Source organism: Ursus americanus, chromosome 3, assembly GCF_024610735.1.
Source record: "Ursus americanus isolate L20-20 chromosome 3, mUrsAme1.1.p, whole genome shotgun sequence".
Classification (NCBI taxonomy): Eukaryota; Metazoa; Chordata; class Mammalia; order Carnivora; family Ursidae; genus Ursus; species Ursus americanus.
Window position 1 is genome coordinate 6476340 of NC_142129.1, and position 70138 is coordinate 6546477.

Sequence of the window (70138 nt, forward strand, 5' to 3'; positions counted from 1 at the left end):
TTTCCCCACCAGGAGCAGCCTCAGTGTCCGCGGGCTCTGTGGGTCCTCCCCCAGGCCTAGAAGTGGGGGGACAGAGCAGAAGGAGCTGGGGTTAGGGCTGTGCGCACGCCCGGGGGGAGCTGCGGGCTGGGCGCCCCAGGTAGGGGGGCGTGAGGCTAGGACCTGGAGTCTGCCCTGGAGGGCTGCGGGGGCTCTCGTTCTGTCTTGCTTTTTTTGAAGCTTTTTTAAAAACTTGTGGTAAAAATAGGATATAAAAAATACATGGCATAAAATTGATCATTGTATTCATTTTTAGGCGTGCAACTCAGTGGTGCTGGGACATTCACAGTGTTGTGCGGTCACCTCCACTGTGCATCTCGAGAATGTTTTCATCATCCCAAATTATAATTATATTTGCTCTTCTGGGCCTGGCTTATTTCACTTAGCATAATGTTTCCCAGTTCATCCATATCGGAGTCTGGGTCAGAATTTCCTTCCTTTTGAAGGCTGAATAGTACCCCTGGTAGGTATCTGGCACTGGTTGTCGATTCGTACACACATACGAACATTTGGGCTGTTTCCACCTTTTACTGCTGTGAATAGCGCTGCCATGAGCATTAAGGCGCAAATGTCTGTCTGAGTCGCTGCCCTCAATTCTGTTGCGTATCTACCCCGAAGGGAGATCGCTGGGTGCTGTGGTTTTGAAACTCCTTCTCAGGGCCCTCTCTTCTCACCCAGATGGGAATTAGCCCAGCATGAATATGGGACCCTGGGCTTTGCTGAATATCCCTGATTGCAGATCCTTCTCAGTGAGAAAAGGAAGAAAAACAGCGTGTGTCCTTTGCGTCTATCTTCCCTCTGGGGCAACTGACCGCATCACCTTCTTTAGCTTTCCCGACGGAGAATGTTGGGAGTGTGGGAGCACCTCAGCCAGACCCTGGCTCCAAGCGCAGAGGCAGGCTGGGTCCACATGCTTAGGCAACAGCCTTACAGTTTGAGTGGGACGTTCTCCCCCGGCAGAATATCAGAACCCTGCTCTGAGAGAAAAGACTTGGAGATGCCAACTTCCTATCGAGAAACCCAGTGTCAAGAGTCTTAGATCCACCTGGCCTGAGGGACAGGGAGGGAGTTCCCCTCTGCCTTTCAGATCCCAGACCCAGAGCACATAGAGAAATGCCAAATCACAGCTGGTGTCCGAGTCTGTCCCCCGCTGAAGAGACTGACGTGTCACAGTGTCGGAGCCCTAAGCCTCTGAAGGCAGGATCAGCATCGTCCTCCCCTGACTCTGCTGGGCAAGGACATGTTCTCTGCTGCCCGCCTTGCTGCCATCTGACTGAATGGCTCTGGCTCCCTCCAGCTCCCCGCAGCTGGCTTGAAAGGAATGTGGGTGAATGGATGGGAGTGTCAAGGGAGCAGGGAGGTGGAATGTTCCTCCCTGCCCTCCTCGCCAATGCAGAGCTGGACGGCGACAGCAAGTCCTGTCTGGGCAAGCCTGCAGCCAGAGCTCACCACCGGACTTGAAACCTATCACTTGGGCTCTGGGGAGGATTTTTCAAGTAATAGTTCACCTTGGCTGCTGCAAGAAAAGGTAAATCAGGTGTCAGCACATCTATTGGCAGTTTTCTCATGTGCTTTATTAGAAAGGCTCTCTCCCGCTGGCTCAGGCCATTGAGGTTCATAGAGAAAAAAAAAACCCAGTTGTGTTAAAATACAAATGAATCACAAATACTTTCTGCTGGCCAGGAAAATGGGTGGATTTCCAGCATTCCCAGATTCTGTCTACCCCGGTCAATGGCAACGCTGAGCCCTCGGAAATTCAGCACCTGACCCTGATGCAATAGCTTTTGGGGGGACAGAACCCCTTGAGAAGCAAGCCCAGTTCTGAGGCAGCGGTTGGCCGACGACATCCTGCTTGTCCCCGTGGTGCTTTGCAGCCCATACGACCCCAAGGGCTCTGGGATCCAGCCAAGTGCCTGCACAGGGTCTGTTGGCTTCAGAGCCTCAGGCCCGGGTGAGCCGTTTAGTCACAAGACCATCAGCGCATCCTTCCAGAGGACGAAAGCCCAGGACACACAGACCCTTTTCCTTGGGCCTGGCACAGAGATATAGTCCAGGGGGCAACTGGCACGGTCTATCCCCTTCCTTCCGCTTGCTCTGCCTATCGGGGAGCTTTCCCTCTTATTTGGCTGCCGTAAAGAAGGGCCCCAAGCCAAAGGCCCTTCGATGGCGGCCCAGGTGGGCACATCTCTGAGCGGGATGAGCCCGGCTGCCTGTCCCAGCGCACCACCTGCTCTCTGAACGTCCCCAGCCACACCCCTCTCAAGGTCATTTCTGCTAAAAGTGGTTTACCTCCTAACATGTCTCGTCTAGGATCCTGACACAGCTCTCCTTCAGGACTGTTCGCGAGAATATGTACGTATTCTTCTTCCTCTGCCTAGAGAAAATCATCATATGTCTCATTAGTTTTTCAACAGACTTTTAAGAGGCACCTGACTTTTGCCTTTCTCTGGCCAGAAGCATTGGTTTGAGGGGGAGTGGCCTGAATGAGGAGAGGGAGGAGGGGGTCCGAGGGGACCCCACTTTCTTTGCTCTCCTCTCTCCCTCCCCCCACCACTGTGGTCTCTGGGTCACTCTAAGAGAGTTCATGGAGAAAGGTGAACGGCCCTGCCCACGCAGGAGCAGGTGGCATTCGGTTAGCCAGGGACCCGGAGCTGTCCTGTGACGACAGAAAGGAGCCAAGAGCAGAAGCAGGTCTGATCCTGGGTCCTGAGAGCAGTGGAAAGATCTGGAGGGCACGGGCAGGAAGTTGTGGCGAGGGGCTGGCATAGTGTGGCGGGGGGAGTCATGGGGGTCTTGGGCCAATAAGCGCAGTCCAGGCCTGAGCTTTGGGGAAGGCTCGGCAGTGAGGACTGCAGAAGGCGAGAGGCGGGGCCGGGTTCTGAGCTTAGGGTGGCAGGGAGGGGCCTTCAGGGTGTGGGGCAGAGTCCCGCTGGGAGCCAGGGGACCTCGGTGCTCATCTCCAACTGCCTTCAGTTAGGATGGCCACCCTGCCTGGGCCTTAGTGTCCCCATAAGTGTGAACGCTGGGCCTGAACTAAATGTCCCCGAGGTCTCTTCCCCTATGAGACTCCAACACACTTTATGACATTTTCTAGAGTAACTCTTCGTCCTCCTTGCAAAGTAGGGCCCTGTCCCTCCAACCAGGATCGCAGCACACACCCACACTCCCAAACACACACACTCACAAACACATACACGCAAACACAACACACACCCACAAACATACACACACACAAACACACACACCCACACTCACAAACACACACACACTTACAAACACATACACGCAAACACAACACACACCCACACTCACAAAGATGCAAACACACACCCACAAACATACACACACACAAACACACTCACAAACACACACACAAACACAAAACACACCCACACTCACAAACATGCAAACACACACTCAGAAACATACACAAATAGCACTCACACACATACAAATATATAAGCACATATAAACATCCACACAAACATAGCACATCGGCAAACGTAGGCAGCACACACACCCACACACAAACACACACACACATCACCCACACTGCACCCATACACTCCCAAACACAACACACACTCACACAAACACAAAAATACAACACACACGGAAACATCCGTACTCGACACATATACACAAACAACACACACACACACACGCACACAGACACGCTCCCCCACACACTGGGACTTACCACTCCGTCAGCTGTGGGGCGAGAGGAGTGGCAACGTTCTCTGTCTCCTGGGGCCGTGTGCTCTTGTGAATTCTTTGTTTTTCCTTTTGGGGCCGACACATCGGAGGCTTCTGGGGACCTTGACTGGAGGAGGGAGAGGAAAGCGTCCGCGGCGTATGAATAGATAGAGGACATGGCTTATAGTTTTCAGCCACATGGGATGAGAACGCTCAGCTGCAGCACTGCCCTTGAAAGAGCAGCAGTCGGCCGTGGAGGGGGAGCAGGAAGTGAATGGGAACACCCGGGCTGGCCCCCCCTCAGTCAGAAGACGTGCCTTCCGCATTTTGTCTGTGGTTTTGCTGGTATGAACAGGAAAAACAACAACACCACTGTTGTTATTATTTTGACCTGCACGAGGACAACTAGATCTCAGAGGCTTAGAAAGAAGCAGCAGATCCTCCAGGAAATTTTGTGCGGGGGGATGATTTTTTACAGATCTCCCTTTTGTGCGAGTCCCTGCTTCCTACACACACCCCATGCCTTCACCATCGTGGCAGATGCCTGTCATCTCCTCTTCCCTCCTTAATTCCAACTTCCTTTAAGTATTTCCTCTCAGGACAAGGACTGGAACGGAAGCACCAGCCCCTGCCGGGTCCTGAGTCACCCGTCCTCAGCTTGGAGCTGCCCACCATCTCCACTGGGCCTCCAGCCACTGGTACTGTGGGCCTCGGGACTTGTCAGCTGCACAACAGTTGAGCCAACCCCTTAGAATAAATCATGTAGCCAATACTTTATAATAAATCTCTTCATGTATGTGCGCACACACACACACACACACACACACACACACACACGTCTGACAATTCCAAAATCTGAGTCGTATCTGAGTCTGGTTTGCTCACTCTGTGTCTCCAGACTGTGCTCCTTGCTTCTATACATGCCTGGGTGCTGACGTGCCAAGCTGGACGCAATCTATGGGATATTAGGAAGTGACGTAAGTAGGGCTGTAGCACGAGGTTGTGCGTTCTTCTGTCTAGGAGTCGGGCTGTGTTCATGTTTGCTCTACCTGTAGGTGCAGAGTTTTCGGTTTCCTCCAGTACCCCTGCCTCATTTCACTGTTGTCTGTGGGTTTCCCTAAGAAGCCCTTCTTAAATAGAGTATATGCCGGGCCGTTCTTTCAGCTTTAATTCACTGTTTCTACACCGAAGCCCTGTCGATGTGGGGGCACGAATGGGTGGGGGAAGATGACCTTGAAATTAAATCTCCCTCTCTCAGTGGGTCTGTGATGGGCTGTGATCATCACAATTTATTTAGCTTTTCCTCCGCCGTCCCCACTTTGGGTGAATCAGGTGATCTGGTCACTTTCCACCTTTTCCTCCGCATTTGATTCTAGCCTGTCTTCTCTCGCCTCTGCTCTGGTCTTGACGGACAGCTTTCCTGACTTGACGCTTCATCCCACTTTTTTTCTCTGGAGCTGCTGTGAAGAGCTGGAATGAAAATGCTTCTCTGGGAAGGTGTTCTCTTAATAAGAAGATTTTGATAAGCATTTTGGAGGTTTAATGGAGATTTAGAGGTTTAAAATGTTCACTATTAACACTCTTTTCAATGTTTAGAGGAAATATACCCTAACACCGTAAAAGACAAATAAATTGCATGTATAAAAAACCAAAGTTGGATGTAAAATTATTATTATTTGTAAATGTTATGATTTTATATCTGGAAAAATCAAGAGGATAAACCAAGGGGCCCCTGGGTGGCTCAGTCAGTTAAGCATCCAACCCTTGATTTCGGGCCAAGTCATGATCACAGGGTCCTGGGACTGAGCCCTGCATCGGAATCCCTGCACATGCTGGAGTCCGCTTGAGATTTTCTCTCTTCCTCTCCCTCTGCCGCTCCCCCTGCTCACGCACACTCTGTGCTTCTCTCTAAAATGAATAACGAAATCTTTAAAAAAAAGAATAAACCGATAAGCTCCTATAAACAATAAGAGAACTTAACGAATTGATGAATGCAAAATTAAATAAAAACCATAAGAACTGACTAACATACAAACAATAGCCAATTAGGTGTGACTCCTTGATTTAAAAAATAACAACAAAAAGCAAAATGCCTAAGAATAGAATTGAGAATTGTGTAAACATTCTATAAAAAGGAAACTTCTGAGGCTATGGAGCAAACAGAACTCTCACGTGACATTTGGTGAGAAGGTAAATTGGTAGAACCCCTTTGGAAAAGTCTGTAGCACACAGGAAATTTGAATATTACACATAGTCGATACTGAGATCTCCTCCCCGGAGGCACACACCTAGAACACATATGTGCCTCCTTTCCATGCAAGGGAACGCCTGTGATATTTATAGTGGTGGCACTCGGAATAGCAAAAAAACTGGAAACAATGGCAGTGCCCACTAAGGGGTAAGTGTTCTCACAAAGAAAGAAGGAAGGATAAATGATAACTGTGTGAGGACGTGGATATGTTAATTAGCTTGATTGTGGTGAATATTTGGCAATGTATGCCTGTATCAAATCACCAAGTTGTGTACCTTAAATAGATATAATTTTTATTTTCCAATTTATTTTATTTATCAAAGTTATACCTCAGTAAAGCTGGAAAATAAAATACAATCGATACATTCAAAGCACTCCCTATCAGAATACCATCAACGTTTTTCACAGAGCTGGAACAAATAATCCTAAAAATTTATGGAACCAGGAAAGACCCCAAATAGCCAAAGGAACGTTGAAAAAGAAAACCGAAGCTGGTGGCATCACAATTCTGGACTTCAAGCTATACTACAAAGCTGTAATCATCAAGGCAGTATGGTACTGGCACAAAAACAGACACATAGATCAGTGAAATAGAATAGAGACCCCAGAGATGGACCCTCAGCTCTATAGCCAACTAATCTTCAACAGAGCAGAAAAGAAGACAGTCTCTTCAACAAATGGTGTTGGGAAAATTGGACAGCCACATGCAGAAGAATGAAACTGGACCATGTTCTTACACCATAAATGAAAATAGACTCAAAATGGATGAAAGATCTAAATGTGAGACAGGCATCCAACAAAATCCTAGAGGAGAACACAGACAGTAACTGTCCTTGACCTTGGCTGCAGCAACTTCTTGCTAGACATGTCTCCAAAGGTAAGGGAAACAAAAGCCAAAATGAACTGTGGGGACTTCATCAAGATGTGTCATAATAGGGGCGCCTGGATGGCGCAGTCGTTAAGCTTCTCCCTTCGGCTTGGGGCATGATCCCAGCATTCTGGGATCGAGCCCCACATCAGGCTCTTCTGCTAGGAGCCTGCTTCTTCCTCTCCCACTCCCCCTGCTTGTGTTCCCTCTCTCGCTGGCTGTCTCCGTCAAATAAATAAAATAAAATCTTTAAAAAAAAAGATGTATCATAATAATAATAAAAAAATAAAAAAGATAAAAAGCTTCTATACAGCAAAGGAAACAGTCAACAAATCAAAAGACATCCGACAAAATGGGAGAAGATATTTGCAAATGACATATCAGATAAAGGTCTTATATCCAAAATCTATAAAGAACTTAGGAAACTCAACACCCAAAGAACAAAGAATCCAGTCAAGAAATGGGCAGAAGACATGAACAGACATTTCTCCAAGGAAGGCATGCAAATGGCCAACAGACACATGTAAAAATGCTCCACATCACTTGTCATCGGGGAAACACAAATCAAAACCACAATGAGATACCACCTCACACCAGTCAGAATGGCTAAAATTAACAAGACAGGAAATGCCACATGTTGGCGAGGATGTGAAGAAAGGGGAGCCTTCTTACACTGTTGGTGGGAATGCAAACTGGTGCAGCCACTCTGGAAAACAGTACGGAGGTTCCTCAAGAAGTTGAAAATAGAGCTACCCTATGACCCAGCAATTGCACTACTGGGTATTTACCCCAAAGATACAAATGTAGTGCTCCGAAGGGGCAACTGCACCCCAATGTTTATAGCAGCCATGTCCACAATAGCCGAACTATGGAAAGAGCCCAGCTGTCCATCCACAGATGAATGGATAAAGAAGATGTGATAGATATATATATATATATATATATATATATATATATATATATATATATATATATATATATATCAGCTATCAAAAAACTGAAATCTTGCTATCTGCAATGTCGTGGATGGAACTAGATGGTATAATGCTAAGTGAAGTAAGTCAATCAGAGAAAGACAATTACCATATGATCTCACTCATATGTGGAATGTAAGAAACAAAACAGAGGATCATAGGGGAATAGAGGAAAAAATAATAGAAGACAAAATTAGAGTGTTGTGGGAAACCATAAGACACTCTTAACCATAGGGGCGCCTGGGTGGCTCAGTCCTTAGGCGTCTACCTTTGGTTCGGGGCCTGGTCCCAGGATCCTGGATCGAGCCCCGCATCAGGCTCCTCCTCTGGGAGCCTGCTTCTTCCTCTCCCACCCCTCCTGCTTGTGTTCCCTCTCTTGCTGGCTGTCTCTCTCTCTGTCAAATAAATAAATAAAATCTTTTTTTAAAAAGGAAAAAAAAAGAGACTCTTAACCATAGGAAACAAAATGAGGGTTGCTGGAGGGGAGTTTGGTGGGGGGATGGGGTAACTGGGTGATGGACGTTAAGGAGGGCACATGATGTAATGAGCGCTGAGTATTATATAAGACTAATGAATCACTGACCTCTACCTCTGAAACTAAATATACATTGTATGTTAATTAATGAATTTAAATTAGAAAAATTTTTTTAAAGTAAAATAGCTGAAAAATGTTTTAAAAAGAAAATGCAAAAACAATATAGCCTACATTAATTGGATAAATTATACCGATTATATATTCATTCATAAATTATAAAGTATACAAATATTTTAAATTAGGTTATAGTCACACAATAGAATACTAATAGCGTGACAATGCACAACTTATTGCTACGTATTATAATATGGATAAATCTCAACCGAATGGTAAGCAGAAAAGAGAAACAAAAAACAAAAACAGAAAGCAGATACAAGAGAATGCACAGTACATGATTCCATTGATATAAAGTACAAGAATGGCTAAAATTGGTCTATGCTATGAAAAGTTCAGTTAGAGGTCATCCCTGGAGAGCATTAGGGGCACTTCTAGGATATTCTTTCTTTATGTGAGTGCTGGTTATACCTTATGTTACTATAGATCATAAAGGACCCATTATTGTTTTTAAATATTGGAGTATTCAAAAAATAATGACATCAAATTTCTCTCCCTTTTTCTGTGAAGCTTGAGATAATAAGACTAACTCAAGCTTCTCGTTATCTTAATTCTCTGGAGGACAAACTATTATTCTAAGTAATATTTGCCATGAGACATTCTAAGGCCAGGAAGCAAAATGGTAAGCTAGAACCCTGCACTAAAATCAGCTGGATATGGGGTAGCTCAGTGATTCGGTGGGTTAAATGTCTGCCTTTGCCTCAGGTTATGATCCCAGGGTCCTGGGACCGGGTGCCACGGTGAGCTCCCCCGTCTCTTCTCTGCTCTTGCTCTCTCTTGGTATCTCTGTCTCTCTCTCTCCCAAATAAATAAATAAACAAACAAACAAATAAATAAATAAATAAAACCTTAAAAAAAAAAAGCTGGGTAATTATTTTGAAAATTCTAAAATGATAGTTCTTCCAAAAATAGATTTCAGAAGACCAGACTGGAGGTGTTCTGATTAGATAATTTCAGTAGAAAAGATCTGGAGCTCTTAGTGGAGATCAAACCCAATAAGAACCAATGGTGCAAAAAAGCGTCACCAAAATGAAGTCCCTTTAACTCAGGCTTTATTACCCGAAGTCCAGGGTCTTTGAGTTGAACCAGCAACAGCTACAAACATATGACCAATTCCAGAGACTACCTTGGGGGGATATTGCCAATATGGAGTGTTCAGAGGGGTGTAGCAAAGAATAGGAAAGAAGAGCATAAACTAATTCGAGAGAAAATGATGAAGGAACTGAATAAAAGTTTCAAGACCAACGTGCTTGGCAATCACACAGATGGGAAGAAATTTGCTGTCTGTTCATCTGCAAATGCAGGAGACAAACAAATGGGCACTTATTTTCAGGTTTCTTCACCACCAAGGAAAATCTAACCAAGGTGCTCAAAAATAGAAGAGGGTCCCGCCAGGGAGAGGCCACTGGAGTTGGAACAGAGAGCTTGTACCGCTGGGTGGTTTCAGGCACGAGCAGGAAGAGGTGTTTCTGTAGGAGAGCAAGGGGAACCACTGCTACTGGGCTTGACCCTCTCACTAGTTGATGATTCTGGCTTCAGTCTAAAAGTGCGTCATTATGCGGGACTTGAGAGCCAACTTTCTAAATCTCCCCGCTCTCCCCTCAAACACATCTCCTCTATGAATCTGCTCCTGTGCTTTGCTTTCACTCACCTGGGGTTTTATTAATTAGGACTGCAGAGAAGGGCTGGTTCAGCACACAGGAAATTGCTTAGGGCCCCACTGAGACGTGGTGGTGGGGCAGGGGGCCAGTCTGAACACAGCCAACAAGGGCGGGAAAGGAGGATGCCCCAAGGACTGGGAAGTTGGCGGCAGCCCCTCTGGGCGATCTGGACAGGCAGAGCCAAGGGTTGAAGAGTGAGGCATTGGGTGGAGAAAACTGTGCAGGAACGTCCCTCTTGTCAATCAGGGATTGCCTTTTCTGGTCTTCCAGTGGTATTTGCCAGTTTTGCTCCCATTTTCCCTGTTTGCCCCCTTTTGCGCTGTGTCATTTCATGAAGATCAAAAGGGATGTGGAAAGGGCAATTGCAATCCTTTAAGCAAGAATGGAAACAGAAACAAACACAGAGCAAAGACACAGTTATTTCCCTGACTTCCAGTAAGCGGTCGTCTCCCAGGAGCTTGCCTGACAGGACCAGCCCAAATGCTTATCACGGGTTGGTTGAGAGTGCCCCTGTGCCAGAGTCGCCTCACCTGCTCAGTATGCTTGTCCACAGCTCAGGTTCCCTTCACTCGAGCCCACACCTTGGGCTCAGGCTGGAAGGCAGAGGAAGGGCAGAAATACTTGTGCTCACTAAGTGGTCTCTTACTCGCTCACAAGAGAGTCAAAATTGCTCATTGTATGTTCTGCATGAAGCCCTGGTGTGGGTTTGAGACTGAGGAGAAATGCTTCCGCTTCACCCTCGCCACCCAGAGTGGGGTTCAGAGCGGTCTCCCGGGCCACCTCTCCTTGTCCCTGCTCACCCCCTTTAACCTGTTCCAAGTGACAACTCACATAGCAGTTGGGGCCATGGGCCCAGAACTCCAGCTCTGTCCTGTGAGGTGACCATGATATTGTGTGACAAGGAGGCCAAAGGTGGAGGAGGGGAGGTAGGAAGTGATGGTGAGAAGACACAAGAAGCATTGCCGCACCTACAGCTGAGTTTACAACAAACGGTCTTGTTCTTACCATTCAAGACGTTTCTGGGAAATGGGCTGACATCGAGTGTATACCACAGACTTCCTGGAGATGCCCAAGAACAAAACCCCCATCGTCGTGTTTAAGTAGAACACAGAAGACCAGCTTGGCAATTCCCTGGGAGAAACTAAGCAAAACCAGGTTAGCCATACAAAGGTTGATTTTGCTTATTTTGCAAGAGGATTTGACGTTGCTTCTGCCTCTGGAAATCACCAGCCAAACTTAAACTCTTCCCCAGAACTGGTACCAGGGAACCAGCTGCCAATTCCCTACCATTGAAGAAAATTCTCACCTTAGCAGCCATCACTGTGAAGAGTACCCAGGCGCTGCTGTCTCACTGTACCAGCTGCCTTAGGACCACACCCCCACTCCGTGTTTGGTTTGAGTGCTCCGGGTTTGCAATCTTTTTGGCGCGTGCACCAGAAACTTGTACGGAGTCCCACTTCTACGATTTGTTGGGTTTCCTTCTGTGATTTCTGAACTTCTGGCACTAATAAAGGGGTACACACTTAGGTGAGTGATGGAGAACATGTGTAAAGACAAGACGCTACATTGTAAAGGGGAGAGCGGGACATGGTAGGAGATGCTGAGCAGACCCAGCCATGAGCCAGGGCTTTTCCCCCACTGCGCATGCCCTCCCGCTGGCCGCCCTCCTGACACTGAGGCTGGGAGTAGGGCAGAGCTCAGGGCTCGGAAGGGCAAGGTCTGTTTGTGGTGCTGAGAAAGGGTCTGAGAATACTAGGAAGGGGCTGTGCACACCCAGCCTCCTTGACTATTTTGTGCCAAGACGTGGATAAAGCTGACTTAATTTACCCTTAGATGTCTCCCTCTCAACACTCCCCTGATGAACCTAGAAGTCAGAACCCCAGGACCAGCGGACCAGTGGGCTTTTACGAGTGTTGCCCTGACAGGGCTTGCTCTTCCAAACCTCCCAGTTTTGTCATTGTCCTCCCCCGATTTGGTCGCTACCCATGGTCTCCCATTAGGGATCACTAGGCACAGGTACGTGCCACTCTGTGGCTCTCTGCGAATCCGCTCAGCCCTGATGGAGGTTGGTGGCTGGGGCTCTCATGCCCACTGGGTAAGGCCAGAAGTAGCGGGCACCTCTAACGCTGTCGTAGGAAAAGGCCCACGATCACCTGCCACAACCCTTATTTTAACCCTAAAACATGTGAAGGGACGCTCAGAGCCCCTGTGAGTCCAGCCCATAGCCATTAAACAAACGCAGCTTAGTGCCTACAACTTGCACCTCCTGTCCCTCTAACACATGTTCTTTCCACTCTGCTTGTGTATCAATGAGAGGCACAAATGCCAAGGTGACAATGGGAAAGTCTGAGATAGGAAAACCAGTGTCTCTGTGCTGAGGAAGAGTCCTCTTGTCACTGCATGATCACAACCAGCACCATGGCGCCCCTCAGAGAAGGTGGGCCCTGATGTAGCGATGGGAAGGGGCAAAGCTGATTGTGGAGGGAAGCTAGAAAAAAAGTCCCATCGTGTTCATGCAATGGAACACAGATTTGGGAGTTCATACACCGTCCTTTGTTAACATCTGTACAATTCCCGTCATCATGTGAGAATGTCTCATGGCCAGTGGGTCACACTTAGAGGAAAAGGGGACCCTGCAACCACCTCCCACCACCCTACCGGAATGGTCTGCCTGCATCCTGAAACTTCCTGTATCTCCTGGGAAGGAAATCATTGCGTCGTGTCCAGATTAAATTAACTTCTAAAGCAAATTCCTCCATAGAGGTGCTCAACTCAGAAAGAATAACACCTAAAAATAAATGTTAGGAATGGGCGGGCCGCGGGGGCACTGGCCACCATGGTGTGTGGGGGGTATGTATTTTGGTTGTGGCAGGATCTGAGAAGCAGCTTGGGCAAAGTCTAGAGAGGCCTTTCCAGAAAAGCCCGTGCCTCTGTCTGCTGTTTGTGATCGTCAGGACCCGTCAGTTCTGGAATCTGTCAGGACTGCAAGCCACGATTGAGGGCCATGGTGGGATACTTCAGACGCTCTGGTATAGGGGCTAAGGCACTGGGACCGCACTGCCAAAGGGACATCGTGCAAGAAAGAGAGAAATACAGTGAGGTGGGACAGAGAGGCGCAGACAAGAGTGGGTGACACAGGGTTTAGGGAGTAAGAGAGTTGAGAGAAGGGAGAGGAAAGAGGGAGGTTATGTAGACAGAAGGAATTTCCCTCTTGCCCTGGTTTCACATCCTTAATTTAATCTGTGGGTACAAGGTCAAGATTATGCAATCAGATTTACCATGTGTCTGTTGCTCAAGAAAACATCACCATTGCAGACCCTATCACTGTAGCTCAATAGCCACAGATCAGGGGAGCATGTTTTTGGCCATACGTGGTCACTGACGAATTCTGGGCAACTGAAATGTCGGTGGGGGTGGGGGTGGCATTCACGTTTGGGGGCTAGGAGGGAGAGGTCAAGTTAGAAAGACACCGAATAGATCAGTGTCTACCATCTCAGTGGATAATATTCAGAACCAGGATCTGGTCGCAAATGAGACCTGCAGAGCTCATCTCTTCTACGATGCTGCCTATCTGAGAGCCCGGGGTCACAGCCTAACCCAAACGCACCCTCTGGCTGGTATCTGAGGATTTGAATCTTCAGCTCTGCTTGAATGACTTTGACCTTCTCAGTCTCTCCCTATGTGTTGTTTTGTTTGCCTGTGCGTGATCCCGGGGAAAACCTTTCCTCCTTGGAGAGGAATGATAGCTCTAGGGTGGTGGGATGCAGACGTGTGTTTGGACAGAAGACGTTCAGTCCCTTCTGGTCACACCAGATGAGATGGGTCACTGCTCCCTTGGGGGACAGAGCTTGCCTCAGGAGCACCTTTGGGGTTTGTGGTTTTCTTTCACTAAACCACAAAAGTTATTTTTCAGTCTTGGCAAAAACACCCGGAAACCAGGTTCTTATCAAGATACAGTTGAACTCAGCAAAAACAAGAAGTAAACATGAAAGGCTTTCATGTAGAAATGGTTGGTGAGGAAATGAAGGAAGGCAGGGTCCAGAGCACAGGGGAAGGTGTCAGGAGGTGGATGGGGGCCAAGACTCCGAGTGCTCACCTCCGTGGTCAGGGCCAGGGCTCCTCTTCAGCTCTCGTTGACCACAATTGTTCTGTTTCCGTACACTAAAGGGGAAGGGGTAGGGAGCAGAGGAAGTGAAGCAGGGCCCCAGTAAGATTACTCAAAAGCAGGTAATGTCAAGCACGATGAGGGAGAGGGCTTTGGAATCCATCCTTCAGTTTCTCTTCAATGTCAGGCTTGCCTAAGAAAGGCAGTCATGATGGGGGAAGGGTAGTGGTGGTAAACAATCTTGTTTTCTTTTAAAAGATAGAACCAGAATTCCTCTGGAGGTGAAGAATCTGTTCAGAGGAACAACATGGCTGTTAGGTTTGGAAAGAAGAGGGGAGCCCAAAAGCTGATGTAGCTAGAACAGCTGGAACCCGGGTAATGGGGCAGTTAGAGAGGGAGGAGCTACTCTGTTTCAGAAATGGGTAAGAACACTATGAAGCAATGTAAAATCCTAACGCAGCAATTAACAAATAGAATCCAGCAATACCTTACCTGCTAGGCAAAGAAGGATCAATATCAGGAAATACTTTTGTATAAGTTAATGTATTATGTATTATTATATATATATAATGTATTATAATCTGATAATCCCTTTTGCTATTGAAACGTAAGTTGTTAAAATTCAACGTCTCATAATCGGTTATTTTTTCAGGATGGTAACATTTTCCATCTGAACCTCCAAGCATCTTGTTCAAAGAGAATCACTGAAGTATTGCCACAGAAGTTAGGAAGAGCATAAGGAGGCCTCCTGTCCTTGTGATTATTTGACATTCTTCTAGAGACTAGCCACGACACAAGTGAACGAAATTGGAAGTTGAAAAGAAAGAAGCCAAGAAGAAGAGGAAATGTGATCATTGGGGCCCCATAAAGAACTTCCACAAACCAATTTCAAAATGATTAACAAGAGAATTTAAACATGGGCAACAAATATATAAGACAGGTGTATCGATAAAGAAAAAGACAGTTCCTATTCATATGAAAAATATTCATTCACACTCATGTCGAGGAATGTGTATGAAAGTCACTAAGATATGATTTTTCTCAGTTCAGATTGGCAGATAAAATCATGAGCAGGGATATGCGGAAACTAATACAATGCTGGTATAATGTAATTTGGTTAACATTTTATAGTGAGCAATCCAGTAATACCTATCAAAATTACAAATACGTGTACCAATTGTGTAGCAATGCTACTTCTAGGAATCTCTTCAGGTGACCCAACTTTCTCTTGCTGTACCACATACCACTCCACAACTCAGCGGCATAAAGCAACAATTCTATTACGTTCGTGATTTCATGTGCTAGGAATTCAGGCAGAGACGGAGGGTATGAGTTGTCTCTCCTCCATGCAGACTGGGGCTTCAGTTGGGGTGGCTGGAATGGCTACAGGTAGGTGGGACGCAGCTAGATGAGAGCCCCATGGCGGTGGCTTCCTGGTTGTGAAGTGTGTTCCTAGATTGTTCTCCATGTTGCACCTGCTGGGGCTGGAGCATCCAAGATGGCTTCTCCACTCCTTCCCCAAGGTGACAGCACTCTTCTCCTGGTTGTTTTGATTACCAGTTCCTCACAGTGAAGTAAAGTCAGGAATTTTAAGGGAGTATTGGTCGGCTTTAATCCCTGAGAGAGTAGGGAGGTTGAGGAGCAATCACCGTGGCTGTTCAGAGGGGTTGAGATGGTGTGGGGGTGAACCGGTGGAGGAGAGAGTGGAATGAGTCATGCCTGAGGCTTGTCCGTGTTCCATTTCAAGGAGCTGGGAACTGTCTTCACATCATGGTACTTGACGCTCCGGAAGGGGATGACTGTGATCCATCCTCTGAGATGGTAGACAAAGCAATGGAATAAGACTCAAAATGGACGTCCCCTGCGCTCCCTGACTTGCCCTTGGTGACGTGACGCTGCTGGTAATTGCATCATTTAGTGGAATGCTTCTGTTGCTGTCTTCTGCGTGGAGTTATTCTGGAAAATGTATTGTAAACCCTAAGGAGTGATTGTGGAAGCAACTGAAACATCAGCATCCTTCCTGTTCTCCGGGTGTTGAACACAATGGGCAGCTAGGAGCAGGATCCCATGATCCCCAGGGGCAGGGCATAGGTTAGCAGCTATAGAATATAGCTCCCCCCTTCCTGTGCCTGGGGATTGCTCGCCCAAACATCCCCCTCCTCCCTTATCCCATGACTGCCTCCATACGTGCCGGCGTGTAGGGGACGATGCAAGCCTGCTTTAGGGCTTCAGGAGAGCTGCCATCCCTTTGTACTCCTTTCCCACGCTTGAGGCACTTGCCCTTACTTTTCTGTTAAAAAAGAAAATAAAAGCTACGTGCAGAATTTAGCTGCTCTCTCCCTTGAGGAGGCAGCCCTGCACAGCCGCTCGGATAAGTTTCTGAGAACTTAATTTCAGTGTGTGACGACACTTTTGTAGGACTTCAAATTTATTTTAAATTTTTTAATTTAAAAGTTTAGTTATTATTTTTTACAGTTATACAATGAGATTGGCCCTTTTCGCAACAACAGGCGTCAATTCAAACCAATTCCTTGGCAGCAACTCCTGTGCTTTGTTAAGCTAACAGTTCTATACACTTTTTTTTTTTTTTAAAGATTTTCTTTATTCGACAGAGATAGAGACAGCCAGGGAGAGAGGGAACACAAGCAGGGGGAGTGGGAGAGGAAGAAGCAGGCTTATAGTGGAGGAGCCTGTTGTGGGGCTCGATCCCAGAACGCCGGGATCACGCACTGAGCCGAAGGCAGACGCTTAACCGCTGTGCCACCCAGGCGCCCCTACACACTTTTCAATGGACAAGTCACTAAATCTAACCTCTCTCAAAAGATCCAACTTGGTTTTTTGTTTCTGTGTCAAGTTTATCTGTTGTGTTGTGTCTCTCCTTTGTTTTAGTTTGCATTTATCTCTTCCAGGAAACTCTGGAAGTGAGCAACCAACTTCAGGCGTGGATTGGTCGACACACTACCCCAGCCTTTGCTAGTTCACGTCGGACACTCTCACTGCTTCAGATCTGCCGTCTCAACAACTTTCAAGTGTACGTTCCAGAATTATAACTACAGTCGCCATGCGGTGTGTTAGATCCCAGAACTTAGTCACCTTACGATTGCAGGCTTTCACCTTTTGGCCAACATCCCCTCATCTCCCCAAATCCCTAGCCCCCGGTAATCACCATTACAACTCCCTGTTCCTATGAGTTCGACTTCTTTTTAGATTCCACATATAAGTGCGATTGTATGGTATTTGTCTTTCTCTGTCTGATTTATTTAACTTAGCATAATGACCTGAGGTTTCTCCATATTGTGGCAAATGGCAGGATTTCCATCTTTCTCATGTCTGAACAATACGGCATTGTATACACCTACCACATCCTCGTTATCCACTCATCCACTGACAAACATAGACTGTTTCCATAACTTGGCTTTTGAGAATAATGCTGCAATGAACATGGGAGTGCAGGTATCTCCTCAAGGTACTGATTTTGTTTCCTTTGGGTATAAACCCCAAAGAGGGATTGCTGGATCATATGGTAGTTCTATTTCAATTTCTGAAGGAACTTCCATCTGTCTTCCATAATCGCTGTACCAGTTTGCATTCCCACCAACAGTGTACGAGGGTTTCCCTTCTCTCCACATCCTCGCCAACACTTGTTATTGCTTGTGTTTTTGGTCATAGTCATCTGACAGGTGTGAGGTGACAGCCTATTGTAGTCTTGATTTGCATCTCCCTGGTACTTAGTGATGCTGAGCACCTGTTCATGTACCTGTTGGCTATTCGTCCGTCTCCTTTGGAAAAAATATCTATTCGTGTCCTTTGCCCATTTTTAAATTGTGTTCCTTGTCAGGATACTTATATGAGCCAATAGCTGTCTTTTGTTAAACCCAAGTGCTTTTTTGGGTTCAGAAAAGCAATGTCTTAAGTTTTTATTATTTAAAAAATTTTATCTCTAGCTGATTTCCTGAATTTTATCTATGATTTAGAAAAGTAATGGGCTTTGGGTGATGTATGTTGCACTGTGTTTGTTTTACCTATAAAACAATAGGAAATAAGTCCCTGTTAGTGGTTTGACACAGAATGGTGTATTTTTAGGAAGAGATTACTGATATGAAGCAGGAGTTGCCCATATTGTCTTGTTCTTTAAGTATACCTAAGGAACTGTCAGGGAAGGAGCTGGAAGAACACAAAACAAACTGATAATAGTTTGTAACAGGGTAGTGATGTTCACCCAAGTCGCATGGCTCCACTGCCTTTCCCAGCCTCCCTAAGACCGAGCGCAGAGCCGGGGATGACTCTTCATCAGTGCGTTGGGAGGGAAAGCCACATGTGGTCACTAGGAATCTGGGATGAAGGCAATGTAAACTCCATATTCTCCCTCCCCCTGCTGTGATGACTGTCATATAAAGAAGCAGAAAGAGCATTTGAACGGTTTTGACTTGAACTCTCTCGGTTGTTCTTCTGGAATGTGGACACTCCCGATTATTACTGGGGACACAACTAGATCATTGGTCTCCAGAGGCGTGTTCCCTGAAATGACAGAGCTGGATGGGAAAGAAAGGCAGGGGGGCCATGCGAGCCATGAGGGAGTTATTTCAAAATGCTTTCAGGGTTAATGACTGCTAACTCCCAGTCTGACTCAAGAAATGGGTTTCTCACAGGTTCCCCTTTCTACGTCCTTTTCCCTCTGCTCAGCACCCCATTAGAGGTGTCCCCCAACCCCCAGACCCATGCTCTTGTCCTCCCCCAACGATACTTGCCTTTAGAACAGTCACTGCACCCCTGAGAATGAGGCTTAACTCCTGGGCTGGCTATGCATTTGGGCAAACTTGTGACCCGGAGGACACGGCCCGGGGCAGGAAGAGATCAAATCTACCAGCTAACCCACGTGCCTGCCTTTCTTCCCTGTCCAGCTGAAATCCTTCCAACACGGCTTTTCCACTACTGGCAAGACAACGTGCTCCACACCATAGCAAGTAACTGCGGATTGAATTTTCCCATTTTAACACAGGCACATGGTGGGGCTCTTTTGCAGCAGGGAAGGTCTGCAGACATTAAGGAGAGGAAGAACACAGGTTGGGCTTTTGTTTTATTTTCTCTTTCTGTTTGAGCTGAGCTGGCAAGTCACAGGTTTGGTCGGGGAGTCATCTGGGTTTCTTTGGACAGTAAATCAGGTAAGCCCACATTCATGAGAAGTGCCACAGTGTCGATTTCTAATTCCCAGGCTATGCTTGAAAAACAGATATTTTTTTAAGAACAAATTTTCCCTGTTTTAAGGGGAACGATTTAGAGTGGCTGCCTCTGGCTGGAGTACAGCCCGTTTACAGGACTGTGAACGTTGTATAGTTCAGTTATCACGTTACTGGCAAAGAGAGCTTCTTAGCACGAAGCCAATAAAGGTGCTAACTGGGCAGAATGTGGGCATTCACATGTGCTCGTGAGTCTTCTGTGCCTTTTCACGTTGGAGTACACGGCCAGACTGAAGCAAGAGACAAAAATCATCTGATGAAAACGAACCGATGCTTCTCACTGCACAGGGAAAAGGGAATGGGTCCCAGGGCTTCTTCAAGCTGGCTGTTGAGGAATGAGGAAAATTCAAGTAATTGATGGATTGAATGAAATGTAGTTCAGGCTTCAAGGACAGTGTACTTAATTCACTGAGTCTCTCACAAGAATTCCAAATGAAGGGGGAGATTTGGAGAGAGGGGAGAGGGCAGGAGAGGAGGGAGCAAGGCGAGGAAAGGAGGGGAGAAGCCAAGAGAAGACTGAACCTTGGATTGTGGAAGGCAGACCCAGAAAGGAAGGGGAGACAAGGAATTGGTGAGGCCAAGGAGAGCAAGAGAGAGACTGGGAGGTTACAGGAGGAGGGAATAAGGAGATAGAGAAGAGGTGAACATGGCGACCAGGAGCAGGTGGGGCTTACAAATGAAACGAACATCTTCTCTACTCACTAACTTACTGGGTGACTCTGGGCAAATGTCTATGTCTCTGTAAGACAGAGTAATTCTTTCCCCCATCAGTTAAGTGGAAACAAACAAGGCATGGGTGTGACAGCGTTCTAGGAATACAAGGGTATTGCATGATTCAGAACTAAAAACATTACATTATATATGTATGTATATATATGTACACATATATATATATCAATTGTATGTTATATAATATTATATATGTATATATATGTGTGTGTGTGTATATAAATATATATATATATATATATATATATATATATATATATATATATATATACTCTGAAATTACGGAGCTTGATAGGAAAGAAAAGCAGGGGGGCCACAGAAGCCATGATAAGTTATTTCAAAATCCTTTATGGGGAAATAACTGTTAAGTCCCATGTGGCTCAGGAATATGTAGATTATATATATAATTGGTCTCTGGTCTCTCTGTGCCTCAGGAATAGCAATGGACCAACACGAATGCAGTCAGTCTGGTAAGTGACTTCTTGTGTGTGTGATTATTTAACCATATTGTGTGCCATTTTATATAAAAATCCTGCTACTCTCCCCAAGCAAAATATAAGCTATGAGATGTTTCTTCATTAGAGAGAAGAATTTTGCTCTGCTTATTCCAGTATTTCCCCAGTCCAGCCTTTTCACTGGTGGTCAAGACCACACCCCAACCCAGCAAGGTCAGAGGAGCCATCTCTGGCCTTAGAACAGAGTCAAGTTACTTAATCCAACTGGGGATGGAACCCACAGTTGTGGCTACACATCTCTGATCTTCAGAAAATTTGTCTTTTAGACAGTCAGAACTGGGTGATTCAGGCAAGCCTTGCATGAGAAGATATGTTTCTAAATCCATATCGTCCCCCAAGTATGGTTTGCTAGGACCCAATATGGCAGCATCCTGTAGCTGAAGAGAAACTAAGATTAAAAAAAAATTTATTTATTGATTTCAGAGGGAGAGAGAGAGAGCACACGTGCAAGGGAGCAGGCTGAGGGGCAGAGGGAGAGGGAGAGAGAGAATCCTTGAGCAGACTCCCCACTGAGCACAGAACCCTATGCGGGGCTCCATTCCAGGACCCCAAGATCATGACATGAGCCAAAATCTAGAGCTGGCCTCTCAAACAGCTGAGCCACTCAGGCGCCGTGAGAAATTGAGTTGTTTTAAAAATCACTGTTGATTTGATTAATAATGGAGTTAGCTTCTAGTTTAAAACCAATATATTGGGAGACTGTCTTTGCTCATAATGTGGGAATATCTCTTGTTGTTAAAAATATTCCACTGGTATAAGCAGTATAGTCATAACACAGGAAACTTGCTCTTACAGGACCATATATGAAGAACCAACGCGCCAGAGGATCAGAGCTGAGAATCATTCTGGTGGGCAAAACAGGAACCGGCAAAAGTGCCACCGGGAACAGCATCCTTGGGAAGAAAGCATTTGGGTCACAGCTGACTGCCCAGCCCTTTACTAAGACTTGCAGTGAAAGTCAGGGAAGCTGGGGAGAGAGAGAGATAGTCATTATTGACACACCGGATATGTTTTCTGGGGAGGACCATTCCGATTCCCTGTGCAAAAAGGTGCAGAGATGCTACTTACTCTCTGCCCCAGGACCCCATGTGCTGCTCCTGGTGACCCAGCTGGGCCGATTCACCACCCAGGACGAGCAGGCTGTGCAGAGGATGAAGGAGATCTTTGGTGAAGGTGCCATGAGTCACACAATTGTCCTCTTCACCCACAAGGAAGACCTCGAGGGAGAATCCTTGACGGGTTACATCCAGGACACAGATAACACAGCCCTATCCAAGCTGGTGGCAGCATGCGGCAGGCGAGTGTGTGCCTTTGACAACCGTGCTACAGGGAGCAACCGGGATGGCCAAGTGAAGGAGCTAATGGACTTGATGGAAGACCTGGTGTTGGAGAGAAGTGGTGACCACTACACCAATGGGCTCTACAGCCTAGTAACAGCGTCAGAGTGTGGACCTGTGTGCGAAGAGGAAAGTTTCAAGGATTTCAAAAGAGCTCTTAGGAAGTACATGGAAAATCAGAGACGTTACTCCACCAGGGCCAAAGCCAATTACCTGAAACAAGCCCTAATCAAAACACCAGTCTTTATTTCACTTTTTATTCAGTTGTTTGTCAAATTGCTAATTCTATTATTTTGTGTATTGTATAGAATGTGCGTCTCGTTTTCCTGCTTTCTTTTTAGTGTATGTTGTTTGTTCTGTAGCTTACTGTTAATGATAGCTAAAATACTGATGATAATTTTGAGAAAGATCACTGGGCTGCAAGGCAAGACTCTTAGATTATAGTTACAGGTAAGTGATTTTTATTCACGGCCAGATACTGGGTGAATCCAAGTGCCTCGCCTGGAAAACGCAGTGCCTGACACCAGTAAATGTTAGTGATTCTGTGAAGGGTTTAAATCTTAACATCACTCTCTTAAAGAACCATATTATTTTATTTATTTTTTTTTAAAGATTTTATTTATTTATTTATATGACAGAGAGAGACAGCCAGCAAGAGAGGGAACACAAGCAGGGGAGTGGGAGAGGAAGAAGCAGGCTCCCAGCGAAGGAGCCTAATGTGGGGCTGGATCCCAGAACGCCGGGAATCAAGCCCCGAGCCAAAGGCAGACCCTTAACGACTGTGCCACCCAGGAGCCCCTGAACCATATTATTTTAAAAGTTACTGACTGTTTTGAAATATATCACGAAAACCTTTTGAAAGCTGTAAACATAAAATTCCTCTCATTTGCAAATCTCTAAAGCCAGTTTTATGTTCCTGGAAACGCCTTTTCTTCTTTATGATACTGCTATTTCTACTGAATATAATAGAAACAACAATAAAATTTCTACTCAGTATACTAACACAGCAATAATAAATAAGCCGTGAAGTTCCTGAGAGCCCATGCCTTTAATTCTGTTCTGTCGTTTTATCTTCAGAAGTTGGTAAGTGAACGCATGGTTCATTTACTCTAGAATGGGATGAATCCATGTGAAGCAACCACACACAGACACACTCACACATCAGTCGTCTGTTTCATGTGCATCAGATTTGCTTAATATTGAAACGGGCTTGGCCAGATTTTATCTCTGGCCCCAGTCCTGTTTAGTATTAAAACACACACAGAGGCTCACCCTTCACGCAAGGTGGGAATTGTGCAGCATTGTCTTGTTCGATTCAGATAGATGTGGAATTTATTAAGATAAACAGAATCTTCGTGATTGATGAGCTCACTAGAAAATCAGGAAGACTCCAAGGGTGAAGCAAACAATACATATAAAAAGAATGTGGGGCTAAAACGAGTTGAGAGGGGCGCCTGGGTGGCACAGCGGTTAAAGCGTCTGCCTTCGGCTCAGGGCGTGATCCCGGCATTCCGGGTTCGAGCCCCACGTCAGGCTCCTCCTCTATGAGCCTGCTTCTTCCTCTCCCACTCCCCCTGCTTGTGTTCCCTCTCTCACTGGCTGTCTCTATCTCTGTCAAATAAATAAATAAATAAATAATCTTAAAAAAAAAAAATAAAAAAAAAAAAATAAAACGAGTTGAGAGCCATCAGGAAGGTGCAAACATAGAAGGCAGGGTTGACCGACAGACAAATGCCACTATCAATCCTGAGATCAAGAAAGTCAGCCTTGGGTTGTCGGTGAAGTGGAAGAGATGATTGTGAGGCTTCCGGATTATGTCAGTGAACCCTCAGGGAGCTATTATTACAAATTCATTTTTTAATTGAATACTTAAATTTCATATTTAAAATACATATATTTTCATATTTCTCTTGTATTTTACATTTCTGGAAAACTTTGTTCTTTCCTGCTCATCCAAGTGGTTTTTTTTTTCTATCTAACATTGCTCTGCATTTCCATTATACAAGCCCTAGTGGGACAAATTCTCTCTGGTTTGCACTGTCTTCAAATGTATTTTTTTTAAATCTTCATTCTTGAGGGATACTTTTACTGAATAATGAATTCTCGGCTGATCTTTCCTTTTTCTTCAGCACTTTAAACGTATTCCAATGTTTTCTGGCTTACATTGTTTCTGATAAGAAAGCAGCTGTCTTTCTTATATTGGTCCCCTATGTATATGGTCTTTTCCCCTCCTGTGGCTGATTTAAAAGTTTTCACTTTCTTTGGTTTTTGGTATTTTGACTCTGAAGTGCCTGGTTTGTTTCTCTTTGTATTTCCTACTTAGCATTGATTAAGATTTTTGGATTTAAGCGTTCAAGTTTTTCATCAAATTTTTAAAATTTTGGTCATTACGTTCTCAATTTGTTTTCATTCTACCTAGTTCAGTCTTATCTTCCCCTTCCTGGATTCTAATTGTGTTAGACTGCTTGATACTATTCCACTGCTCGCTAGTGCCATATTCATTTGTTTTTCAATATTTTTTTCTTTTTTGTGCTTCAGTCTCAATAATGTCTCTTAACCTGTCTTCAAGTTTATAGATCCCTTCTTCAATGTCCCATATGCTTGTAGGTCCATCCACCTAAGTTGTTCTTTTTTAAAAAATCTGATATTTTATTTTCTAGTTCTTTTTACATTTTATGTTTCTCTTCTGAAATTCTTAATCCATTATATTTCTTTTCTATAAATCTTTAGCACATTTATCATTGTTATTTTAAAGTCCTTAACCGAGGGGCCTTGGGTGGTTCAGGTTGTTAAGTGTCTGCCTTCGAATCAGGTCACGATCCCGGGGTCCTGGTCTTGAGCCCCTTTTGGCTCCTCGCTCAGCAGGGAGCCGCTTTTCCTTCTCCCTCTGCCCCTTCCCCCCCACTCCTGCTCTCTCCCTCTCTCAAATAAATAAATAAAATCTTCTTTAGAAAAAAATCCATACCATAATTCCAATGAATGAGTCATCTGTGGTTCTGTTTCTACCAACTGTTTAATCTTCTGATTATGAGTCCTAAATTCTTGATGCTTCATGTTTCATGTCAATTTGTATTATATTCCAGATAAGTTTGTTTACCCTGATTTTGTTTATTTCCTGAAGAGTAGAAGTTAATTGATCTGTCTGCTGGTTAGAGTGATCACATCATTTGTTCCTAAATTTGAGTTGAAATGAGAATGAGCTTCCACTTTAAATTGAGTGAGTTTGGGATGCCTGGGTGGCTCAGTTGGTTAAGCATCTGCCTTCAGCTCAGGTCATGATCTCTGGGACCTAGGATCTAGTCTCCTGGAGGGCTTCCCGCTGGAGGTATCTCACTCTCTCTCAAATAAATAAATAAAATCTTAAAAAGAAATACCACTGAATGGGTGGCATATAAAACACAGAAGAATTTCCCCCATAGTTTTGGAGGTTGGAAGTCAGGATGGAGTTGCCACCAAGGTTAGGTTCTGGTGAGATGTCCCTTTGGGTTGTAGACTACTGACTCTGTCTGTCTCCTCACACATGGTGGAAAGGATGAGCTAGCTTCCTGAGGCCTCTTTGATAAGGGCAAAATTCTCAGTCATTCTCTTGACCTACTCACCTCCTAAAGTCCCCACCTCCTAAAACCGTCCCCTCCTAGAACCCTCTCCTTGGGCACTGAGTTTTCAATATATGAAACGTGTTGGGGGGACACAAACAGATTAAAGCAGACACAACTCTCCCTAATACCTGTCTAGTTCTTATATACAGCTGCATATCGACCTTTGGGATCCTTCTAGGTTTTATTATTCCCTGTGAAAGAGATGTCAGGGTCAAGCATGTTAAGGTTGACCTATGATATATCAGTCTATTTTCTTTACAAGAATTTACTGCCAAAAAGACAAATGTAACTAAACTGAAAATATACACTGTATGCTAACTATAGTGGAATTTAAAACTAAATTTAAATTTTAAAAAGTTTAAAAAATAAAGTGAAAATTATATTTTCCTAATTTTCTAGCACTGATTATGGTTCATGTATTACAAAGTGAAGTAGAAATTTAGGTTATGTCTTCACTGTGGTTATCGATCTGGATTTTTATGCGAAAGAAAGAAAGAAAGAAAGAAAGAAAGAAAGAAAGAAAGAAAGAAAGAAAGAAAGAAAGAAAGAAAGAAAAAATTGAGCTCTTCCCAGACAATGGAGAAGAGAGGGAGCCACAGGTGCACCAGCAGAACTCCTCAGAGCACCTGAAATGAGGAGGGTATGTGGGTCCTGTGGAGTTTCATGGGGGTGGACCAGCCCACAGAAGTGCCTGAACACCACATGGTTAGAAAGTCAGATGCCATCCTTGGGTTGTGTCACCAACTGATAGGATTTCCTTATTTCTATATCAGAATGTGACAAAACACTTTAAAGGAAGTCTGTCCTTCTCTTTAAATCTTGGCTCTAGTCAAAAGGAGTGGATGCCAGAGGAGGCACCTATTCACCTGGCCCGGGTTCCAGGTGTGGAGAAAGAAGGTGTTTGTGAAAGGGGCCCTAGAGCCATCCCAGCTCCACCTGGAAAAGGAGGGGCCTACACACCTGCACATAGATGCCATCTCTTAATGGGGTGGCAGGATGGACTTCGGGGTTAGGGTGAGCTGCGGTCATGTGGCCTGAGGGCCCTGGTGACAGTGAGCTGGGCTTTATGACGCATGGCTGGGCAAAAGCCTATCATCGATTCCCCTCTTTAGCATCCTCAGCAGCCCTGCCAGGTTCACACAGAGGCTCTGAGCTAAGGGGTGGAATAAGATCTAACAAGTCGAACGAGAGCAACTCGGCAACCCAAGGGACAGCAGGGAAGGGGCCGGGCTTGAGGGGATGGCCCGTGGCCCCAGCTTGGCCTTCACTTCAAAGCTGCTTACCAGTGTGGCTGATTTTAACCTGTTTCTCTTTCATTTTTCTACTCTCTCACCTACATGTGTCCACATGTCATTCATTACCTACAGTTTATGTCTTGTTTGCATATGGAAATGTGATTTTAAAATAAAAAGAAGGATTGTGACTTTTAAATTCTCATATGCAAGTGTATGCTTGAAGTCAAGGAAGGCTTCAACATCATGGGTAAAATGCCATTTGGGGCATCTCAAGGGCGTGGTAAGAGTAGTGGAGAGAGCAAGATGTGGGACATGGCCTGGGGACTTGTGTTTCAGAGCTGTCCCCTATGTACTTGCTCCAGGACATGAGGCCCAAGGGCATTTAGTTTTTTTCTTGAAATGTTGATATTAATATTAATCTTTATAGTTTTCATGTATGATGAAATAATATGATGAGAGCACTTCATAGGTTAAATTCCATAAGACTGTGATACAGAATCAAAAATTCAAAGAGGAATCTTTTCATAATGATAGATATTACAAATAAATAAATTTCAAAAACAAATCCATTTCACACTCATAGGTACATTTCTTATTCGTGATAATAAACACTGCATGTGATGTGTGTATAGAGCTGGGAGCTACCAGTAATATAAAGTAGGATAGGATAGGTTGCTAGGGAGTTACAAGGTGCAAATGTGAAAAGATACATATGTATATCTTTCCTATCGGTTCTGTTTCTCTAGAGAACCCAAATATAGGAAGACCTACTGGGAAAGTCCACATCCCCCAGCTCAGGTGCACAAGCCACACCTAAGACGGAAGCTGGACCGGAACAAGAGATGACATGGCCTTGTCCCACCATGCTCATGCCACTACCTGCCACACGAGTACTGAGTAATAAGCACTAGCCTTCCATGACGGGCCTGGAGGGACCCTGGAAGGCAGAGTTGTGTAGAGATGACTAGAAGCAGAACAGGACGAGAACACTGAATAAAACCATCTGGCATTTGAGGGCCCACCCTAAGCTCAAGGCAACTCTGGAGAAACACAGGGCCCAAGTTACTCCCACGGTCATTACAGCCACAGCCCCAACCTAGTCCAACTCCTTCTGGGCTGACTCAAACCTCACACTAACAGCCTGACAGAAGAGAAGGGGTTCTGTATCCAGGAATAAATATTATTTATTTCTTTTCCTACTTTCCTTCTACATATGATGTCTACGATGTAAAAAAATTATGAAATTTTTTTTCATAAAGCAGGAAAAAATAATGAAAAACAATCAACACAACAAATGCAGAAACAATCCCAAACCTGGACAGGGATTTTACAATAACAATGAAGATTGAAGAAAAACTGGACAACATGTAATAAAAGATGGGGAAATTTCAACAAACAAAGGAAAACCATAAGAATCAAATATAAGTGGTAGTGGGGTACCTGGGTGGCTCAGTTGTTAAGCATCTGCCTTCAGCTCAGGGCGTGATCCTAGGGTCCTGAGATCGAGCCCCACATTGGATTCCTCTGCTGGGAGCCAGCTTCTTCCTCTCCCACTCCTCCTGCTTGTGTTCCCTCTCTTGCTGGCTGTCTTTCTCTCTCTGTCAAATAAATAAATAAAATCTTTAAAAAATGCATATAAGTGGTGGAAATAAAAAGGACTATCACAGATGAAGTGGTCCTTTGAAGGCACAGCAACACAGTTGTTTCAACACAGTTGATGAAGGAGTCAGTGAATTTGAAGATAAGAGAATAGAAATTCTCCAAACAAAAACAAAAGTTAAACATGAGTGAGAAAAAGAAAAACAGAATAGAGTCTAAGAGCAGAGAAGATTTCAAACAGGTAACAGGTATCAAAAATACCAGGAGAAAAAGAGAGAGAATGGACAGATGAAATATTTAAGGACATAAGGGTTGAGACTGTTCTAAAATGATGAAAGATATGAAGACAGATTCAAGAATCCCAGAGAGGCTCAGGCAGGATAAATACAGAAACAAACAAATAAAAATCTAGGTACTTCACACCAAACTGTTAAAACTCGAAGATAAAGAGAAAAACTTAAAAATAAATAAGGGGGGGGGAGACAGATTATATTAGAGGAAAAAAGACTGTGATTACAGATGATTTCTTGTCAGAGTGTGCAGGGTAGAAGACAACGAGTGATATCGGTATATCACCAAAAGAACAACAGTGTCAGCCCAGATTTCTAGAAGCAATAAAATTAGCCTTCAGATATGAAGGTGAGCTAAAGGCTGTCTCACAGGAGCCGAGCCGATTACCTGTCAGCCCACCTGCATGACAACAAATATTGGAAGAAGGTCTCCAGGCCAAAGGACTGAATGTGATACCAGACAGAAATTTGTAGTTACCAAAAGAAATAAAAAGCTCCAAAACTGGCAAACAAGAAGATAAATAGAAAGACCACTTTTTTATATTTATAGCTCTAAAAGATAATGCTCTAAAACAAAAACGGTCACAGTGTTTTGAGGAACCTATGACATATGTAAAAGTCAAACATATAAGATATGACGACACGGGAGGGAGAAATTATACGTACACTAGTGTAACTTCCTTAAACTACATGTGACGTGGCCTAATGTTACTGACACGTAGACTGTGATAAACGGTCTGAACACCCCCGAACAAGCAGGGACTGTCAGATTGGATTAAAATGCAAGACCAACTATACGTTATTTAAAAGAAACTCACTATAAATATAACCAGTGTATTCGTTTTCTCTTAGTGCCTCATGAATTACCCCCAACGTGGCAACGTAAAACAGCACACGCTTATGAGCTCACAGTTCCTGTGGGTCAGGGGTCCAGGCACAGCCTAACTGCGTCCTCTGCTCAGTGTCCACAAAGCTTCAGTCAAGGTGTCAGCCATGCGGCGGTTCTCATCTGGAGTTCAGGATTCTTTCCCAAATCCATTCAAGTTGTGGGCAGAATTGAGCTGCTTGTGGTTGTAGGACTGAGGTCCTCCTGGAAGGTCCAGAGGCTGCCCTTCTTGACAGGAGATTCACAATAAGGAATATTTGCTTTCTTCAACGCCAGCAGGAGAATCTCTTGCTTTTCAAACTTTCTTGATTAGGTCAGGCCCACCTGGTATAATCCCCCTTTGACTAACCTAAAACCAGCAGATCAGGGACCTTAATTCCATGGCAGAGTCCCTTCACATTTGCCATGGGAAGTGGCTTCCATCCTACTCACAGGTCTGCCCGTGCTCACGGGGAGGGGATAGCCCAGGGCACGTACACCAGGACCAGGGAAGCTTGGGGCCCATCTAAGAATTCTGTCTGCCACCACAACATAGATGGGTTAGAAGTAAAAGGATGTGTAAAGTAATTCCATGAAAACACTAATAAAAGGAAAGCTGAATCACTATATAGTAGAAAACAGGTTACAAACAAGGAATATTATCAAAGAAAGGGGCGCCTGGGTGGCTCAGTCGGTTAAGCAACCGACTCTTGGTTTTGGTTCAAGTCGTGATCTGAGGGTCTTGAGATGGAGCCCCCATCGGGCTCTGCGCTCAGCACGACATCTGCTTGAGGGTCTCTCTCCCTCTGCCCCTCTTGCTCATGCTCTGTCTCTCTCTCTCGAACAAATAAATAGATGTTAAAATAAAAAGATAAAGACAGACATTACAGAAGGATAAATATGTCAATTTACCAGGAAGACATAACAATCTTAAAATGTGTACACCTAAAACTTCTTCAAAATACATGAAGCAAGAGCTAAACAAATCAAAAGGATAGATAAATCCAAAAGTATACTCGGAGATTTTAACCTCCTTTCTCACTATTCAGTAAGACACATAGACAGAAAATCAGTAAGAATACAGGAGACATAAGGCTGGAGACTTTCCCCGAAGGTCAGCAGAAGGCCAGGAAGCCCATCCTTATCTCTCCAATTCAACATCATACTGGACATCCAGCCAGTGAAATGAGGCAAGGAAAACAAAGAAACAAGTCATAAAAAGTGGAAGGGAAATAATAAAGCTCTCTTTATACAGAAGTGACATGATTATTCATGTAGAAAATCCCAAAAGGCAAAAAATATTCCAGAACTAATAAATTAGCTCGGCAAGGTAGGAGAATGCAAGGTCAACATGCAAGGATCGATCATAATCTGTGTATTAGCAACGAACCACTGGAAATTGGAATTACATCATCAGTACTCTTATAATAGCATTAAAAGCCATGAACGTCTTTGGGATAAATCTAAGATTTTAGTGCCCAAAACTACAAATGTTGATGGGAAAAATCAAAGAAGACCTAAATCAATAGAGAGAGCACCTATGTTTGTGGATAAGAAGATTCAATATTGTTAAGATGTCAATTCTCCCCCAATTTCATTAATAGAGCAACGCAACCTCAGTCAAAATCCAAGTGGGATTTTTTGGTAGATATTCACAAGCTTCTTCTAAAGTTCATATGAAAAAAAACAAAGAACTAAAACTATTTTGATTAAGAAAAGGTGGAGGATTCACCCTCCCTGATTGCAAGGTTTACTTTAAATCTACATTCATCATAACTGTGTGTGACAAATGGTATTGTCAAGTCCTCTTACTTGAGAAGTAGTCACAGTTCACTTGAGAGCAGGGACGGAGTGTGTGCACCTGCCTGGCCACACAGCAGGCTACGATCTCCTTGTGTTTGCAATCTCTCTGAGGACCGCCTGTGATACACGTCGCATTCTGGTTTAATGCCCGTTCCAAGAGAAAACTGTTTTCTTTCTCTTCCATTGTAGTGGAGAGGTTTTCCAAGTTGGCAAGAGATTGTTTTAAATTATATTCCCCCCAAAATCTCACACAATGATGATCAGGTGACTCTAAGCCTACCTTCCAATATCAACAGAAAGGAACCTGGAGATTCTCTAGGACAAGACCGGGCCCTGCCTAAGCACATAGTGTGTTCTGATCTTGCTTTGCACCGTGATTGGGTTTTGCTGATTTAATTCCACTTCCAATTAACATACGGAGCTATGTGAGTTTCAGGTGTTCAATACAGTGCTTCAACAATTCTAGACGTTACTCACTGCTCGTCATGGTAAATGCACTCTGAATCCCCATGACCTGTGTCACCCACTCTCCACCCACCTCCCCTCTGGTAACCATCAGTTTGTTCTCCAGGGTTAAGAGTCTGTTTCTTGGCTTATCTCTTGTTTTCTTTGTTCATTTGTTTTCTTTCTTAAATTCCACATATGAGTGAAATCATGGGGCGCTTGTCTCTCTCTGACTTATCTTTGTGTTGCACCCTTTACATCCATCCATGTTGCAAGTGGCAAGATTTCTTCTTAGGGCTAAATAATATTCCATTGCATATAAACCGGATCTTCCTTATCCACTCATCTATTGTTTGCAGGGTTTGGCTCTTGTAAATGAGGCTGCAAATACAGGAGGTTGCCTTTCAGCTCTGTTGAGCCTTTCCTTTGCTCTGCAGAATCTTTGTATTTTGATGTGGCCCCAGCAGCTTCCTGAGGCAAGAGAAACAAATGCAAAGTACTTGTTTTACATTCCGAACTCTAGCCTGAACTGTGCAATCAGTTGACAAAGAGAAGAGGCACAGCCTCCCAACCCTCACCCCCACCACCCACCCCCAATAAATGGACACAGAAGCTCCAGGCCCCTAAAGCCCCTTAGCGCTGTTTGTCAGAGGACAGAGGAGGGACAGCCAGCACAAGGGGTCTGCAAAGTCCTTCAAATCCCGTCCTTAGAGCTGCTCTTTCAGCCCCTCTGTGGACTACCACAGCCTTTCTGTCCCTGGTAAGCAAGAGCATTCTAGAAGGGGAGACTTGACCAGGGTCTGGGGAGTCCCTCGGAGCAGGTCCTCCTGCCATAGGGGCTGTGGGAAGTGGCTGGCGCATCATAGGGTTTTCCTGGGTCACTGGGGCCCTTTCTTAACCTGGGGGTCCCTACACTGCCCTCAGAGACTCTACCTCCAGGTTCTGCTTATTTTAAGGAGTCCTAAAAAGGAAATGGGCGGGCGCATGGCGACCCCGGCAGGCTCAGGCAGCAATTGTCCCCCTAAGGGAGCCACATGTCCCCCGCTCTCTGCTCTCAGGGTGCTTTGGGCAGCAGTTTCTCCGTGGAAGGCGAGGGTCTGCCCAGGTCCACACGCAGCGGGGGAGGGGGGGGGGCGCTCCCTAAGCCCCTTTGCCTTCTGGCGCCGAGGCCCCGCCCTGGAACCTAGGGCCTCACTGGAGGCTCCTCCCCAGCTGCACCCCCATCTGCTTCCTGCTCTGTCCTCGCTGCCCAGAGAGCAGCCAGGAGAACCTCCCGCCTCCAGAGAGCCAAGGGCCCGCCCCCCAGAGCTACCTATGGCCAGATAGCCCCCCCACTCCCCACCCCGGAGAGCTACCTGAGCCCTGAGAGCAGACTGGAGAGCCGCCCTCCAGCACGGAGTCCTCAGTGCAGCGCCTGGTAAGGGGAACCCGGTCCCAGTCCCAGGGTCTTTGGGGGTCCGAGGGCCCGGGGTCTGGTTCCCAGCTGGTGACTCTGGTGTGATCTCAGGCTACCGCCCTTGTGGGTTCGACCCTCAGTGGACCGGGAAGGTGATGGTCCGAGTTTCGTGCACGGTGGACTCCGGGTGGCCTGGAAACAGGCTGGGAACTTCTCTCCCTGCGCTCACAACCCAGGGATTTCATGGTTCTTGTCTTCTCTGTCCGGTTGCCTCCTTCTTAGCCTCTTTGATCCTCCTGAGCCTTTCAGGGTTTCAGAAAGCTGGACTGACATTGTCCTCCCATTTGACAGATGAGAAAACCGAAACTCCCCAGGTGCCCTAGCTGGTTGGGGACACACTTGACCATTTCCCTTTCCTGCCTTCTCATATCCCTCCCCACCTCCCCAGAGCCCTGACTTGTGCCAAGGCCCAGAAAGGTCTGGGAGAGCAGAATGGATTCTCAGCGTTCCAAAGGGCAAATATGGGATCATTATTTTCCCACCGCCCTTGAGGCAGGAGTTTCAGAGGAGACCCCTCAGGGGACATTGTCTCATGACTTTGATCTGGAAGCCATTCCATTCTCTCCCAATCCCCCCCCCCCCCGCCCTGTTTCCTATGACGTGATGTGGGTCTCTATTGTACGGCAAACTGGCTATGCTCAGAGCATATGGGAACAAGCCTAACCCTTTAGTGAGAGACACAGCACAACATCACAGTGACTGACGTGCCCAACAAGTGACTCTCATACCAGGAAGTATAGGGACTGGGCAGATGAGTGAAGGAGATACTTATGAATAAGGCAGACAAAAAATATTTTTATCTTTCTGGAACAGCATTAGAGAGCGTGCTTTCTCATGATTTGATAAAATAAAGCATCATCATGATAAAATCAGGCTCACATAATTTTAAAATCAGAATGTACAGTATGTTTCTTTGCCTTAAACTCCTACCTAAGCTAGATCCTCCCACCGTCCCTGTCTGATGCTGCCATAATCTCTGCTTGCTCGCTGCCTGCCGCTCTCTCCTGATACCTGGTCGCGTTTTGGAGATGAGATAGAATTTTCCTTTGGGGGAAGACATCTGCCTCCATTCCCTGTTCTCTCACTTCTGCCTGCTCTGACATTGACACGTGCCACCTTTCTTCAGTGCAGGTGCCTCCGTCTTTTCTGACGATTATTCCATCCTGTTAATATTTTGTCTGGAACTCATTTTAGCCTTTCTGTCAATATCCTTTCTGACTCGCCTCTGGACACTTTTTTAAAAGTATTTTATTTATTTATTTTATTTTAGAGAGAGGGCATGCGCCAGGCCCAGGAGGGGAAGGGGCAGAGGGAGACAATCTCCAGCAGATACCGCACTGAGCAGGGAGCCAGGCGAGGGGCTTAATCTCATTGCACCGAGATCATGCTCTGAGCCAAATTCAAGAGTCAGACACTTAACCAGTTGAGCCACCCAGTGCCTCTGGACACTTTCTTATCTATTAACATCTGCCTAAAAATCTGTCCCTCTCGGGGACGGATGTCTGCCCCTCATCGGACGGCTCAGAAGAGGGCTCAGGAGAACCACCTGGGCTGCATCTCAGCTAATGAAACCTGAGGTTCCCTGGCTTTCTGTGTCAGCCGCATTGCTCCATTTGGGTCTCACTTAACCAAGTCAAAACACCAGATTGTTTTAAATCTAAATACAGAGCCACTCCTTCCTGCTGCAATTTTATCTTTGAAAAATCTTTTAAAAAAAAAAACATGCACACAAGTTTTTGCAATGCAATCCTCTATGTTCATTGAAGGCAGACTGGGGTGCTAACGTTGTATGTGGGGTTCCAAGAGGCTCTTGAATTTCTTGGAATGATCTCTTTTACATCCTGTGGAATCAAGGAGGATATGCAGACCTAGGAGACCCCCCTCTTTTTTAATCTTAGCTCTGTGGCCATCTCGTGACCTTGGGCAGGACATGTGATGCTCAGTTTCCCAATATGGAAATAGACATTTCAACACCTATCTTGATCCCATCACAGGGGATTGAGTGGGACAATTAGAATCATGGGCAGGAACGAAGTTTGAAGGTTGCAGATGGCCGCACAGAGAATGCTTCCAATGACAAAGCCCATCGTCAACACCCTCCCCTCTCGCATCGTCCTTACCACACGACTGGATTGATTCCAGCGTGTTTTCTGAATGTCATCTCAAGGAGAGGATGTCAGAGAACATGAGCAGTTGTAGCAAAAGCCCGAGTGTAATTGACCAGAGGCTAGGACAGCCCGTGGCAAATGGTGAGGAAAATGCTCTTCTCAGGGCTTAAGAAAAAGAGGAACGGGGAAAGGAGGGAGAAGGAAAGCGAGAAAGGAAGCAAAGGAAGGAAGTGGTCTCAATATATTTGCTAACCTGGAAGTAGATGGTATCCCCCAAGGAGGGCCAAAAAACTCCACTGCATGAAGGGAAGAAGGTGCCAAAGTTCGTTCTTTCTTTCTTTCTTTCTTTCTTTCTTTCTTTCTTTCTTTCTTTCATTTTTTTTAAAGATTTTATTTATTTATTCGACAGAGATAGAGACAGCCAGCGAGAGAGGGAACACAAGCAGGGGGAGTGGGAGAGGAAGAAGCAGGCTCATAGCGGAGGAGCCTGATGTGGGGCTCGATCCCATAACGCCGGGATCACGCCCTGAGCCAAAGGCAGACGCTTAACCGCTGTGCCACCCAGGCGCCCCCAAAGTTATTTCTTTAGAACAGAAGCAACCTGAGTAACAAATAAACTATGAAAAACACTTTTGATTCAATGGGAATGATAAAACGCAAGTTTAAGCTGATTAAGATGTCCTCACTTACACCTGTAAGAGTGACAAAAAATTAAGTCTAAGGTCACCAAGCACTCGTGCGGATTTGGGAATTCTCCTATGTGGCGGTGCCAGTGGGAGTTTGCTGAACCGTCCTGGGCTTGGACATGGCAATACCGAGTCAGCTGGCAGCTGTCTGTCCCAGGTAACTTGTTGCACGTGTGCCCCACAGAGATGGAATGATTTTGCAACATTGTTTGTAGAAGCAAGCATGTTGTTTGAAACAGCTTAAATATTTGCTAGTAAATAATTGATGGGCACATTGGGGGACTCGGTCCATTGAACGTCCAGGTCTTAATTACAGCTCAGGCTATAATCTCAGGGTCGTAGGATCAAGTCCCAGGTTGGGCTCCAGGCTCCCTGTGGAGTCAGCTTGAGATTCTTGACCTCTGCCCATACCCCCACTCCTGCTCTCTCTAAATAAATAAAATCTTTGAAAAAATAATCGGTAAAATGTTACATACATGGCATCATTTATGTAAAAAGCTGCAAAAGGAAAAGCAGCACTATACATTATCTCTAGAGACACGCGTATGTAGAAGTATAAAGAGACAAACGAGAATGATCCCTAAAGTCCTCAGGATACTGGCTCCCTCTGAACAACAGAGCAAGGGGGACTGAGACTGGGTAGCCGAAAACTGTGAATGGAGCCATATGTGTAATGTTTCCATTTCTCGATCAAACAGAACAGCTGCAGCAGAGAGGCTGAAATAGTTACAGTCGTTCGTGGCACGTGGTCCCCATTTCTTGGATACTTCTCCACTTCAAAAGTTGGTTTCATAACCGCATCATCTTTAAAACTGACTAAATTCAACACAGCCTCAGAGTTCATCGTAATTCCGGTTGGGTGTCTTGGGCACACTTGCCTTTTCTAACACCAGGAAGAAGGACCCAATATTCTGCCTCGTTCCAGTGCAACTTTTATGCCAAGGGTTGTGTCGATTTCTGCTTAAATCTGCTGGCAGACAAAAACGGTGATATTTCGAGACCAGGCTCCCAGAGCCTTCCAGGAAAGAAGCTGGATTAAAATCTGAGCAGGAGATGAGGTTATCTTGAATTTGTCTGCCATGTTGATTCTTTCCCTTCGGTTATAGCACTACCTTCTCTCCCCCAGCTCCCCGGCACGGGGCAGGCAGGGGTGAGTGGAGGGGTAAGGAAGGTATCAGTGCTCGGCTCTCTACCACTCTTTCCTCTACTGTCAGTCCCTGAAGGAGTCCTTGTCCCTGCTCTGCCCTCCCACCGAAAGGAATCTTATACTTTCCTCTTTGCCTCTGGAATATCCGTGGGACCCCGCGTCTAGTACTGGAAATTCTCTACTTCAGACACACCGATGTCATCTCTAGCAAGGCAGTTTTTTTCCGTATTCTAGCAAGGTCTCCTACTTTGATTGCAAACAATAATAATAATGTCCCACTCCTGGTTCCACAGAAGAATGCTTTCTTCATTTCATGCCTTTTCAAGTTGGAGAGAGATAATCAACTGATATTTTATTTTATTTTATTTTATTTTTAAAGATTTTATTTATTTATTTGACAGAGATAGAGACAGCCAGCGAGAGAGGGAACACAAGCAGGGGGAGTGGGAGAGGAAGAAGCAGGCTCATAGCGGAGGAGCCTGATGTGGGGCTCGATCCCAGATCGCCTGGATCACACCCTGAGCCGAAGGCAGACGCTTAACCGCTGTGCCACCCAGGAGCCCCTCAACTGATATTTTAAAAAAATATTTCCTAATTCCTGTAAGTCGGAAAAAAAAAAAAAAGAGCAACAGTGCATTGTGTTAACATAACCTAGCTTTGCCTGGGGTTTGCCTAAAGTTAGTCATAGATGCTTGGAAGTATAATAGGAGTGAGAAAATTAGCAATGGAAATGGCTCATCCCAGGATAATTATTCCTAAATGTCTGATTTGAAAGTGTTCTCAGGCCTAGCAACTCCTTATGGACACTTGCTTTTACTCCTTTCCTGTTTTCTATTCCAGGAGAGGATGGAAGGGCTTCAGAGGGGCAGATACGGAACAATGGCTGAAGGTAGGGAAGCCCGGATGTTCTCAGGAGCTCCAGGCACCTGGGAGAGGTGCTGTTCTCTCCACCGACCCCCACCTCGAACACAGGGACAGAAACCCTGTAATTCGGAAGTGAAGAAGAAAAAGACAACTATCACTTGTGCTTTACCTTCCCTGTGTTCACCCCCACCCACTGTCACCCGCACATGATCTGTGGGAAATGTGGAAGCGAAACTCCCAAGTCAGGGTTTGAAGGATTTGGAACCAGACTGTGAAAATGATTTCTCTTTGCCGGTCTGCTCCCAACTAGAAAGAGGAAAGTTCCCATAGAGATTTAGGAATCATGCTTGCTACAAATACTCAGGGAAAGGAGGAACCAACACGGAGTAGAAGGAATAAAGTAAGAGATTTTAGGAGGCTGAAATGAACTTAATTCATTTGAACTCATAAGAACTCTAAAGTCCTGGGGTTCTCACCCTTCTTTGCCCCTTGAAGATTTTACTCTTGGCTCCGTGTCGCCCTCCCCAACTCCGTTCTGTAGTCATCTCCTGTAGTCCGTTGGCCAGAGCTCTCCAACCCCCGTGCTTCTAATGCTCTTCTCTCTTCATCAGCCTCACATCCAGGGGCATCTCCCAGGCTTTGTCCTTGACATTCATGACCTTCTGTCATGTCAGTGTCAAAGATCCAACTATCCACCCTGAGAGCAGAGACCCAGTATGTTGAGCTGCCCTTGGCGGGAGGTCACTGTAGCTCTGACCTCTGAGACGTCCTATACCCCTGAGGTTCCGACGTATGAAGCGCTGCTGTGCGAGGATGATGGGGATGTGGGGGTGGCAAGACGTGGTAATAGTTTCTCACTTGTGGCTTCTCGTCCTCTATCTCCTTCTAATCTTATATTTATTTAGCATGAAATTGGCCAAAGCACCATCTGTGGAAAAGAACGGGGACCACAGTCCTTTTCCCATAAAAAGCCATGTTTTCCCTGCTCTAGAGGAATTGTTAGGGATCCTTGGGCACGTCCTCCCTTGGCTGTGGGTCAGAGCATGAGCTTCTAATGCAGGGTTTCTATGATCCACAAGCATCCTAAAGTTGTGTACAAACTTTTGTATGTATCTCGATAGCATTGGTTTTGGGGAGGGAGGTCCACGAGCTTTCATGAGATACCATGAAGGTCCATGACCTGAGAATCCTAAGAATCACTAGCTCAGCAAGAAACAAAGAACTGGGTTTTTTTATAGGCAGAGAGGAAGATAAGTGGTTTGCAACATCGTCCTCACTGAGGATCATCCTGGTGGGCAAGACGGGCACTGGGAAGAGTGCCACAGGGAACAGCATCCTCTGCCAGCCAGTGTTTGAGTCCAGACTGGGGAGCCAGCCCGTGACCAAGACGTGCCAGGCGGAGACAGGGACCTGGAATGGAAGGAACCTCCTGGTGGTCGACACGCCCTCCATCTTCGAGGCGGAGGCTCAGACCCAAGGGATGTGCACGGACATCGCGGACTGCTACCTGCTCTCCGCCCCGGGGCCCCATGTGCTGCTGCTGGTGACCCAACTGGGGCGCTTCACTGCCCAGGACACGGTGGCCGTGAGGAGGGTGAAGGAGGTCTTTGGGGCGGGAGCCATGAAGCACGTGGTGGTCCTCTTCACCCACAAGGAGGACTTGAACGGCGAGTCCTTGGACGATTACATCACACACACGGACAACCAGAGCCTGAAGAGCCTGGTGCAGGAGTGCGGGAGGCGTTACTGTGGCTTCAACAACAGGGCCACCGGGGAGGAGCAGAGGGAGCAGCTGGCCGAGCTGATGGCTGTGGTGGGGAGGCTGGACAGGGAGAACGAGGGCGCCTTCCACAGCAATGACCTCTTCTTTGAAGCCCAGAGGCTGCAGCGAGAGGGGGGAGGCGCCCACGGGGAAGAGCGCAGGCGCTACCTGGCCAAGGTGCGGGCGCAGCTGGAAGAGCAAAGGCGGGACCTGAGAGACAGCACGAGTAACTGGGCGTGCGGGGCGCTCCTCAAAGTCAGAAGGTGGATGCTTTCTAACATTGGGATAACTGCTGTCCTCATTATATGCATTTTGATTTTTCTTGCCACTTTAATTTACTTGTGTATTACTCATGGACACTGAGCATTTTCAGTGATTACTGCCATCAGCGGGTTCATGTGTTCACAGTCGCCATCTTTGTGTCAGATTCTTTGCTTTTTCCATAATTTCACGTTCTGCTGTTTTTTGGTCACATCAGACATGCTGTCCATTTTCTTCAAGTGCTTTTAGGTCAATAAAATCAAAGGAAAAATTGTTTTTCTTGTTTTGTTTTGTTAAAAATTGTGATGGTACATGAGAAACTGTCCAGAAATGTTTGGGACATGAAGGGAAGCAGGTGTTGGGTGGTGAAGCCGTGGGGATGTCCCACCTCTGGGCCCTACTTTGTCCCGTCAGTCTGCTGAGGGGAGACAGGTGTTCTTTGAGAAGCCGGTGACAGAATTCCTTATTTTTTTCAGAAACATACCTGATTCCATCAGCGTTAGTCATGAAAGGTGATGCCCACCCCCACCTCCACCCCTGCGAGACAGAATGATGAGGATGGTGTTGGGAGGGTAGTTCCTGGCGCGAGAAGAGGCCCAGGAACAGGTGTAGAAGGGGGCGTGCACATGCTGGGGAAGGAGAGAAAGGGGTCAGCGCAGCAGGATGGGGGCTGAGCCTTAGGAAAAGCAGGCACTGGGAAATTCTCAGAGGTCAGGAAATAAAGGAAGAGAATGATATTCACTCCTTCTCATACAAACAGAAGTAATTTGGAGAGTTGGAGGAAAGCCTGACATTCACTTTTTCCAGATACTGGAGTAGAGTTTCTTTGCCTCAAACCAGGATATGGGTTCCATGTCCCCTCTCTTCAGTTTCTAGTCTCCCTGGAGCCATGCGTCACCTGCTTGGGGATTCCTGTGTCCACACTCTCAGATGACCAGAGAAGGCCTATTCCTGGCTGACTCAGGTGAGTCTTTCTCTTCAGGTTACCCTTCTCGGTCTCATGTGGTGTGGCCTGAGTAGAGGTCCACTCTGGGCCCGATGGTCCTCCATTCAGGCAGAAGGTTCGGAGAGCTCCATTTTGACCTTGATCCCTGCTACATTTAGTACTGCAGCTTTTAGGGGGCTCTGTGTTTTGGGTGAAAAGGTACTAGTTTGCCCAAATGACTACATTCTCTGTGTGTATATGCTTTTATTCAAAAGTATGGAGGGAAGAAGGGGTTCTGTGGCATTCTGAATAGAAACGGTGACATCTGGAATAGCCGTTCAAAAATTCTTAACATGCTTACTCTTTTGTCTTTCTAAGCACATGAACATGGCCAAAATCTGTCAGAGGCATAACTTTGGGTTTTTAAAACCTGATAGAGGAGGAATCACACCTGAATGCAGTTTGATACGCATTTCTTTCCATAAGCGAGAGATTAAGCATCTTTTCCTATGTTTGGTATCAGTTTGTTTTTCTGCCGTCTTCTTTTCTTTGGTCCCTTTTTCTGCTGTCTTTTCTTTTCTCTGGTCTCTTACCTTTCAATTTCCTAGAAACTGTACATATTGGACAGATTAGTCATTTGTCTGTTATATGGGTTACAAATATTATTTTCTAGTTTGTTATTCAAATTTTACTTTGTTTTTGTTGTTTTGAATGATTTTATTTGTAAGTAATCTCTGCACCCAATGTGGGGCTCAAACTCACAACCCCGAGATCCAGAGTCTCATGCGCCACCGGCTGAGCCAGCTCCGCAGCCCTTTACTTTGTTTTTTAAATGCAGATGTGTATCGCTCTAATGTAGGCATAGGAATCCATAAATTTGTGTGTTCTGGCTTTTGAATCATAGTCACAATGTCCACATGCATCGATTACAGTGGAATACTTTTCTGTTGCCTTCTAGAACTTTTCTGATTTCTTTCTTGCTAACGTTTAAATCTCTTACTCATTTGTAGTTTATCCTGGTGTTTATCAAGCATTTATCCCGCCTTTCTAGCATAGACTGTACTTCAGGTTACTAAGTAAGTGAAGAGGGAGAGAATATCCTAATACAAATATTCTAGCTACACAATGGAAAGGAAATAGAAGAATAGAATATCACCATTTTGCAATACTTCTTTAAATAATGGATTTACCCAGTGATCCTCAATGACTACTAACATAAAAAGAGGTAAAACAAAACACTAAGTCCCCCTGACGGAAACATAGGGCACCATTTATGAGTAACATTGGCAAAAAAATTGAACTTGATTCTGGTCTGATCAAGCCAACCACAGCTAAGTTCCAGCTTACAGAAATCTATGAGACAGAGGAAGATACTAAATGACATTGTGAGGTTGCAAACAGCAAAATTCAGGATGTGGGAAAGTCAATAGTACAGATGTCTAGTGTCTTTGACAAATACTTTGCAAAAGAAGACATGTGGGCGGGGTCTTCTGTTTCAGGGCATGATGGAATAGCCAAGGTTAATATTTACCACGCATCCTGTGATATTGTGATTTATAAGAAATAGGTATTTGATCAAATGACCAAAATATATTTTTCATATGTATTTGGTCTTTGTCCGTGGTTCATGGCTCACAGCTCCTAAATCCCTTGAAATTTTCTGAGATACTGACGATAAAGGTGTTTTTGTTATGTTAATGAAGGTGGCTTTCAGACCCATCACGGTGGGGTGCCGGTTTTCCCAAGGACAATGGGACAATGGGAATAGAGGATTGGAACTTTCAATTCCACCCTGACCTCCCAGGACCAGAGAGGTGAGGGGTGGCAGTTGAATCAGCCAATGGCCAATGACTTAGTCAATCATGACTGTGCATGGAAGCCACCATAGAAACCCAAAAGGTCTGGGTTTAAATATAAAGAGATAGGTTAAAGGCCAAGAATTAGAAAAGGTATAGCATACATAAAGTATATGAAGCCTGCAGTGGCTATATTGCTATCAGACAAAGCAGGCCTCAGAGCAACACCTTCTCTTCACCAGGGATAAAGAAGGACCTTTCCCAGGGATGAAGAGGTTAATTCATCAACAAGACACAATAATACTGAATGTGCATGTGTTACAGGATTTTCTCTTCGGTGCACTTGGTTCTTGGTCATGCCACTATGAAAAATGAAGAGGGAGACCAAGCAGAGTGGTGGGCAGCAGAGCAAAGTTTATTGAGTTTAGCAATAATACAAAGCTCCCAAAGAGGGAGGGGACCCAAGAGCTTTGCCACCAGAATTTCTAAGTCTAGGGGTTTTTTATGGGCTTGTTGGCTTGTTGTTTTAATCTGATTTATCCTCTCTGTGCCTGCCATCCAATCGGGTTTTGTCATCTATCTATAGCTTGGGAAAGGGTGGAGGGCTCCTTCCAGGGTACGTGTAATGTCCTCTTAAGGAGGTTTCCTTATAGGGCAGGCCGGGGGTGGGGAGGTGGGGGACTTGTCCCTGCATGCCTTTCCTCTGACTCTCCTTCATCACACGCATCCATAAGTAACCGAGCTTCAGAAAAACAAGAAACTTCAAAATTGAAGAAGTAAAACTGACAGAAGTGAATGGAGAAACAGACAAATCCATGGTTATAGTTGGACATTTCAACACTCCTTTCTCAACAGTGTGTATTATTTCCTTTCCTCCTGAAGACTGAGCAGAGACAAGGGAAGAGAAATCGTGTTTCATAATTCAGATTTCCTCCCATCAAACTCTGACTTGAGATTTCACTTCCACATTTCCCACAATCTCATCACTGAGTGGGTGGGGTGGGGTCCGGTGAGGTGCGTGGAGGGACACACAGAAGGTGAATTGTAGGACTCAGATTGTGGTTCCAGGTCTGGTATGCAGGGTGCCTGGTATTTGCTATCTAAGCTTGCTGGGCCTCAGGTTCCTGTCTTGTCAAAAAAAGAGAGTCTTTTTCTCCTGTGTGAGTGGAGTTGGAGTCCCTGAAATCCCCGTGAGTGGACAGAGAAGGTTGTACCAGTGCCTCAGGGATGTGAGCCGTGGTGTGCCCAGCATCCTGGAAGGCCTATTCTCACACAGCCTGGAAAGTATCTGCCCTGACCAGGCAGCTGCTCTCAGAATTTCTACCAAGGGGCTAAATTACATAGTTGAGCTGATCATGCACAGAGGGTTGGCTAAGCTGGAAGGTGGGCAGAGGCTGGCCAAGGGTGAGTAGACGCCAGGTTTGTCCATTCTTGAGCAAAGTCATCTGTGCTCAAGGTGGAAAAGGAGTTGAGTGTTGGAAACAGGGACAGACATGCAGTAGGGAAAGTATTCTCCCCTCTTCTCTTCAATGGCAAAGGAGGTTGGCTTTCGCAATGGGTAGAAAAAAAGAGGAAATGGGTCTTTACCACTTACTTTTCCATCCTTCGGTGACAGAGTCTTGAGTGTTTTCCAAGCCCAGAAAAGTCCCTTTTCAGCCTTAGACTTCGACACGGGAGGGCCATCAATAAGGCCTTTGCTCAGAGCCCAGTGATGGTTTGGGGAGTCATGAAGCTGCTAGGGCAGAGAAGAAGACATTTCTGGTACCTTTCTATGACTGATTTTCAGCTGGATTCCATTGTGATCGGAGAACACACTCCATACAGTTTCGACTCGTAATTTTACGTTCGTTGAGATTTGTCTTGTAGCCCAGGATGTGGTCTATCTAGGTCCATGTTCCACGTGCACTTGAAAAGGATGTGTCTGCTCCACTTGTTTCTATCAATATCAGTTAGATCCTGTGATTGATGGTGTTATGGGGTCAATTCTCCTATAACCTTGCTCATTTTCTCATGGTTGCTCTATCAGTGGTTGAGAGAGGGATATGGAGTCTCCAAACAGAATTGTGGATTCGTCAGTTCTCCTTTTGATTCTTTCAGTTTTTGCTTCACACGTTTTGCAGTTCTGTTTTCGGGAATACACACTTAGGATTGCTTTGTTTTCTTGATGGATTAACCTTTCAATCACTGTGTAATGTCCCTCTCTGGTTTTGGTAATTTGCTGTGCTCTGAAGTCAACTTTATTTGATATTAATATAGCCATTCCTTCTTTCCTTTGCATATTTAATATTTGCACTATTTATCTTTTTTCATCCTTTTATTTTCAACTTGTTTCTACCATAATATCTGAAATTATTTTCTTGGAAGCAGCATATAGTTGGGTTATATGGTTTAATCTACTCTCCAGTTTCTAATTTTTAATTTAGATCCCTACATTTAATAGAATTAATTTATGAGGTGTTAGTGCATAAGTCTGCCATTTTTATTTTGTTTTTTTCCTTTGCTCACTCCAGTTTTTATTTCTCTATTTTCTCCTCTACATTCCTGTGGATTACTTGAGCAATTTTATTATTCTGATTTTAATATAGTGTTTTTATATTTATTCATTTATTTTAGTTTTTATTTAAATTCCAAGTAGTTAGCATACAGTATAATATGAGTTTCAGGTGTACAATTTAGTGATTCAACACTTCCACACCACACCGGGTACTCATCACATGTGCCCTCCTTAATCCGCACCACCTATTTCACCCATCCCCCTACCCCCACCTCCCCTCCAGTAAACATCAGTTTGTTGTCTAGTTAAGTGTCTGTTTTTTGGTTTTCCTCTTCCTTTTTTTCCCTTATGATAATTTGTTTTGTTTCTTAAATTCCATATACTAGTGAAAGCATATGGTATTTATCGTTCTCTGACTGACTTATTTTGCTTCGCATAATGCCCTCTAGCTCCACCTATGTTGTTGCAAATGACAAGATTTGATTCTTTTTGGTGGCTGAGTAACATTCCATTATGTATATGTTTGTATATATGTGTGTATATATATATATATACACACACATGCATATCACTTTTTATCCATTTATTAGTCAATGGACATTTGGGCCCTTTTCATAATTTGGCTATTGTTGATAATGTGTTATAAACATTGGGGGAATGTATTCCTTTGAATTAGTATTTTTGTCTTCTTTGGGTAAATACTTAGCAGTGCAGTTGCTGGGTCATAAGGTAGTTCTAGTTTAACTTTTTGAGGAACCTCCATACTGTTTTCCAGAGTGACTGCACCAGTTTGCATTCTCAACAATAGTGAAAGAGGGTTCCCCTTTTCCCACATCCTCGCCAACATCCGCTGTTTCCTCTGTTGTTGATTTTAGCCATTCTGGCTGGTGTGAGGTACTATCTCATTGCAGTTTTGATTTGTAGTTCTCTGATGATGAGTGATATTGAGTATCTTTTCATGGTTCTGTTGGTCATCTGTCTGTCTTCTTTGGAAAAATGTCTATTCATGTCTTTTGCCTGTTTTTTAATGGGATTATTCATTTTTGAGGTGTTGAGTTTTATAAATTCTTTATATTTTGGATGCCAACCCTTTATCAGATATGTCATTTGCAAATATCGTCTCTCTTTCTGTCGGTTACCTTTTAGTTTTATTGATCGTTTCCTTCACTGTGCAGAAGGTTTTTATTTTGATGAAGCCCCCGATAGTTTATTATTGCTTTTGTTTTCCTTGCCTTGGGAGACAGATCTAGTAAGAAGTTGTTACGGCCAATGTCGAAGAGGTTGATGCAGGTGTTGTGCTCTAGAATTTTAATGGTTTCCTATCTCCCATTTAGGTCTTTGATCCATTTTGAATTTATCTTAGCGTATGGTGTAAGACAGTAGTCCAGTTTCATTGTTTTGCATCTTGCTTTCCAGTTTTCCCAACACCATTTGTTGAAGAGACTATCTTTTCTCCACTAAATATTCTTCTTTGCTTTGTCAAAGATAAATTGACCACACAGTTATGGGTCCATTTCTGGGTTTTCTATTCTGTTCTCTTGATCACTGTGTCTATTTTTGTACTATAATACCTAGAAAAACCACTAAAATCATTACTCAGAAAGGGGACACTGTTTTAAAGTATCCCCTTTCTGAATAACTACTTAGTAGTTTAGTGGTTGTTCTAGATATTATAATAGATATATATCTTACCACCGTCCATTAATTGATGTTATCATTTCACCAGCCAGAGTGAAGCATATAAACTTAACCTCCCTTTACAACACTGAACCTCCCCTGTCTACAACATAATTGTCTTAAATTTATTTCTTGTACATAAATTTAAAACCGCATCAGACGGTGTTGTAATATATTCTTCAATCATCAAACATAATTAGAACTCAAGGAGAAGGAGAGTACATTTTTGCTACTTTCTTTCTTCCTAGTGTTCCAAGGTTCCTTCTTTTATTGTTTCCTTTCTGCTTCAAATCCTCCTTAGTCTTTTAGAGAAGGTCCCCTGGTGACAAATTCCCTCAATTATTTTTCCTTCACCTGAGAATGTCGTGATTCCCCTTTTATTCTTTTTTTTTTTTAAAGATTTTATTTATTTATTCGATAGAGATAGAGACAGCCAGCGAGAGAGGGAACACAAGCTGGGGGAGCGGGAGAGGAAGAAGCAGGCTCATAGCGGAAGAGCCTGATGTGGGGCTCGATCCCATAATGCCGGGATCACGCCCTGAGCCGAAGGCAGACGCTTAACCGCTGTGCCACCCAGGCGCCCTCCCCTTTTATTCTTAAAGAACATATTCTCTGGTAACAGAATTCTGGGTTGATAGTCCTTTTCTTTCAACACTTGAAAAACGCTTTGTCACTTCCTTCTGACGTCCATGGTTCCTGAAGAGACCTCTGGAGATGACCCTGTACCTCTCCAGGGTCTGCCACTTCTATAGCCCCTGTCTACAGAATGGTAGGAGCCAGGCACCCAGCCCCCATTCCACTATGTATTTAGGGTCAGGGCGGGTATCGTTCCAGGCGCTTCCAATTTGTCCTCATGTACGATCACCTTGTGCTTGAACGTCACCCAGCTTCACAGTGGGGCTCAGCTTGCTTCGGTTTTGGTCCACAGCTGCCCCTTCGGGACTGATGTCCTCCCTAGTCATTACTGTCACCACTAGGCCATGCTCAGAGGAGGGTGATATGGGGGCAGCCTGCACTCCCTTAGTGCCCTGCCTACTCATATCTATGAGCGATCTGCCATTTCATCTCCTTGAATGGCACAAACATGTAATTCTTGTATGTTGACCAGGGGTAATGAGAGGGAATCACAACAGGAAGGATGTTCAGTTGGCTCTTGAACAACATGAGGGTGAACTCGTGGATCCCTTTCTATGTGAATTTTTTTTTCCCCAGTACATCCTGTACAGTAATGTGTGGGGTGTCTGGCTGGCTCAGGCGGTGGAGCGTGTGGCTCTTGATCTCAGGGTTGTGAGTTTGAGTCCCATGTTGGGTATAGAGATTACCTAAAAATAAAATCTTTAAAAAAAATAATAAATACTGTATAGTACTGTAAATGTATTTTTCCTCCTCATATTTTCTTAATAAAATTTTCTTCTTTCTAGTTTACTTTATTGTAAGAATACAGCATATAATACATAGGACATACAAAATATGTGTTAATCAACCAAGTTGTTCACACATTAACTGTATTATTCCCTAGGGCTACTATAACAAAGTACCATAAACTGGGTGGCTTAGAAGGACAGAAATTTATTTTCTCATGATTCTGGAGGCCAGGAATCCAAAACGGAAGTGTTGGCAGAGCCATACTCCCTGGGATGACTGAAGGGGGACCCTTCCTTGCCTCTTCCAGGTCCCGATGGCCTCAGGGGTTTCTTGGCAGCCTAGTCCCACCTCTGCCTCTATCTTTACATGACTGTCTTCCCTCTGTGTGTGTTTGTGGCCACATTTCCCTCCTCTGATAAGGACACCAGTCATGTGGATTGAGGCCCACCCTAATGGCCTTATCTTAATAATTAAATCTGCAAAGACTTTATTTCTATGTAAGGTCACATCCATAGGTACTGAGGGTTAGGACTTGAACATATCTTTTTGGGGGAACACGATTCAACCCACAGGAGTGGAGAAAAGCTGAAAAAGTGAAGTTGAGGGGCGCCTGCATGACTCAGTTGGTTAAGGGCCTGACCCTCGATTTCAGCTCAGGTCTTGATCTCAGGGTCATGACCTCAAGTCCCGTGTTGGGCTATATGCTGGGTGTTGATCCTACTTGGAAAAAACAAAAACAAAAAAACACATTTAACAAGTGAAGTTGAATATAAATGTTGACGGAGCAGAAGCAGCTAAGGCTCAGACCCTCTCAAGGACCTTCTCATGAGCCCAGTCCAGTGTTTGGACATTCCATACAAACGGAATCATACCTTCATGTGATTTGTTGTGTGTCTGGCTTCTGTCACTTAGCAGAATGCTTTCGAGGTTCATTCATGTGGTGGCCTGCGTCTGTACCCCATTTCTTTTTATGGCTAAATAAAGTTCCATTATCTAGATACAGCATCTTCTGTGTATCCATCCATCCGTTGATGGACATTTGGGTTGCTTCCACATTTTCAGCGATAATGAATCGTGCTGCTACGAACACGCACGTACAAGTTTTTGTGTGAACATGTTTTCGGTTCTGTTGGGCACAGAGCTAGGAGTGCAGTGACTGAGCATGTGGTAACTGTGTGTTCCACTTTTTGAGGAACTGCCAGCCTCCGTTCCATAGTGGCTGCTCCAGCTGACAGCCTTACCAGCAATGTGTCAGGGCCGATCTCTCCACATCCTCACTCGTATTTCTTAGTTGTTCTTTGTTTTTTAAATTATAACCGTCCTGTGCATGTGAAGCGGTGTCTTATTGAGGCTTTGATTTGCATGATGCCGAGCATCTTTTCATGTGTTTATTTTATTTTATTTTTTTAAAAGATTTTATTTATTTATTTGATAGAGAGAGAGATACAGCCAGTGAGAGAGGGATCACAAGCGGGGGAGAGGGAGATGGAGAAGCAGGCTCCCAGGGGAGCAGGGATCCCCATGTGGGGCTCGATCCCAGGACCCTGGGATCACGCCCTGAGCCGAAGGCAGAAGCTTAACGACTGAGCCACCCAGGCGCCCCTGCCGCCCCCCCCCCCCCTTTTTGAAATTGAAATAAAAGAAACATTTCCAAACCTCTTCAGTGTTTTATTTATCCCTGGGCTGGAAAGTGTCACCTTACCCTGTGAGTGCGGGAGCCAGTGACAAATCTCCTCTTTGGAAGTGGACTCTCTGCTGGGTCTCAATGGCCCCTAAGGAACCGGTCTGCCTTCACGCTGCTGAGGGGTGGGAATGGCCATGTCCAGGGAGACAGCGCCTTGCTGGTGGACGGACAGTTTTAGGCCAATGTATTCTGTTCTTCTCATCACGTGCCTGAGTGTGTGTGGGTGTGTTTGCACTGGGGTGTATGGGTTTTGCAGACTGGGTTAGGAATGCCAGGAGTTAGCGTCTGTTCAACAGGAATATAGGGCAGAACGAACATCTACCATCTAAAGGAAATACCGATTTCCTTTAACACGATGTGATTGTTGCATACATTTATTTATTCAACTCAGATTCAACTCAAATGAGGACGGACTGAGGCTCTGCTCTGTGTTGGCTCTTGCCCTTGGGCCTCAGGGGTGAGTCCAGGGGCATGAGGGCAAAGACAGGAGCGAAGACAACCCAAGGACAGGGAAAGGCAGCTGAGGTCAGTGGAAACCAGACGAAAGCCACTCTGGTTGTTCGACTTCGGTGAAAGGAGAGCGCAGGGAGGCCCATGTCCCAGGGGAAGGTTTTGTGGGAGAGCGGCCCTGGCAGGACTCTGCAGAGGTCATCACCGCTAGGGAAGGAGGAAGAAAGCCTGTGGGCCCTGAAGGCACACACCGCCAGCGGTGAAGTGACTCTCAGTGGATGGTAGACGTCCTGCTACTGTCAGTCAGGACTGACCTCCTGCAAGGGCTGTGGCCTCAGGCGCCAGAGCAGCAGGCCCAGCAGCAGCGCGCCCCCCAGCAGCAGCAGCGCCCGCCGCCACCTGCGCCCAGCCACCTCCAGCCAGCGCCGCCCCCGTCCCCGTCCTGAGCCGCCCGCCGCCGCCAGCCGCTGGGCCACCTGCCGGAGCCTGTGGTCCGGGGGCGTGTGGCGCAGGGCCTCCGCCAGGCCGTACACGGCGTTGGTGAAGGGCGCGCCCCCGTGCTCACGCGCCAGCCGCTCCACCTGCGCCAGCAACAACTCCACCTGCGCCTCGCGCTGCGCGTCCGCCGCCCGGTTGTTCAGGGCGCACACGCGGCCGCCGCACTGGGCCACCAGGGCCCGCAGCGCGCGGTTGTCGGTGTAGCGAATGTAGTCGTCCAGCGAGGTCCCCTCCAGGTCCTCCAGGCGGGTGAAGACGACGATGGTCCGCGCCAGGACGTCGGCCCCGAACAGCTCGCGGACACCGCGCAGGGCCTGCTCGTCCTGGGCGGTGAAGCGGCCCAGCTGGGTGACGAGCAGCAGCGCGTGCGGCCCGGGCGCCGACAGCAGGTAGCAGCGGCCGCGCTCGGTGCAGTCCGGGTCGGCGCCGCGGCCTCCGGCGCTGAAGAGGTCGGGGGTGTCGGTGACCTCCACGCGCCAGCCGGCCCAGCGGCGGCTCCCCTGGGCGCAGGTCCTGGTCACCGGGGTGGATGCGAGCCTGGACGGGAAGCGCCTGTGGGCCAGGATGCTGTTGCCGGTGGCGCTCTTGCCCGCGCCGGTCTTGCCGGCCAGGATGAGCCCGAGCCTGGGCTCCTGCGCAGGCGGCACGTCTTCCCAGTCCTCGGAACCTGCGAGGACAGAGTAGGCGTGGGGGGCCCGCCTTGGAGCCACCTCCCGCTCCGCTGCCCTGGGCCTCAGGGGTGTCTGTGGGACACAGGAGAGCAGCAGGCCTTGGGCTTCTGCTTCTCCAGCCGAGCCTTTCCTAGGGGGTCTGGGCAGAGCTTGTCCCGCTCCGGGGCATCTGCACCCCTCTCTCTCCCGTCTTTGGCCTCAGCACAGGCACCTGTACCCGCTCCAGCAGCTGGTGCGCATGTCTCGGGAGGGCACCCCTGACGATGCCAGGCCCTGACTCTGCTGACATTATCTCCGGGCACGCTCGCGGTGCAGAGCTGTCGCTGCTTGACACCTACCCTGGCCTCTGGGATACTTCTCCGAGACGCCATCCCAGCGGGGAGAGGCGGGAGGGCGTGGGAGGCCCGGGAGTGAAGGGCTGTCTGGAGTCCCTGCCACCCTGGTTGGAATCACAGCCCCAGCGTGTGTCCGCTGTGTAACCGAGGGGAAGTTGCTTCACCCTCTTCAGCACAGTTGGAAGTGGTGACAGAGAGTCGTTTCTCCCGGATTGCCCAGAGGATTAGGGGAGCTGGTCCCTTGCCTTCTCCCCTCCTTTCCTCTTGCCCTCCTCCTCCCTCTCTCTTACACCTGCTGCCAGGAAGTTACCTGCTAAGCCCCCATCCTTGTTCTCTAGCACATTCTAGCTGGTAAATCGTGTTCCCTGTACTCCAAGATCTCATTGCCTCTACCTCCTCGTCTGTGGGGCTCAGAGTAGATTTCTATTGTTTTTTTTTAAGATTTTTTATTTATTTATTCGACAGAGATAGAGACAGCCAGCGAGAGAGGGAACACAAGCAGGGGGATTGGGAGAGGAAGAAGCAGGCTCATAGCGGAGGAGCCTGATGTGGGGCTCGATCCCATGATGCCAGGATCACGCCCTGAGCCGAAGGCAGACGCTTAACCGCTGTGCCACCCAGGTGCCCCTCAGAGTAGATTTCTTATTCTCAGTTTACCCTTTGGCTTGGGAGGCACAGACTAGTCAAAGCACTTAGTATCTCCCAGTAGGGTAGGGGCAGAGATGCCGCACAAAGGCAAATCCGGGGCTCTTGCTGTTTCCCCTTAGCACCGAGACGCCCCTGGGATTTGTTCCGTCTTGTGTTAGCTCATCACCTTGTTCCCCAGAGCTGACACCTGGGGCCAAGTACATACAGTGAGGAAATTCTTACCATAGGCGTTTTCTTCATCTCTTGCCATCTTCCGTCCTCCCATGCTTGCCTGGAAGAGGCCCAAACACAGTTCGTTCATTCATTCATTCATTCATTCATTCATTCATCGAATAGGTATAACAACCTTCAATGGGTCAGGCAAGGTCCAAAGAGCTGGTGGCAACCACAGTGCAAAGGTCATGGCTCCTGCCTTCCCCTGAACATCAGCACATAGGGAAGAACCCTGGAAGGACCTGACTGGTGTTGGAACGACACCAGGAGAACGTTTGGTGACCTTTCAGGGACTCTGGACGCAAACACCAGAGGGGAGATGATAGCACGTCCCTGTGTCAGAGTGAGCTCAATGCTAATGTTCCCAGGTAGTTCTGTGTCAGTGACATAAGCTGGAGCTTCCTAGTTTTCCCAGGAGATTCCACAGCCAGGGGAGACTTCGGAAAATGCTGAGAATCCAAAAATTTGCTCAGTGACTTGGGGACTACCTTAGGGTGGTTGGCCTGGGAAAAAAAGCGAGAAGAGAATTTGCATTTTGTTTTTGGAAATTGGAAAGCAAACATCCCCCCAAGCTGATCTGAAGAGCCTGTGATCTGCTCTCAGAAAACTGAAAATCTGGGCTTGTGTCATTTGTCTAAGTTTGATTTGTGTGCTGGGGAGATGGGTCACCGCCCTCCAGCTCCTGATGTTCTTGCCCCAGGTCTGAGGCCTCTCAGAGTAAGTGATTAGACCCATTCCAACACGGTGTAATACAGTTAAACACTCAGCGATGACGTCCGTGTGAGCACACGAGTGCCAGGACAGAAGCGCCCAGCCTGTCCTCCGTCTGCCTCTCTGGCCGCGTTTCCATCTCACCCCCTGCTCATTCGGCTGCTCCACAGAGAGCAGGTTTCAGGATCCCCCTTCCCTCCTGCGCACTTGCTCCTCTGATCACTGATTCTCACCCACGTTTCCATCTGAGTCCTGTCTGTGCCTCACCATCCATTTTAAATGCTACCTCTTCATGGTGACACCTGCTTACTGTGGGTGACTGTGTTCTGTCCCGTGGGCGCCACCCGAGGAAAAGCACAGGGAGGGGCTGCTGGATAACTTCTCTCTGGCCTGAGGACTTAGGTGACAGGTTTGCCTGGTACTCAGTCTAAAGGGTTCTGTGTTTCTGCAGTAACACCCCTGCCACCTCCCCAAAGCCCTCAGCAAAGGTCAGCCCACAGGCTTAGGGGATGAGTTATCTTGTGCATACAAATCAGCAAACTCCCATAACTGACCCCAGAGTGGAAGTGAGGAAACAGATTTCGTGCAAAGAACAAAAATAGAGCTAAAGCCAGAAGTCCTTGTTGGAAATGAGAAAGTGTGCTATGGGAAATTCACTGAACTCTTGAGCAGGTCATTGGAATTTTCCATATTGTTTAGAAAGGGTGTCGAAATGATTTTACCTAGTTTTTAAGAGGAAAGTAAGCCCCAGCTGACATCTGGGGTAACAAATGGCTCTTAACTGTTGAGGTGTGTAAAACATGTCGAATCCCATATTCTTAATAGTCTGAGTTGAGTGTCTCCCAGACTTGCTGCTTTTCAGAAGTACTTGAGTGTTCTTAAAAATACACGTTTTTTTGGACCAGCCTCAGAGATTCTGATTCTTAATCCGATGTTGCTGATGTAATCAGCCCACCGATCAGAGTGTGGAAACCAGTTAATTCTTCAAGCTCTTGCATTGTACAGACAAGGGGATTGAGGTTTCCTTGCAGCTGGGAGGGGGAAGCTTGAATTGGGGAGCCCCTTTTACGGGGCTGAAGACCAAGTTCCGAACCTCAGATTTCTCCTGAGGGCCCCTACTGTGGGAAGTGAAAAGGAGAATGGCGGGGGGTGTGGAGTAAATTCATATTTCTCTAGATTTGCCACAGTGTAACTTGCTCCGAGGTTAGATTATTTATGGTTCACAGAAAGATATTTTGCCTTTGCTGAATATGCCACTTAGACTATCTTTAATGCCTTTTAAACTGTGTTTTGTTCCTGGAAGTGCGTCCAGCCCCCACTCCTCTTACTGTATTAAGAGAATGTGGAAGGAACAGGTTTTGCCCCTAAACAGGTGTGTGTGCCTTCCAGGCTGGAGACGATGCTTCCTCTGAGCTTACTCAATTTGAAACTCAGAACATCTGTAAAAACCTGGAGGCGTGATCTTGACTGCTCTGCCTCTTGTTGACCTGCCTGGTATTGGGTGGAATGTAGGTGTTCAGGCAGTAAACATTCTCAGAACCATGTTCCTGCTGGAGGGTCACAGCTCCCCCGCAGGCATCCCCCTTCCCCTGTGGGCTCACTTTTCCCGCAGCAGGGGTGACAAGCTCTGATGTTGGCTCTAGAAGCCCCTGACCTAGTACTTTCCCTTCAGTTGTGAGTGCTGAAGGCTGTTGCTCCCAGTGCAGGGGGAAGTCTCAGAGCCTCTCAGAACTAGGAACACTGGCAGGGAGTGTGACAATTTAAAGGGACAGAAATGTTTGCTAAGAGTTGTTCGTTTGCAGTGTTTCTCCTACAAAAACCCCTCCCTGCTGTGACTAAGGTGGTATGTGAATCCAGCAGGGCCCCCAACACCAAATATTTTGCTGTAGCCAAGGAAGGGAGGGTGTTATAAACCCCCATGGTCTGGCTCCTCCTCTTCTTCTTCTCCTTCTTCTTCTTCCTCTTCTTATTTTTTTAAGTAGGCTCCACAATCAGCACAGAGCCCAACGCAGGGTTTGAACTCACAACCATGAGATCGAGACCTGAGCCAAGATCAAGAGTCAGATGCTTAACCATCTGAGCCACCCAGGTGCCCCGGGTCTGACTCTACTTCTAGAATTGGTTACTGATCTAATCTTTAATTACTTTTCATTCTCTAGGGCTTTTTTTTTTTTAATAAAATAGGTCCAGAGAATCTTCTGTGCCAGAACAAAGAATGTGAGAGCTGTTCTCAACAGCTGTCTATTGATTGGATATTCATGTGGTGTGGCCAGTGCTACTCTGGGGTCCGTTGTGTCAGAAGAGTTTGGAAGCAGAATCTCATCATCCTCTAAGAAATGAAGGCTTCCCAGCTATTAAAGGCCCAAGGGCTAGCTGGTACATTGAGGATGAATACCTTTACACAGTTCTTAAATTAGCCTTATTTTTGAGGCTTGGTCTAGTTATCTGTGTTGGTATCACCAATTCTAGTCTTCTCTCTTCTCTCAAGAGGGTCATGAGAGTAAGATCACCAAAAGAGCCAATCATTACATGGTGAACAGGCTACAAAAGACTGTTTACAGACCCAGTAAGGTCACTAACCAGCTATGTGACCTGACCTAACTCCCATAAACTTTCTGAAGTTGACTGTTGCAATGGGGAGGCTAACCTGAGCACTAGTCTATTGACTGGGAGCTGCGTTTTATCTCTTTCTTGCCAGCCCATTTTTTTTCAGATAGGGAAGAGACTCAACTTAACGTATTTTCCATCCTTTTTGGGAGACAGAGTTTCTTGGATGACAGACACCCCTACTGTTTCCACTCAGCATTGCTGAAGCAAAAAGCTTCTTGTTCTCCCACTAAATCAGCAGGACCAGGACTAGTGTGGGGCAGTTGTGGTGTCCAGGGGGCAAAACTTAAGGAGGCACCCACTCCTACAGTCACTCAAGTGCCGACCCTGCAAGTGAGCAACCCTGAAAGTGAGTGCTTCCTTAAGGTAAGGTGCCTGTTGCTCCCCAAATTTCCATCAACTGATGAATGGATAAAGAAGAAGTAATGTATATATACAATGGAATATTACTCAGCCATCAAAGGAATGAAATCTTACCGTTTGCAGTGGTGTGGATGGAACTAGACAATATTAGGCTAAGTAAAATAAGACATCAGAAAAGACAAATACCATATGATTTCACTCATATGTAGAATTTAAGAAACAAAACAGATGAACATGGGGGAAGAAAGAGAGAGAGGCAAACCATAAAAGTCTCTTAACTATAGAGAACAAACAAACTGAAGGTTGCTGGAAGGGAGGTGGGTGGGGGGATGAATTAAATGGGTGATGGGGATTAAGGAGGGCACTTGTGATGAGCAGTGGGTGTTGTATTTAAGTGATGAATCACTAAATTCTACAACTGAAACTAATATTACACTGTATGTTAGTTAACTGGAATTTAAATAACTACTTTAAAGAGAAAAAAATAATTCTTGACAAAACAGGAAAGAATATCCAATGGAAAAAAAGACAGTCTCTTCAATAAATGGTGCTGGAAAGTTGGACAGCCACATGCAGAGGAATGAAACTGGACCATTCTTTTACACGATACACAAAAATAAACTCAAAATGGATGAAAGACCTAAATGTGAGACAGGAATCCATCAAAATACTAGAGGAGTACACAGGTAGTAATCTCCTTGACCTCGGCCGCAGCAACTTCTTGCAAGACACATTTCTAAAGTCAAGGGAAACAAAGCGAAAATGAACTATTGGGACTTCATCAGGATAAAAAGCTTCCGCATAGCAAAAAAAAAAATAGTCAACAAAACCAAAACACAACTGACAGAATGGGAGAAGATATTTGCAAATGACATATCAGATAAAGGGCTGGTATCCAAAATCTGTAAATAACTTATAAACTCAACACCCAAAGAACAAAGAATCCAGTAAAGAAATGGGCAAAAGACATGAACAGACATTTCTCCAAGGAAGACATGCAAATGGCCAACAGACACATGAAAGAACGCTCCACATCACTTGTCATCAGGGAAATACAAATCAAAACCACAATGAGATACCACCTCACACCAGTCAGAATGGCTAAAATTAACAGGACAGGAAATGCCACATGTTGGCGAGGATGTGGAGAAAGGGGAACCCTTTTATGCTGTTGGTGGGAATGCAAGCTGGTACAGCCAGTCTGGAAAGCAGTATGGAGGTTCCTTAAGAAGTTGAAAATAGAGCTACCCTATGACCCAGCAATTGCACTACTGGGTATTTACCCCGAAGATACAAATGCAGTGATCTGAAGAGGCACCTGAACCCCAATGTTTATAGCAGCAATGTCCACAATAGCCAAAGTGTGGAAGGAGCCGAGATGTCCTTCAACAGATGAATGGATAAAGATGTGGTTCATATATACAATGAAATGTTACTCAGCCTTCAGGAAGGATGAATACCTACCATTTACATCGATGTGGATGGAACTGGAGAGTATTATGCTAAGCGAAATAAGTCAGTCAGAGAAAGACAATTATCATATGGTTTCATTCGTATGTGGAATATAAGAAATAGCATAGAGATGGGAAGGGATGAAAAACTGAACGGGAAGAAATCAGAGAGGGAGACCAACCATGAGAGATTCTTGACTCTGGGAAACAAACTGAGGGTTCCAGAAGGGGAGGTGGGTAGAGTGATAGGGTGATAGGGTGACTGGGTGATGGGCATTAAGGAGGGCATGTGATGTGATGAGCACTGGGTGTTATAAGCAACTGATGAATCATTGAGCACTACATTAGAATATAATGATGTACTATATATTGGCTAATTGAATTTAAATTTAAAAAAAGAAAGAAAGAAAAAAAGAAAAAAAAAGTGCCTATGGCTCCTCACCAGCCTCGTCCTACTCCAAGCCATGCAGATCAGCCTTGCCTAAATCTTTGAAGTTCGACATATACATTCCATTAAGATGCTTTCAGTGCCTCTGTGATAACTCCTTATCATTCACTCCTTATCATTTCCATGAATGCATATGATGTCTTACTTCAACCACTTGTAACGCTCTGTTTGAGGGATTATCTGGCTGCAAGAATTGCTTAGCTAGTGCATGGAACAGGCTGAAGTTGTCAGAGAGCTGGTGTTTCTTGAAGCAGGGCTTATCAATGACAGAAGTGAGTGGTTAGATACCTTGGTGTCCTGGCTTATTAAATTGTCTACTGCTCACCAAGTAAGGTAACTCTGAGGTGTATTTCACACCAATTGCTGAGGTCCTGAACTGGACTGAGACCCAGTATTCTACAGTGGGAACATGCTCATCAGTGCAACCTGGATTGGCTCTATTCCCCTTCCCGGTCTCATATTCCCACCATCCTACTAGTGCTTTCTGGGATTGCTTTCCTATACAAAAGCAATTGTCTCTGTCTCCATTTTCCTCTACATTCCTACTAGCTTTTGACTATTTCTCACTCTGTCTGGGCTTGGTCCCCTATTATTTGCTGACTTGCCATCGGGTTGTAGAACCCATCTGAGGTCTAGGGCCCTGAGGCTCCTGGGATTCAGAACTATCCAGGACATCTGCTTCCTCTCCTCTCCTCCTCCAGTTCTCTGCTTTTTCAATACTTGCATGTTCATTATAAAGTCAGGAAAGATGACCTGGAAAATATTGAATTCATGAGTTTTAAAGAAAACATCCTTCCTGAACAGACCTTCAATGAGAAGTTCAAACTTTCTGGAATCATTCTTCAGCCCTGATTTTGCCCTGTCTTTATTTGGTGTGCCCAGAGCTCAATTATCAGCATTTCCAGGGTTACAAAAGAATAAAATGATCTAAATATCCATCAGCAGAGTTGGTTATAAGGACATAACTCCTTCAATAAAATACTGACTACATGGAAGACATTGGCCCACTGTTCCCCAGCATTTAGAAGCACTCTTTCAGCATCATGTAGGTACCACTTTCCTTTTTTGGGGGGGCGAGAGGGAGGTTGTGATAATCAATGTTTAATTGTTGGAAGTACCGAGCAAGGAGGTAGTATCTAGGACTCAATGAGAACTAGGTCATGCTTCCTAGTTTGAGGGCATAACATAAAAAGGGATAGAAGTTTGTAAGCCAAATCAGCAGCTAAAATGTTGTGTGTTTCACCTTCAAATATTATGTACGTTGGGTCACTGAAGTCAAAGGTATAGAATAGAGGTTCTGAGAGAAACACAAATATTGTAATAAACTGAGACTTGTGCAAGAACCCTGGATGAGTTCAGTTAGTAAAGGACCAGGAGAAAGGACTTAGGTGGAAGTATATTTGAAGAAGTATCAGTATGCCATAAGACACAAAAGAATGGGGGTGGGGGATCTCTCAGAGAAAATGTGCAGGGTATAAAGAAAAAAGGACTGAGGACAGAACTCCAAAGACCCTTATAATTCGGGAACCATCATGGGGAAAGCAGTGCAAATGTTTGAGAAGTGGGGCAATCGCTGAAAAGTGTGTTGTTATTAAAGACAAGCTGAAGGAAGTTTGAAAGAAAAAAAAGTTGAAATGGAGGATATTTTTGCTTCTGGTTAGATTGCAGAAAGATGCTAAAGTCTTTAGTCTCCATACTGACAAAAGGAATTAGACAGTAAAAACATACTCCTCTGTGTCTGGCAAAGGATGTGGATGCCAAGAAGCACCGAGGAACTGAATTCTCTGTAGAAAAGAGCCCTTCATAGGTGAGCAGAGAGCTGAGAGGCCTTCTACACCTGGGGTAGGGACTTGGTTTGGATAGAAACAAATGGAGGTGTTGGCTTGCCAGAGAAAGTAGATTTTGCAGAGTGGAGGAGAAATTAGATGATCATTTGACAATGGGCTATCAAAATATATTGGGATCTGTACGATCCCAGGGGGAAAACCAAATTGGTTATCTTGATAGCTCCTCTCCTTCCCATCACATATTTTTTCTAAGAAAACAGCAGTGTGTAAGGGTCAAGAAAACAGGTAGAAGTGATTCAATCCTATTAGGCCCTATTAGTGAAGTAAAACCATTTTCAGTAAGAGGCTTACACTATCCCAGTTCTAATGCTGACTAGATAAAAAAGCTGGTAGTTGTTGTATAGGGGGTTATTGTGGGTTGCATGAATCAGAGGTAAACTATATCTGTTTATTTTTTTTGTAAGATTTTATTTATTTATTTGTCATAGAGAGAGAGAGAGCACACAAGCAGGGGACATGGCAGGCAGAGGGAGAGGCAGCCTCCCTGCTGAGTGAGGAGCCCATCGTAGGACTCCATCCCAGGACTCTGGGATCATGACCTGAGGTGAGGACAGATGCTTAACCGACTGAGCCATGCAGGCATCCCAAACACAATCGATTTAAAGTTGAAGCTCATTCTCATTCTCAACTGAAATTTAGGAACCAATGATGTGATCATTCTAGCTGGCAGACAGACCAATGAACATGTACTCTTCAGGAAATAGACAAAACTAGGGTAAACATGCTTGTCTGGAATATAATACAAATTTACATGACATATGAAGAATCAGGAAAATAGGACTCATAAGCAGAAGATTAAACAGCTAGTAGAAACAGAACCACTGATGACTCATTCATTGGAATTAGGGTAAGGATTTTTTTTTTTTTACAGAAGATTTTATTTATTTATTTGAAAGATGGAGAGAGCAGGAGTGGGGGGAAGGGGCAGAGGGAGAGGGAGAAATGGCTCCCAGCTGAGCAAGGAGCCCAATGTGGGGCTTGAATCCAGGACCCTGAGATCTTGACCTGATCAAAAGGCAGATGCTTAACTGACTGAACCACATTGGGCCCCTCAGTTAAGTACTTAAAAATAACAATTACAAAGGTGCTAAAGATTTATACAAAAGGAAATATAGGGCTTAAGAATTTCAGGAGAGAAATATAAACTGTAAAAAGAACTAGAAAATAAAATATCTCAAATTTTAAAAAACAACAATCAAGTCGATGGACCTACAAGCTCTGAAGAAGGGATCTATAAACTTGAAGACAGGTTAAGAGACATTATTGAGACTGAAGCACAAAAAAGAAATAAATGTTGAAAAAACAAATGAATATGGCACTAGCGAGCAGTGGAATAGTATCAAGCAGTCTAACACAATTAGAATCCAGGAAGGGGAAGATAAGACTGAACTAGGTAGAATGAAAACAAATTGAGAACGTAATGACCAAAATTTTAAAAATTTGATGAAAAACTTTAATGCTTAAATCCAAAAATCTTAATCAATGCTAAGTAGGAAATACAAAGAGAAACAAACCAGGCACTTTAGAGTCAAAATACCGAAAACCAAAGAAAATGAAAACTTTTAAATCAACCACAGGAGGGGAAAAGACCATATACATAGGGGACCAATATAAGAAAGACAGCTGCTTTCTTATCAGAAACAATGTAAGCCAGAAAACATTGGAATACATTTAAAGTGCTGAAGAAAAAGGAAAGATCAGCCGAGAATTCATTATTCAGTAAAAGTATCCCTCAAGAATGAAGATTTAAAAAAAATACATTTGAAGACAGTGCAAACCAGAGAGAATTTGTCCCACTAGGGCTTGTATAACGGAAATGTAGAGCAAGGTTAGATAGAAAAAAAAAACCACTTGGATGAGCAGGAAAGAACAAAGTTTTCCAGAAACGTAAAATACGAGGGAAATGTGAAAATATGTATACTTTAAATATGAAATTTATGTATTCAGTTAAAAAATGAATTTGTAATATTAGCTCCCTGAGGGTTCACTGACATAATCCGGAAGCCTCACAATCATTTCTTCCACTTCACCGACAACCCAAGGCTGACTTTCTTGATCTCAGGATTGATAGTGGCATTTGTCTGTCGGTCAACCCTGCCTTCTATGTTTGCACCTTCCTGATGGCTCTCAACTCGTTTTAGCCCCACATTCTTTTTATATGTATTGTTTGCTTCACCCTTGGAGTCTTCCTGATTTTCTAGTGAGCTCATCAATCACGAAGATTCTGTTTATCTTAATAAATTCCACATCTATCTGCATTGAACAGGACAATGCTGCACAATTCCCACCTTGTGTGAAGGGTGAGCCTCTGTGTGTGTTTTAATACTAAACAGGACTGGGGCCAGAGATAAAATCTGGCCAAGCCCGTTTCAATATTAAGCAAATTTGATGCACATGAAACAGATAACTGATGTGTGAGTGTGTCTTTGTGTGATTGCTTCACATGGATTCATCCCATTCTAGAGTAAATGAACCATGCGTTCACTTACCAACTTCTGAAGATAAAACGACAGAACAGAATTAAAGGCATGGGCTCTCAGGAACTTCACGGCTTATTTATTATTGCTGTGTTAGTATACTGAGTAGAAATTTTATTGTTGTTTCTATTATATTCAGTAGAAATAGCAGTATCATAAAGAAGAAAAGGCATTTCCAGGAACATAAAACTGGCTTTAGAGATTTGCAAATGAGAGGAATTTTATGTTTACAAGCTTTCAAAAGGTTTTCATGCCATATTTCAAAACAGTCAGTAACTTTTAAAATAACTTGGTTCATTAAGAGAGTTATGTTACGATATAAACCCTTCACAGAATAGCTAACATTTACTGATGTCAGGCACTGCGTTTTCCAGGGAAGGCACTTGGATTCACCCCATATCTGGCCATGAATAAATAATCGCTGACCTGTAACTATAATCTAAGAGTCTTGCCTTGTCGCCCAGTGATCTTTCTCAAAATTATCATCAGTATTTTAGCTATCATTAACAGTAAGCTACAGAACAAACAACATACACTAAAAAGAAAGCAGGAAAACAAGACACACATTCTATACAATACACAAAATAATAGAATTAGCAATTTGACAAACAACTGAATAAAAAGTGAAATAAAGACTGGTGTTTTGATTAGGGCTTGTTTCAGGTAATTGGCTTTGGCCCTGGTGGAGTAACGTCTCTGATTTTCCATGTACTTCCTAAGAGCTCTTTTGAAATCCTTGAAACTTTCCTCTTCGCACACAGGTCCACACTCTGACGCTGTTACTAGGCTGTAGAGCCCATTGGTGTAGTGGTCACCACTTCTCTCCAACACCAGGTCTTCCATCAAGTCCATTAGCTCCTTCACTTGGCCATCCCGGTTGCTCCCTGTAGCACGGTTGTCAAAGGCACACACTCGCCTGCCGCATGCTGCCACCAGCTTGGATAGGGCTGTGTTATCTGTGTCCTGGATGTAACCCGTCAAGGATTCTCCCTCGAGGTCTTCCTTGTGGGTGAAGAGGACAATTGTGTGACTCATGGCACCTTCACCAAAGATCTCCTTCATCCTCTGCACAGCCTGCTCGTCCTGGGTGGTGAATCGGCCCAGCTGGGTCACCAGGAGCAGCACATGGGGTCCTGGGGCAGAGAGTAAGTAGCATCTCTGCACCTTTTTGCACAGGGAATCGGAATGGTCCTCCCCAGAAAACATATCCGGTGTGTCAATAATGACTATCTCTCTCTCTCCCCAGCTTCCCTGACTTTCACTGCAAGTCTTAGTAAAGGGCTGGGCAGTCAGCTGTGACCCAAATGCTTTCTTCCCAAGGATGCTGTTCCCGGTGGCACTTTTGCCGGTTCCTGTTTTGCCCACCAGAATGATTCTCAGCTCTGATCCTCTGGCGCGTTGGTTCTTCATATATGGTCCTGTAAGAGCAAGTTTCCTGTGTTATGACTATACTGCTTATACCAGTGGAATATTTTTAACAACAAGAGATATTCCCACATTATGAGCAAAGACAGTGTCCCAATATATTGGTTTTAAACTAGACGCTAACTCCATTATTAATCAAATCAACAGTGATTTTTAAAACAACTCAATTTCTCACGGCGCCTGAATGGCTCAGCTGATTGAGAGGCCGGCTCTAGATTGTGGCTCAGGTCATGATCGTGGGGTCCTGGAATGGAGCCCCGCATAGGGTTCTGTGCTCAGTGGGGAGTCTGCTCAAGGATTCTCTCTCTCCCTCTCCCTCTGCCCCTCAGCCTGCTCCCTTGCACGTGTGCTCTCTCTCTCTCCCTCTGAAATCAATAAATAAATTTTTTTTTTAATCTTAGTTTCTCTTCAGCTACAGGATGCTGCCATATTGGGTCCTAGCAAACCATACTTGGGGGACGATATGGATTTAGAAACATATCTTCTCATGCAAGGCTTGCCTGAATCACCCAGTTCTGACTGTCTAAAAGACAAATTTTCTGAAGATCAGAGATGTGTAGCCACAACTGTGGGTTTCATCCCCAGGTGGATTAAGTAACTTGACTCTGTTCTAAGGCCAGAGATGGCTCCTCTGACCTTGCTGGGTTGGGGTGTGGTCTTGACCACCAGTGAAAAGGCTGGACTGGGGAAATGCTGGAATAAGCAGAGTAAAATTCTTCTCTCTAATGGAGAAACATCTGATAGCTTATACTTTGCTTGGGGAGAGTAGCAGGATTTTTATATAAAATGGCACACAATATGGTTAAATAATCACACACACAAGAAGTCACTTACCAGAGTGACTGCATTCGTGTTGGTCCATTGCTGTTCCTGAGGCACAGAGAGACCAGAGACCAATTATATATATAATCTACATATTCCTGAGCCACATGGGACTTAACAGTTATTTCCCCATAAAGGATTTTGAAATAACTTATCATGGCTTCTGTGGCCCCCTTGCTTTTCTTTCCTATCCAGCTCTAAATATATACATAATATTATATAACATATGAGATATATATATATGTATATATATATATACATATATATATATATAATGTTTTTAGTTCTGAATCATGCAATACCCTTGTATTCCTAGAACACTGTCACACCCATGCCTTGTTTGTTTCGACATAACTGATGGGGGAAAGAATTACTCTGTCTTACAGAGACATAGACATTTGCCCAGAGTCACCCAGTAAGTTAGTGAGTAGAGAAGATGTTCGTTTCATTTGTAAGCCCCACCTGCTCCTGGTCTCCATGTTCACCTCTTCTCTATCTCCTTATTCCCTCCTCCTGTAACCTCCCAGTCTCTCTCTTGCTCTCCTTGGCCTCACCAATTCCTTGTCTCCCCTTCCTTTCTGGGTCTGCCTTCCACAATCCAAGGTTCAGTCTTCTCTTGGCTTCTCCCCTCCTTTCCTCGTCTTGCTCCCTCCTCTCCTGCCCTCTCCCCTCTCTCCAAATCTCCCCCTTCATTTGGAATTCTTGTGAGAGACTCAGTGAATTAAGTACACTGTCCTTGAAGACTGAACTACATTTCATTCAATCCATCAATTACTTGAATTTTCCTCATTCCTCAACAGCCAGCTTGAAGAAGCCCTGGGACCCATTCCCTTTTCCCTGTGCAGTGAGAAGCATCGGTTCGTTTTCATCAGATGATTTTTGTCTCTTGCTTCAGTCTGGCCGTGTACTCCAACGTGAAAAGGCACAGAAGACTCACGAGCACATGTGAATGCCCACATTCTGCCCAGTTAGCACCGTTATTGGCTTCGTGCTAAGAAGCTCTCTTTGCCAGTAACATGATAACTGAACTATACAACGTTCACAGTCCTGTAAACGGGCTGTACTCCAGCCAGAGGCAGCCACTCTAAATCGTTCCCCTTAAAACAGGGAAAATTTGTTCTTAAAAAAATATCTGTTTTTCAAGCATAGCCTGGGAATTAGAAATCGACACTGTGGCACTTCTCATGAATGTGGGCTTACCTGATTTACTGTCCAAAGAAACCCAGATGACTCCCCGACCAAACCTGTGACTTGCCAGCTCAGCTCAAACAGAAAGAGAAAATAAAACAAAAGCCCAACCTGTGTTCTTCCTCTCCTTAATGTCTGCAGACCTTCCCTGCTGCAAAAGAGCCCCACCATGTGCCTGTGTTAAAATGGGAAAATTCAATCCGCCGTTACTTGCTATGATGTGGAGCACATTGTCTTGCCAGTAGTGAAAAAGCAGTGTTGGAAGGATTTCAGCTGGACAGGGAAGAAAGGCAGGCACGTGGGGTAGCTGGTAGATTTGATCTCTTCCTGCCTCGGGCCGTGTCCTCCAGGTCACTATTTTGCCCAAATGCAAAGCCCACCCAGGAGTTAAGCCTCATTCTCAGGGGTGCAGTGACTGTTCTAAAGGCAAGTATCATTGGGGGAGGACAAGAGCATGGGTCTGGGGGTTGGGGGACACCTCTAATGGGGTGCTGAGCAGAGGGAAAAGGATGTAGAAAGGGGAACCTGTGAGAAACCCATTTCTTGAGTCAGACTGGGAGTTAGCAGTCATTAACCCTGAAAGCATTTTGAAATAACTCCTTCATGGCTCGCATGGCCCCCCTGCCTTTCTTACCCATCCAGCTCTGTCATTTCAGGGAACACGCCTCTGGAGACTAATGATCTAGTTGTGTCCCCAGTAATAATCGGGAGTGTCCACATTCCAGAAGAACAACCGAGAGAGTTCAAGTCAAAACCATTCAAATGCTCTTTCTGCTTCTTTATATGACAGTCATCACAGCAGGAGGAGGGAGAATATGGAGTTTACATTGCCTTCATCCCAGATTCCTAGTGACCACATGTGGCTTTCCCTCCCAATGCACTGATGAAGAGTCATCCCCGGCTCTGCGCTCGGTCTTAGGGAGGCTGGGAAAGGCAGTGGAGCCATGCGACTTGGGTGAACATCACTACCCTGTTACAAACTATTATCAGTTTGTTTTGTGTTCTTCCAGCTCCTTCCCTGACAGTTCCTTAGGTATACTTAAAGAACAAGACAATATGGGCAACTCCTGCTTCATATCAGTAATCTCTTCCTAAAAATACACCATTCTGTGTCAAACCACTAACAGGGACCTATTTCCTATTGTTTTATAGGTAAAACAAACACAGTGCAACATACATCACCCAAAGCCCATTACTTTTCTAAATCATAGATAAAATTCAGGAAATCAGCTAGAGATAAAATTTTTTAAATAATAAAAACTTAAGACATTGCTTTTCTGAACCCAAAAAAGCACTTTGGGTTTAACAAAAGACAGCTATTGGCTCATATAAGTATCCTGACGAGGAACCCAATTTAAAAATGGGCAAAGGACACGAATAGATATTTTTTCCAAAGGAGATGGATGAATAGCCAACAGGTACATGAACAGGTGCTCAGCATCACTAAGTACCAGGGAGATACAAATCAAGACTACAATAGGCTGTCACCTCACACCTGTCAGATGACTATGACCAAAAACACAAGCAATAACAAGTGTTGGCGAGGATGTGGAGAGAAGGGAAACCCTCGTACACTGTTGGTGGGAATGCAAACTGGTACAGCGATTATGGAAGACAGATGGAAGTTCCTTCAGAAATTGAAATAGAACTACCATACGATCCAGCAATCCCTCTTTGGGGTTTATACCCAAAGGAAACAAAATCAGTACCTTGAGGAGATACCTGCACTCCCATGTTCATTGCAGTATTATTCTCAAAAGCCAAGTTATGGAAACAGTCTATGTTTGTCAGTGGATGAGTGGATAACGAGGATGTGGCAGGTGTATACAATGCCATATTGTTCAGACATGAGAAAGATGGAAATCCTGCCATTTGCCACAATATGGAGAAACTTCAGGTCATTATACTAAGTTAAATAAATCAGACAGAGAAACAAAAATACCGTATAATCGCACTTATATGTGGAATCTAAAAAGAAGTCGAACTCATAGGAACAGGGAGTTGTAATGGTGATTACCGGGGGTTAGGGATTTGGGGAGATGAGGGGATGTTGGCCAAAGGGTGAAAGCCTGCAATCATAAGGTGACTAAGTTCTGGGATCTAACATACCACATGGCGACTATAGTTATAATTCTGGAACGTACACTTGAAAGTTGTTGAGACGGCAGATCTGAAGCAGTGAGAGTGTCTGACATGAACTAGCAAAGGCTGGGGTAGTGTGTCGACCAATCCACGCCTGAAGTTTGTTGCTCACTTCCAAAGTTTCCTGGAAGAGATAACTGCAAACCAAAACAAAGGAGAGACACAACACAACAGATAAACTTGACACAGAAACAAAAAACAAAGTTGGATCTTTTGAGAGAGGTTAGATTTAGTGACTTGTCCATTGAAAAGTGTGTAAAATTGTGAGCTTAACAAAGCACAGGAGTGGCTGCCAAGGAATTGGTTTGAATTGACGCCATCGTTGCAAAAAGGGCCAATCTCATAGTATAATCATAAAGAATAAAAACTAAACTTTTAAATTAAAAATTTTTAAATAAATTTGAAGTCCTATAAAAGTGTCATCACACACTGAAATTAAGTTCTCAGAAACTTATCCGAGTGGCTGTGCAGGGCTACCTCCGCAAGGGAGAGAGCAGCTAAATTCTGCACGTAGCTTTTATTTTCTCTTTTATCAGAAAAGCAAGGGCAGGTGCCTCAAAGCGTGGGAAAGGAGTACAAAGGGATGGCAGCTCTCCTGAAGCCCTAAAGCAGGCTTGCATCGTCCCCTACACGCCGGCACGTATGGAGGCAGTCATGGGATAAGGGAGGAGGGGGATGTTTGGGCGAGCAATCCCCAGGCACAGGAAGGGGGGAGCTATATTCTATAGCTGCTAACCTATGCCCTGCCCCTGGGGATCATGGGATCCTGCTCCTAGCTGCCCATTGTGTTCAACACCCGGAGAACAGGAAGGATGCTGATGTTTCAGTTGCTTCCACAATCACTCCTTAGGGTTTACAATACATTTTCCAGAATAACTCCACGCAGAAGACAGCAACAGAAGCATTCCACTAAATGATGCAATTACCAGCAGCGTCACGTCACCAAGGGCAAGTCAGGGAGCGCAGGGGACGTCCATTTTGAGTCTTATTCCATTGCTTTGTCTACCATCTCAGAGGATGGATCACAGTCATCCCCTTCCGGAGCGTCAAGTACCATGATGTGAAGACAGTTCCCAGCTCCTTGAAATGGAACACGGACAAGCCTCAGGCATGACTCATTCCACTCTCTCCTCCACCGGTTCACCCCCACACCATCTCAACCCCTCTGAACAGCCACGGTGATTGCTCCTCAACCTCCCTACTCTCTCAGGGATTAAAGCCGACCAATACTCCCTTAAAATTCCTGACTTTACTTCACTGTGAGGAACTGGTAATCAAAACAACCAGGAGAAGAGTGCCGTCACCTTGGGGAAGGAGTGGAGAAGCCATCTTGGATGCTCCAGCCCCAGCAGGTGCAACATGGAGAACAATCTAGGAACACACTTCACAACCAGGAAGCCACCGCCATGGGGCTCTCATCTAGCTGCGTCCCACCTACCTGTAGCCATTCCAGCCACCCCAACTGAAGCCCCAGTCTGCATGGAGGAGAGACAACTCATACCCTCCGTCTCTGCCTGAATTCCTAGCACATGAAATCACGAACGTAATAGAATTGTTGCTTTATGCCACTGAGTTGTGGAGTGGTTTGTAGTCCAGCAAGAGAAAGTTGGGTCACCTGAAGAGATTCCTAGAAGTAGCATTGCTACACAATTGGTACACGTATTTGTAATTTTGATAGGTATTACTGGATTGCTCACTATAAAATGTTAACCAAATTACAT

At 45.3% G+C, this 70138-nt stretch overlaps 5 protein-coding genes across 11 annotated transcripts in view; 2 read left to right on the forward strand and 3 right to left on the reverse strand.

The window, feature by feature from the left end:
* GIMAP6 (GTPase, IMAP family member 6) overlaps nt 1–4027 on the reverse strand; it is a 5787-nt gene extending 1760 nt beyond the window's left edge. The window contains exons 1-3 of the mRNA XM_045792338.2: nt 3740–4027; nt 2329–2413; nt 1–56 (exon numbers count right to left, since the gene is read on the reverse strand). The exon at nt 1–56 is cut by the window's left edge and continues 1760 nt beyond it. Coding sequence (XP_045648294.2) covers nt 1–56; nt 2329–2413; nt 3740–3913 — 315 coding nt within the window. The 5' untranslated portion in view covers nt 3914–4027. The remainder of the gene's footprint in view (nt 57–2328; nt 2414–3739) is intronic.
* A 15023-nt stretch (nt 4028–19050) lies between these two features.
* Nucleotides 19051–25978, forward strand: LOC123788790 (GTPase IMAP family member 2-like). 3 transcript variants are annotated; one of them, XM_045792347.2, is made up of 3 exons: nt 19051–19405; nt 20644–20679; nt 21520–25978. In XM_045792347.2, the coding sequence occupies exons 2-3, from the start codon at nt 20652–20654 to the stop codon at nt 22503–22505; spliced, it is 1014 nt and encodes a 337-aa protein (XP_045648303.2). In that variant the 5' UTR covers nt 19051–19405; nt 20644–20651; the 3' UTR covers nt 22506–25978. The 3 variants fall into 3 exon arrangements, with proteins under 3 accessions (XP_045648303.2, XP_045648304.2, XP_045648305.2); XM_045792348.2 differs by having other exon boundaries at nt 19051–19306; XM_045792349.2 differs by lacking the exon at nt 20644–20679.
* A 7197-nt stretch (nt 25979–33175) lies between these two features.
* LOC123788792 (GTPase IMAP family member 5-like) lies at nt 33176–40456 on the forward strand. 3 transcript variants are annotated; one of them, XM_045792351.2, is made up of 3 exons: nt 33176–33313; nt 38134–38182; nt 39396–40456. In XM_045792351.2, exons 2-3 carry the CDS (start codon nt 38140–38142, stop codon nt 40280–40282), a joined length of 930 nt encoding a protein of 309 aa, XP_045648307.1. In that variant the 5' UTR covers nt 33176–33313; nt 38134–38139; the 3' UTR covers nt 40283–40456. The 3 variants fall into 3 exon arrangements, with proteins under 3 accessions (XP_045648307.1, XP_087716829.1, XP_045648306.1); XM_087860703.1 differs by lacking the exon at nt 33176–33313 and adding an exon at nt 33800–37893; XM_045792350.2 differs by lacking the exon at nt 33176–33313 and having other exon boundaries at nt 37907–38182.
* Nucleotides 40457–50479: 10023 nt separating this feature from the next.
* Nucleotides 50480–52973, reverse strand: GIMAP1 (GTPase, IMAP family member 1). The gene is made up of 2 exons (XM_087860615.1): nt 52946–52973; nt 50480–51937 (listed from the first exon to the last, which is right to left on the reverse strand). Exons 1-2 carry the CDS (start codon nt 52971–52973, stop codon nt 50871–50873), a joined length of 1095 nt encoding a protein of 364 aa, XP_087716741.1. The 3' UTR covers nt 50480–50870.
* A 9377-nt stretch (nt 52974–62350) lies between these two features.
* LOC123789520 (GTPase IMAP family member 2-like) lies at nt 62351–66484 on the reverse strand. 3 transcript variants are annotated; one of them, XM_045793604.2, is made up of 3 exons: nt 66288–66484; nt 65100–65135; nt 62351–64258 (listed from the first exon to the last, which is right to left on the reverse strand). In XM_045793604.2, the coding sequence occupies exons 2-3, from the start codon at nt 65125–65127 to the stop codon at nt 63273–63275; spliced, it is 1014 nt and encodes a 337-aa protein (XP_045649560.1). In that variant the 5' UTR covers nt 65128–65135; nt 66288–66484; the 3' UTR covers nt 62351–63272. The 3 variants fall into 3 exon arrangements, with proteins under 3 accessions (XP_045649560.1, XP_087716830.1, XP_045649561.1); XM_087860704.1 differs by having other exon boundaries at nt 66387–66474; XM_045793605.2 differs by lacking the exon at nt 65100–65135.
* Nucleotides 66485–70138: the final 3654 nt, after the last annotated feature.

Excerpts from the sequence above, each read along its gene's own strand:
- LOC123788790 (XM_045792347.2), top strand. The coding sequence starts at position 20,652 with ATGGACCAACACGAATGCAGTCAGTCTG. Across the intron at positions 20,680-21,519 it reads ACACGAATGCAGTCAGTCTG|GACCATATATGAAGAACCAA; the intron begins GTAAGTGACTTC and ends TTGCTCTTACAG.
- LOC123788792 (XM_045792350.2), top strand. The coding sequence starts at position 38,053 with ATGTCTGATTTGAAAGTGTTCTCAGGCCTAGCAACTCCTTATGGACAC. Across the intron at positions 38,183-39,395 it reads ATACGGAACAATGGCTGAAG|GCAGAGAGGAAGATAAGTGG; the intron begins GTAGGGAAGCCC and ends GTTTTTTTATAG.
- GIMAP1 (XM_087860615.1), bottom strand. The coding sequence starts at position 52,973 with ATGGCAAGAGATGAAGAAAACGCCTATG. Across the intron at positions 51,938-52,945 it reads AGATGAAGAAAACGCCTATG|GCCAAAGACGGGAGAGAGAG; the intron begins GTAAGAATTTCC and ends GCCTGTGCTGAG.
- LOC123789520 (XM_045793604.2), bottom strand. The coding sequence starts at position 65,127 with ATGGACCAACACGAATGCAGTCACTCTG. Across the intron at positions 64,259-65,099 it reads ACACGAATGCAGTCACTCTG|GACCATATATGAAGAACCAA; the intron begins GTAAGTGACTTC and ends TTGCTCTTACAG.